The sequence below is a fragment of the Epinephelus fuscoguttatus genome, linkage group LG3 (genome assembly GCF_011397635.1).
Source record: "Epinephelus fuscoguttatus linkage group LG3, E.fuscoguttatus.final_Chr_v1".
NCBI classification, from domain to species: domain Eukaryota; kingdom Metazoa; phylum Chordata; class Actinopteri; order Perciformes; family Serranidae; genus Epinephelus; species Epinephelus fuscoguttatus.
The window spans coordinates 27834116-27906204 of record NC_064754.1 but is presented as its reverse complement, the minus strand read 5'-3'; the positions used below and the strand labels follow the sequence as shown (position 1 = coordinate 27906204).

Genomic DNA, 72089 nt, shown 5'->3' with positions numbered 1-72089 from the left:
ATGACACAGCTCTGAAATGAAAGAGAAAGTTAAATTTCAAAGTGCTTCTGATGTAGAATGTAATAAAGTTTGAAGGTGCTTGTACTTTTTGTTCATCTTTCTACTTGTATTCCACTACATTAAGAGTCAAATGTTTTACTTCATAGAGTTATGAGACTGCAGCTGTAGTTACTAGTTATTTCCGCAGTAAGATTTGCATGTGAAACATTTGCTGTAAGCTCATAGGATGTGATTCATTGTGGAAAAAATGACCCAATAGCAGATAAAGAAGTTGAGATTATGCCTCATCTGGAACAGGTCCAACATCTTGCACCTTAATTGTTGGAATCCTAACCCACTAATTAAAGAGGAGCCATTCTCTACTTTGACCTTTTATACTTTACTGCTCATTCATGTAGTATTTTTCTGTTGTGTCCTTGTTTATTCAATCAAGTAAGTAGTGCTGAATAGGGCTGCAACTAATAATTGTTTTCATTTTTGATTAATATACCAATTATTTGTTTGATTAATTGCTTAAATTTTGTGAAATATGCCTGTCAAGTTCCCAGTGTCCAAGCTGCTGACTTCAGATTTTATCCAGCCAACAGTTTAAAAGTCAAAGATATTCACTCCACCTTCACAGAGAGTCAAGAAAACCACAACATATTGACATTTGAGAAGGTGGAAGCTGATTGTTTTAGCCATTTTTGCTTTAAAAATGACCTTAACAATCGTTGAAATAGTATGTATTAATCAACTAATACATTGCAGCACTAAATCTGAATTCTTCCTCTCCCACTGATCATATTAGAATCTGTAGCTGTACCCAATTTAGAAGTATGTCAGTCAAATCAGATGTAGCTGTTTAACACGAATGCTTAACTATTTGTTCCTTTTCACCTTATAGAGTTAAAGAGTTTGAACAGGCCTCGGCGAGACATTCAGGCCCCATTTATACGATAACGATTTCAACTGAAAACGGTAAACTTTAGTTGTGTTTCGGCCGATCGTTTACATGACAGCGGCGTTTTGGGTGGCTGAAAACACAACGTTTTGAAAATGGGTTCCAGAGTGCAACATTTTGGAAATGGCAGCGTCTCCGTTGTCATGTAAACTTGCAATATGCAGTTCCTCTGAAAACAAAGACTTTTCGCACATGCGCATTACGGTTCCAGTCACTAGGCATGCCAGTTGTCGTTTGTGCTGCTCACCCTGTTGATTTGAAGTGAAGTGTAGATCTGTTACTGTAGCAACTCCACCTCGTCGTCCATCCAGACAAAGTTATCTGTGTATGTTTTTGCCATTGTGTCTTCTTTGTTTTGGTTTGTAATCACCGCGTTGTAGAGGAAGGCGCTTCAGCGCAGGCGCATGGCGTCATGCTGTGGTGTTGCTTTGCAAATTTACACTGCCACCCATTGGCCTGGCGTGCATACTACAGCATTTCCAGTAGATTTTGCGGCTCAGTGTGAACGGAGATCGTTTCAATAACGTCGGCATATAAATGCAGTAGTTTTTTAAAACGCCAAGGACAGACTGTTCCGTTTTTAAAGAAACCGTTGTCGTCTAAACAGGGCCTCAGGGTGACAGGGACATTCACATAATATAACCTAGTAAACGAGCCAAACAATCCCTCCAAGCTAATGGGTGCTAACAACACTAAAATGGATCGGCAATGTGCAACAAGACACTAGATATCAAACAAATGCCAGAGGCTGTATCGTATTAAGTTGCTGTGAGCTATAAATTCACCACCTCTGGGCAGAAGACAAGATGATATCATCTCGGAGCCCGACCAGGCAACGCCCCTTTTCCTCTGGGCAGCTGCCTCAGACTTACTCACACTGGGTCTGGGTCTGCAGCTGCTTGTACCAGAGAGCAGCATGAAAGTGAGAGCGCTCACTCTGCAGCTGAATCTGGGGACAGAAAGTACACTGACAAAAAATAACACACTGCTCAACTTAAAGAATCTCCACAGAGGGGTCTCCGACTGATGATCCGAATCTTTGACTTTCATAGGGCAGCCCATTTAGAAACCATCTTTTCCTAGTCATTAAACCAGCCGTCCTGTGATCTGGAGGAGTTTTAACATGCCTACTGGATTTGAAAGAGAGACGTTGAGCCTCACAGATGAATATTTGAGATCAAACGGTATGAGCAGACAGCAGTTTGGTCTGAATCACAGCGGTGAGTGAGTCAAAGATGAATCTGCTGCTGTAAAACACATGGGACTGTGGTAAACTGCACCCAGCAGCTTCAAAGGTCGTAATCGAATGCAGACATGACTGTGGGGCGCACGGCGGTCGCTCTGATTTCCATTTAAACCTCAGTGTTTGAGGAAGACCTCGTTCAAGTCTCATCTCATGCTGCACAGAGACTGTTGACATGTAAATAGAGCTTTTGGAGGGGAAATCAGCTGGTGTGCATGTTTGTGTGTGTGTGTGTGTGTGTGTGTGAGACGCATTCCTGCATCTGCTCTCACGGTCAGGTGTGTGTGTAACTCTACCTGTTTCCCAGACACACCTCTATACTGTGAGACTGCTGAGTAATGGAAATACAGCAACACACACATTCTCACAGTGTTACCTTCACATACCCAGATGCCCTGGGAACTCACCAGATTTCTCATGGGAAGTTAAAAATGTGTCTGATCACAAGAGTAAACACACACACACACCCACACACACACACACACACACACATCACTTTCTCCTTCCTTGGTTGTTGTTGTTGCTGCTGTTTCCTGTGTTGTGAAGCTCAACTCCTGACGAACCACTGACCCCCCACCCCCACTTCAAATCCACATTTTCTCTTCACTCTGACCCCCCTCACCCTCCTCCTCCTCCTCCTCTTGCAGTCCCAGCTTGGCCCGTGCACACACTGCATGACACACACTGAGGCAGACTCAGAAGCTGACTGCTCTCCAGAGGCTTAAGAGGCTCAGAGTGAGAAAAAAAGGCTGACAAAAGCCAACAGCTGGCCGGACACACAGATATGTTTTTCTCTCTCTACCACAGGCAGTGATGTGATCACACAGCACTTGCACCAGAGATTTATTATTGAATTTGTGCTGCATGGCGGGAAGGTTGCAGAGTGGAAACCCTCTAAGCCTGGTCTGCTGACTTGGGGGGTGCGTTCATTGAAGTCAAACAGTATGAGGACACATTTTTTATTGCCTCTTTACTGCAGCATATTTGATATGAAATGAAACAATGACTATGAGGTTACAGTGCTGATTTCTAGCTTGAATGTGGGTGTGTTTACAATCAGATGAACAAAATATGAATTTCAGATTTCTTAGGGCACTGAGACCAAAAAGACAAATTACACAAATTTAAAATGAAAGGTCCAGTGTGGTCCAGAGGATCTGCTCCGTGTGAAGATATAGAGCCAACCATCAGCTGTTGGTGAGTGTCTGTTGCCATACTTTTGGTGGTATGTCCTGCACCGTTGGCACTAGTTGGCCCGTGTCAGCTTTTTTTCAGCCAATTCAGCATGTTGAATCGATAGTGGAGCCCGTCGGTGGAAGTTCAGCTCAGTGCACCTGAGGTAAAGAAAGCAAACAAACGGCTAAGGTCAAGAGAGAGTGAGATCAGGTTATCGTCGCCTGCTGGTATGAAGAGGTTCCTCTCACACAGGCGCAAAATGTATGTTAAAGTTGGGCGTCGGCTTTAGTCCTTGCAGTGCATCAAGTTCACAGGTGACATGAGGTGATGCTACAGTTGGCCTACGTCACCACCATTTCTTTAATGCCGGTTTGGTTTGTCTGGGCCTTAAGCTAACAAACACACAACAGTCTCATTTTCAGGTATAAGCTAATAAAAACATAGTTATGACTAATATAATCCACTTCTTCCAATAGATGCCCCTAAATCCTACATACTTGACTTTTAAGTCATTATATATTTATTTGGTGTAAAGTCCTTTACAGTTAATTATTGCCTGAAGACTACAATGCATAAACATAAGCGGACTCTTGGCATCCTCCCTGCTGATGCTCTGCCAGGCCTGCACTGCAGCAGCCCATTAAATATTGATCTGCAGGTCGAAAGTCGTCTTGGCATCGATGTCTCTAAAGTAAAAGCTTCATAGACTTCAAGGACACATGCTGCTATTGTTTTAACAGCACTTAAATGACTATATTTCAGTGTCTTTACTCTACAACCAACCAGCCACTTCTTAAATCACCCAAATCATGTTTACTGGGCATCATTACCTCTTGGTTGTTTCAGGGGATTTTTTGCTTTCACTTTGGTCTTCAGCAAGTAGAACTGCCTCTCAGCTAGAAAGAGGCAATGTGACTGAATTGGACAAGAACATTTCACTTTTTCAGAGCTGCAGCGATTCATTGATAAGTTGTCAACCACTTAATTAATCAATATTAATGTGATAATAGAAGTCTGAGTCATTTTTTTTTTAGGAAAAGATAAAGTCAAAATTCTCCGATTCCAGCTTCTTAAATGTAAACATTTTGTGGTTTCTTTTCTCCTCTATGACAGCAAGCCAAGCGACAACCTCTGAAGCTTTAAAATATAGCCAATATCGAAGCGCCAAAAACTGCAGTTCACTGAATGACCACTTGAAGTAAAATGTAGAATATCATGTCTACAGCTTGGTAGAAAAAACATTTTTGGTCTCTACAGCTAATTTCAACATTCATGACAACTGGACGGGGGTGACTTTTAATATAATCACTCATTTAGATTTTATTAAGGCTTTGAATTAGGCTTAATTAAGGGCAGCTGCTTTGAGCAACAGGCTGCCTGCGAGAAGCTTCCTCAGTTTCTCAGTCAGATCCATCTCTCGTCCAAATATGATCACTTCTACCCCCCCCCAAAAACAAGATGGCGACGGCTGAAATGCCAAACTCAAGCCTTCAAAACAGGACTCCACAAACCAATGGGTGACGTCATGGTGGCTACATCCATTATTCTTTACAGTCTATGCAGCAAACTGAATATTTTAGGTTGAGGACAAAACAAGACATTTTCATAGACCAAACAACTAATCGATTCATCTAGAAAATAATTAATCAGCAATGAAAATATTCATTAGCTGCAGCCCTACACTGTTTGGCCATAATAACTCTTTGGATATGTTGTCTAATGTGTTCAGGATCATTGTCCTGCTGCATTATCCCAAAATTTGTGGACTCAGTGTGGATGTAAACAGCCTTTAATTAAAGCAACGATTCAGCAGTTTAACCTCAGTGTCATTGTTTCATTCCAAATCTATTGTCCTGGAACACAGAGCTGAGACAATATTTACAGACTCCACTCTGCATGTGTGCACCCAGGGTGCACGTCTACTTCCTGTGGAAAGTTGAGGGGTCTACACGGCTTCCTGAGCGCGCAGTGACCCTCGACCTTGTCACTCGTCACATAAACATACATGTACACACACACAGTCACAGAGTTGGGGCCAGCTGCTCTGCTGCTGATAGACATCAGGCTTACCTTTGTCTTGGCCTCCATCCAAAATTAGCATCGCTTGCTGCTGCTGTGTGTGTCGGTGTGTGTGACCGAGGAAACAGGTGGAGACTCACCTGAGATCAAAAACAATCATCCACGAACAATGATGGTGAAACAGTGAGAGCTTCTGTACGGTGGTGTTTTTGTTTCCCCGCTGGTCACTGAAGGCCGCTGGAATAACTTGAACTGTGTGTGTTTTTTTCCACAGACGTTCGTGTTCACTGATGGAGAGGACGAGAAGCTGAGGAAAAGGATGGGTGAGTTGCACACATAAATAAACACACACACACACACACACACACGGAGCTGTTTCGCTGAGTAGCAGCAGTGTTATCTGCAGTGTGTGAGCAGGAAAGCAGGAACCAGGCTGCTGACTGGGCAATACTATGTTTCCATGAAGTGCAGGAAGTCACTTCAGTCTAATCAACAGGCCTTTCCTCATCTTACTCATGGAATTGTTTTACTTTCAATGAGGTATTCTTCTTACTTTTGGACACATTGTGCGACGCAGCGCAGAAACACTTGTACAGCTTATGCAACTTTTTTTTTTTTTTACCTCGGAATATCATTTTGACGGTACATTTGTAATAGCAATATCATTTTCTCTCTCGTGCCCACTCCACTCCCCAGACACCTGTTCTTGCCCCATGTAACTGTGGTAAGGGGGGTCGGATAACAAAGCATGACGCTTCATGGCACGAGCTAGCTCAGCTGTTTGGCACTGCTTTTCATTATTTTTTTTATCAGTGCTTCATCTGTATGTGTGTGATTCTGATGGCCTCCTCTAATAGTATGTATGTTGACACTGAAATAACGATTAAAAAACAGAAGCTAGCTCAGTGCTCTCAAAGGACCGAGGCGAAGAGAACACTGATGGAGGCAGAGAGTAAGAGAACAAGAGGGAGTGACAGAGCGAGGGGTTGGACAAGAGTAAACTAACAAACAAACTAATGGCAGTTGCAAACTGTTATTGGCCTGACGTAAGCTGTGGTGATTTGTTTCGGCAACGGCAATCCGACAGCAGAGTGTAAATCCCTGCCAACCTTATATTTCAAATAGCCTTCTGTCCATACTCTGCCTTCATTTCATCCATAGTTGTGCATGTTTTCTATACAGTTAGAGACAAAACAGAGCAATACCACAGCAAATCATGGGGGCAAAGTAGTGTAATTCAAGCGAGATACGACTGTAGGAGACGAAAAGGACATTTTAAAACATGGCGAAATGAAACAAATCGCTAATACAGTAAAAAGAACTCTCCGTTCACCTGTCCCTGTGTATTTAATGGCCTCACGGAGAGCCGTTGTCTACAACGTTGCCACCATCAGAGGGTACATTATTACAACCTCCTCTATGGTAGTCTTGTTTGTTGTTGTGTGAACTCTTTGACCCTGCCCTCTAGTGCAATCTGTTGGCTGTATCTATGTTATCCTAAATGGCGCAAGGAAGTATGAGGGCAGTGACATTTATCTATTTTCGTACATAAAGGGAGTATGAATGAGCCCTTACTCTACCTGTCAGTCGACATGGTTCTTCGGCTTTTGACTTCGTAATCGCCGGATTCAAATCTTTCAGCTTGTCAACAAATGCATGTGTACATTTGTCCAGGAGAGTGATAAGGTTACACACTACGATGCAGTCTTTTATACTAACATTGACAAGGACGTATGCTGTTGGATTGTTGTTGTTTTCTTTTAAGGCATGAGACAGATCACTACAGCTTACGCCAGGACAGTACAGTTTGCAATCCAGCAACATGGTGTACCACTCTGAAACTGCGGGGGCGCCAAATCGCAAAAATTCTTGCATTTATTCTTGTGAGAATACCTTTCTTGCTTCTGCAACGAATGTTTAGTCAAAGTTGCTACATCGAGTAAACATCTTTCCTTTCCTATTATAATCTGAACTATCACTGTTTTAGTGCTAGCAATTGATTTTTTTTGTCATTGATCCTCAGGAGCTCACCTGATCAACACCAACTGCTCAGCGGCTCACAATCGTCAGGCCCTCTCCTGTAAGATGGCTCTGGAATATGACACTTTTATTAACTCTGGGAAGAAGTAAGTCACACTCCTCACACACACAAAGTAACACTTGTCATAAACATGCACAAAGAGCTTTTCACTAACTCTCCTCTGTTGCAGGTGGTTCTGTCACGTCGATGATGATAACTACCTGAACGTCAGCTCCCTCCTGAAGCTCTTGTCTCAGTACAGTCACACACAGGACGTTTACATCGGACGGCCCAGCTTGGAGCGACCAATAGAAGCCACAGAGAGTCTCGGCACCACTGACATGGTAAACTTAAAGTGGTTGATGATTCACATTGCAGCTGCTCAGACAGCAGCTTTGATTTCAACTAGAATTCTGCAGTTTCACATCCTTATTCAGTGTCCCATAACTAAAACATGCATCTATATCTCAGTCGCGGTATAGTCCATCACTTCTTACTGTAAAAACATTCTTAAAGTTGCAAAAGTGATTATAGAAATATATATTTACTCTGGTTTTCTCCTGAGCTCAGCTCCCCACAGAGTGAGATCAACATTAGTCCATCCTTCACTGGTCCCAAGAAGCACAATTATGATTACAGCTCCTTCACTCATGCTGTGTGTTTGTGTGCAGAAACAGGTGCGTTTCTGGTTCGCCACAGGAGGAGCAGGATTCTGTCTGAGCCGTGGCCTCGCTCTCAAGATGAAACCCTGGGCGAGGTAAATCTCCATTTTATTTTAGATTATTATGAGATATTTTTATGCCCCTGTGCTGACGACAGCCGTGGCTGGAGGCGTTCTGTTTTCAGGTTGTCTGTCCCACTCTCATGAATGCAGTATTTCAGGAGCGCCTTGAGGGAATGTCCTCAAATTTGGCACAAATGTCCACTTGGATTTAAGGATGAACTAGTTTAGCACATGAACTAGATTATTTTTCAGTGGTCAGATGTCCCTGTGACCTAACAAAACATGAATTGGCCATAAGTCAAGAATTCATCCCAAGAATTTATTCACTAATTTTGACAAAATTTCATTGAATTGATGACACTAATCTTGGGTGTGAATAGCCATGCAGTTAAACTGTTATCTGATTGGTTGGTGGAGAGATACAACCACGAGGCGGTAATCCTAGTTTGTTTACTCTGTCTCCTACTTTCTCTGTCTAGCAATGGTGCCTTCATGGCGACAGCTGAGCACATTCGCCTCCCGGACGACTGCACCGTCGGTTACATCGTGGAAGCGCTGCTTGGCGTGAGCCTCATCCGCTCAGCGTTGTTCCACTCCCACCTGGAGAACCTGGGACTGGTGTCAGACATACACAACCAGGTACACACACACTCTCACATTCATATTCACACAAACTGACTCACTGATCTGCATCTGTCTAATCAGCATGTGTTTTTGTCGTGCCCCCCTTAGGTGACTCTCAGCTACGGCACAGTGGAAAACAGCAGGAACATGGTCAACGTGAAAGGACCATTTGCAATAAATGAAGATCCTACGAGGTAAAATATCTGAGTGTATCGGTTTAGTTTATTCCTTTGACAAACAATGAGGCTAAGGCTATAATAGTTAGTTGTGGATTAATTGTTTGGTCTATAAAGTGTTAGAAAAATTTTTTAAAAAAAATCCAAAAACCAGCCGATGGCATCAAATTGCTTCTATTGTTTGCCCGACAATACTAAAAGCAAAGATAATCAGTTTAGTATTACACAAGACAAAGAAAAGCATCAAATCTTCACAATTAAGAAGCTGGAATTAAAAAGGTTTAATGCCTAATTAATCAATTTTCAACAAAGCTTCTGTCAGTAATTTGCTTTTAGCTTTTATTTTGGCTCTTTAAATAGACGTATTCTAAATGCTAAGTGAAAGATAAGGGATGGGAATTGATAAGATTTTTCAATATCAACACAATTGTTTTGTGAGTCTGTGAGTCTGAGCACAGTGTAGAAACAGATTAGAAAAAAAGCCATGCATGATACAGTCTCATCTGGCCCAGAACGCCTTGGGTTCCCCCAGGAGGAGCTGAAAAGCGTTGCTGGGGAGAGGGACGTCTGGGGTGCTTTGCTTGGCCTGCTGCCCCTCTGACCCGGCCCCGGATAAGTGGATGAAAATGGATGGATGGATGGATGATACAGTCTGTGATCATCGAAAATGGATGAAATGAGAGAATTTTGTAGAATTGTTGTTTTCATTTAGTGTTTCTTAGTGCAAAAAAATCTGCTAAGCCTGCCCTCCTTGTTATTATAGCAGGATATTTACCCTCGGTAACAGACATGCTGCTCAGTTGGGGAGCAGTGACACTTGTACGTGGAGTGTCATTCCCCATGCTGCGGGGAAAGATGTTTCAGCATATTGCCGGTGTGACACAAAATGATCATTTGACAGACATTACAAGCAGCACTGTTGTCATCTTACTTTGTGAACTGAAGCCACACATTGGACTGTTTCACCCTCTCTGCTATGACTCCCTCTTGTTGCAGATTTCCAGCAGCGTAGACGCATGCATTTGGGGTAATGTTTTGCAAAACTGTCAGAAAAACATGCCAGCATTGACAAAAGGCATTGATAAGCTTGGATTCATCATACAATTTGGAACCAGTTCTCTATTCCCATCCCTATAAAAGAATTATGAAAGTCTAACACATAAGACAACCTTCTCTGTGAATATTAACAGTACTTAACACAGCTCTGAGAGGAACGCCATTCATGCCGACACAACAATGAAACAGAACATCAAACTGATCTTATCTTAAGCCTTCCTGACATTAAGGGGATTTTTTTTTATTTGTCCAGCTTCCATTCTTTGTCTTTCTGCTTTGCTTTGTCCTCTTCTCAGTAATTGTGTTACTGTTTGCTGAATTGGGCTAATTGTCATTATTTCTATAGCTTGTCAATAGACACTGGTGGCGGTGTGCCCAGAGGGGGCGGGGGGTGGGCTGGAGGTAATGAGATAAGCTTGTTGACCTATTGGTGGACGGGTTAATTGAAAAAGATTAAAAATGGTTTTGAACAATCAATAACAGATACTGTTTATTGTAATTTTAAAAATATCTTCGACACAGTCCTGCAGCTGCTCGGCGTGTTTCAGGAAAAGCTTTTAAACGTGTACTACAATTCTCCTTTATGTAAGCACCTCTCGTCGTGTATGTTTTACTACTACGACAAGCTTCCTGTCTTTGTTCATTGTGTGTGTATGAATGTATGTACACGGCTAATTGTATTCACGGTTTTATTTTGACATCCCCAGTTGGCGGCTTCCAGGCATTGTGACACTTGTTTCCCTCTCTTTCTCAGGTTCAGGTCAGTCCATTGTTTGCTGTACCCAGACACTGCTTGGTGCCCGAGCCCCCGGCGACTTTAACACCCATCCACAGGCTCAGGCAGACTGGTGGAGGAGAACAAGTTAATGTCTGGCGTAACTCGATTCTCTCTGATGGAGGAGGAAATCATTGCAGACATCCAGGAAAAAAGGGAGTGTCACTGCTGCCCTCCTCTGGCCTTCAAGTGCTGAAGAATCTGTGGAACATTTAAACATAAATGTTTTCCTCACATCCAACAGCAGTCTGAGTAGAAGGCTGACTTTTTATGTGGAACTATCATTTTATTAGTTTGACACCTGAACTCTAACCCTGTCTGGTGTCAGAATGGCAAAAATTGCACCAAGAGAAGACTGAAGGTCACAGTTCTTGGACGGATGAAAAATGGAGACGACTTATTTTACTTTTTACATATTTTAATTTCCTGAGGGTGGCACAAGAGGGAAAGCCCTGTTGTAGCCCTGTCAGACCTGCCTTATCTTTCCTCTGTCTCACACTCAGCTGTCCTTTGTCAGTTTCAGCTCTCGTTTGTTACCCTCAGCTGCACTCAGGCTCAGCTGTGTATTGAGGTTAAAGGGACAGTTCACCCGCAAATCAAAAATACATATTCGTTCCTCTCACCTATAGAGCTGTTTATCAGACTAGATTGTTTTGGTGTGAGTTGCAGAGTGTTGGAGTTATCAGACCTAGAGATGTCTGCCCTCTCTTCAGTATAATGGAATTAAATGGCACTCAGCTTGTGGTGCTCAAAGCGCCAAAAAAATACATTTGAAGAACTCAACAGCAATGTCTCTTTCCAGAAATCATGACCCAGTTACTAAAGATAATCCGCAGACCTTGTTGTGAGCAGTTTCATGTAGGAACTATTTTCTTTCTACTGAACTCCATGCGTCAGCCATATTACTGTGCTGAAGGAAGTGTACATCTACTCATGGACGAGAGGCTTGAGTTCATAACAGCACAGGATGTAAACATTAAAAGCATCCTCCCCGGTAGAGCTGTAACATTAGCTAGCCCAGTGCTAGGTGAGCTAGCAGTAGACAAATGCTTCCTTCTGCCCAGTGATGCCGTTGGCGGATGTACTTTGATAAAAAGAAAATAGTTCCCACATGAAACTGCTCACAACAAGGTCTGTGGATTATCCAGAGTAATCAGGTTGTGATTTCTGCTATTTCTACTATTGCTGTTGAGTCTTTTTTTAAGGTGCTTTAAGTACCACAAGTTAAGTGCCATCTGTTATACACTAGAGAAGGCAGACATCTCAACACTTCACAACTCACACCAAAACATTCTAGATTGATAAATAGCACTATAGGTAAAAGTAGAAATTTTAACTTTGGGATGAACTGACCCTTAACTGCTATCACAATATGTAACCTTTAATATTGTGGCTAACAGGGTTATTCTGGTCTATTGCAGCTTGTTTTAATATTTTGGCCATCTTTTTGTAAGTTATTATAAGATTGTGCTCTCCAGTAATTTGCTGAGATCCTTGAACAAGGCGACAAAGCTACAACAAAGTCAGGCATGACAAGAAACTTGAGCAGTCAGGCTGTTTGTTGATGACACTGTCATTTTTACACTTTTCATAGGGACCAAACAAACAAGACGTAAGATACTGAATTAGAGAGCTTTAGAGGTGCTGGAAGGCAGATTGTGTCACAGAGCCAGAATAGCTGTTTCCCGCTGTTTCCAGTCTTTGTGCTAAGCTAAGCTAAGCTAAGCTAACCCACTGCCTACTGTAGCTGCATGTTTATCGTACAAACATGAAAGTGGAATCAATCTTCTCATCCAACTCTTGGCAAGATTGCAAAAAGGCCTATTTCTCAAGATGTCAGATTATTCTTTTAAGTCAAATTTTCTAAACTAGTTTATGTGTAAGTGAAACTGAAAGTGTGCAAGCTGAAATGTTAATATTCCATCGCACAACTACAGTAAATAGAGCAGGTCAAAGCTGAACCATGAAGTCATCGTAAACTACTGTGAACACGCTGTTCGCCTTCATTTGCTCTTCCAGGGAGGATAGACTAATCTTGAAAGGGTACAGTTAAAACCTGAGTCACTCCAAAACTTTTTTAGCAATGTTGCCACAGTCTCAGATTTTTGTTATTACTGTGTTGAGTGACAATTTTATTACTGGGGAAAGAAATGATGGCCCAAACCATGAAAGTAAGACCCACATTGTACTAACCTGGGATTACCCTCATCCTGTGGGGTGGGATAAGTCAAAGAATCCCCAGCATTCATCCTGTGGGAACTGTAAATGTCAGTTTATTGACATTAAACCTGATAGTTTTTGTGATATTTGACTATAAACTAAAGTGCTGGACCAACAGACGAGCAGACAGATTAAGATTAATATCCCCTGCTGCTGTTTAATGTAGCTTGTTCTGCTTTCCTTCACACTCTCCTACATTGTCACTGTCCTGTCTCCACTTTCTCTGCTGTGAAAGATTAATTTTTTGAATGTAAGTTACTTGGTCTCCCACCCTGCGCCTCTTCCATGCTCCAGTGTTTATCAGGTTGGTTTCAATACATGACGCTGTTACAGTGAACAGATGAAAGAACAACATTCATTATTCATCAGCGTGACTAGGCGTGGGGGATTTTGATCTTAAGTTTTATCATGTCAGTGTTCAGTATTATCTTTTCTCTGAAGTATATCATCATGACTGAGCACTTTGCTGTTTTATTTCCGCTGTTTGCTATTCATCATATTTTCAAAACACATCCCGAAAAAAAGGTTTCACGTTATGGGAAAACATGCTCATTTGTTTTCTTGATGAAAGGTAGATGAAATGATTGATCCCGCTGTGAAATGTGAGCGTGGTATCAATCTTCTCATCTGACGCATGGCAAGAAAACAAAAACGGGTATTCCCCAAACTATTTCACAATCTGAACTCATCCAGTGAGGCCTCTGTTCCAAAATACCCTTCGAAAAAGGTGCACATCACCCACCTTGATTCGTTTAAACAGGTGGATAATAAATGTAAGTGATGTTAGACTGCTTTTCATTGGTTACACAGTAGCAGTGTGACAAGGATTTCCCCAAATGACTCATGTTGGGTCGTCTTCTATCTTTCTGTGAATTGAAAGCAGTTGTTACAACTGAAGGAAAGTTATTAAGTTAAATTCTGTCCCTTGTTAAATGAATGTATATGATGAACTGTTGCTTCTGAAGCGTACATGCTCTCTCCAGTATCTGGACTGTATGTAGACATGTAATAATAAAAAGGTTTTGGCCTGTAATATTTGAACGTGTGTGTGTGAGAGTTTGTGCTGTTGCACTGTGGGGGGATTTTAAATCGGGTTGTAAGGGACACAGCTTCCATCTTTGACCTCTGACTTTGTTTATGAACTGCTGGGTTCCTGTCTGGAGACCCCCCCGCCCCCCCTCCTGCATCTGGAAGGCTGAAACAAGAGTCGTCGTCTTATCTGATGGAGCCATACGCAAGGCCCTGGAGAGATAAAGGCAGAACCAAAACATTAGCTGCATGCCTCTGTGTGTGTGTGTGTGTGTGTGTGTGTGTGTGTGTGTGTGTGTGTGTGTCACGGCCTCTCTCCTACTGTGAACTCAGAGATGTCGGACTGTGTGGACCACTGGGAGTGTTTAGACAAAGTCACACACAGTAGTGATTTTGTGATGTTATTCTGAGGTTTAACATGCGTCTGAGTGACGCCTGCTGGCTGCATGTGGTACTGCAAGGAATAGTTTTGTCTATTAAAAGTCACTGGTGCTTGTCTTGAGCCATTTTTATAGCTAGCTGTAAATTCAGCTGTTGACCTACACACAGACCTGTTATCATGCTCCTTCAGACGTAGGTAATTTAAAGGTGTGACATCTTCGTAAGGGTCCATGGACTGTGTTAAACACCAGGGACAAAGATGGAAATGATATTCAACATCCCTCACATTCACAATACATGAGCTTCATTTTCCATATTTCCTTTTTTTTCACTTTTATTAACAGGGTCAAGTCACAATTAAATTAGCCCAGGTAGTCCTCTAACTGTAAAGCACACATGGTGTAACTACCTGCCCTCTTTTCCTGCTGTTTCTGCATTTCAGAAGTAGGTTACCATCACCAGAAATAGCCTGACAAGCATGATTACCTGTGTGAAAAAGCTTTGTATGCTGAGTCATGGTGTGGAGACTTTCTTGACTGAGGCTTTTTGCTCTGTCTGTGAGAGTACAAATGTAAAGTTTTAAAGTCCAGATAGCTGCTGTGATATATGAATGTCTAAGTCAGTGACATTTTTTTTTTGACTGTACAGCATATAAACAGAGTGAAGCATGTGTTGTGTGAGGTGCAGCTGACAGCAAATGAAATGTGCTGTTAAACTAATATGCCACAAAATCAGCTCTTTTGCAATCAGTGTCGTAGATGCTCTGCGTGTGTGTGTGACTTTGTTCTTGTTGTTGGCAACACCAAAAAACTTTAAGAGCAGTCCAGTGTAGTCCATAATGCAGTACATATCTAGAGGTGGAGAATTTGATGTTGGAGGCTGAGATCAACCTGCACACTTCTTACTGTAAATGAGATCTACAGTGTCAGTCTCAAGTTTCAAAGATCCACTCTGAGTGTCTTGTTCATGTTTGTACCTTCTGTAGATGAAATGTTTAGGTGATAGATTTGGTGTTCACTGTTGTGGTTGGGTAAATCCAGAGTGATTACACTGAGACGACTATTTTCGGACATCTTGTGTAATTACCGTCTGTCTGTGGAAACAAACATGGTGTTGGCAGTAACCTGAACAACCTGAATTCACATTTTTGTTACTAAACTGACCCTGATTAGATCCAGTGCTGCTGCACACACATACAGTCTGAAACACTCCTTCCATATTACAGGATGGATGTGCAGTAGTGTGGCTGCTGGGTGATGTAATTGCACGTAAATACCACTAGGTGGAGACAACAGGGCAATGTCTCAGAGTGTGAGGTTCAGTGTAGGTTGGTAAAATATTGTTCACTCCTGATGTCACACCTACAACTAAACTCAGAATTATGTCTGATGTTCTTTTGATCACATTTTATATCTCTCCATCAGCTGAGAGTTCATTTGAATGCGTTTCCTTCTGGACTCTGCTTTCATACTTAAAAACTGAACTCTCAATATACCTGAGGTGGGACAAAGTCTTTGTTTTGCAAGTCTCAAGTCTTCGCACTCAAGTCCCAAGTTAAGAAAGGCAAGTCACAAATCAAGACTGATAAGTCCCAAGTCCTACACTTAAAGATTTAAGTCCTGAACAAGCATTAACACGCTCTTCAGCAAATGTAATGCCATTTTGACAACAGAGTAACAATATATTAAATTCACAAAAATCATGGATGCTTTTAAAACTTTGGACTTATTTGTTTAAACAAGTTTAGTCAAACAAGTCCAACTCAACTTAATCATAAAAACGTAGTGCTGACATAGCACTTTCATACAGCACTTTTAACCATTACTACAACAGAATGAATTTTGTATATTCTGTCCTGTCTTGTATTTGATTCATTTCATATATGAAAAATGTCTATGACTTTCTCTTCCCAAATTTGTAAGACATTTCCTACAAAGATAGAACTTGTGACAAAGTTTTTTAAACACACTCTTAATTTTTTTGGTCTTGGGTGGAAGGTATCAAGTATTTTCAAGTCAAAAGGTTCAAGTCCAAGGGAAGTCACAGGTCATTGCCGTTAAAGTTCAACTTGAGTTGCAAGTCTTTTATGATTTTGTCAAGTTGAGTCTAAAGCATTCAAAGTTGTGACTCAAGTCTGACTTGAGTCCGAGTCATGTGGTTGAGTTCATGCTTAGGCTAGAAACTGTATGTATATTTAAATGAATCACAGGACTGAGGCTGAGGACGAATTATTCACAGTTCAGGGGTCCAAAATGCAACTGTAATCAGTCAGAGACACTTCTTTTCTATCAAAATCTGTTAACACTGCTGATAATAAACATCAGAGAGGTAATTAGCAAACAATACACTGATAACACATTGTTCTGATTTCCCAACATGATACTTACATCTAACAGCTGCAGTAAAATAAACTGAACCTTAAGACATCACATTAAATGCACTCATCACTGTGAAGACTGAGTCCAGATTAATGGAGGTGTTTCCCTCATTTCATCACCATCAATCATTTCTCTACTTGACATAATTGGTGATGCATAGTTGGGGCAGGCATGATGTCATATTTTCACTACATGATTATCATAGCCAACGAGTTCACAATAATGATATTATCGTGACATCTATAGAAAATTTGGACAATAATCATTATAATAATGCTATCAGTCGAAATCATCGTCAGCTTTGTTAATTATAGGTTTTGTCTCTTTTCCCCGGAAATGAATTACACTCAAAATACGTGTGTAGGGAGGATGAGAGAGAGTCTGTGACCATAAGTGTACCAAATTGTACAAAAAGAGCTATTACACTTAATGCATAGGGAAAAGGTGACCTGCTGGCACTGAAGAAAGGCGGCAAAGCAAAAATGGAAATGATTAAAGAGGTCCTGTCTTATTTACACGATATCATCATATGTGTAATATTATCATATCAATATTTCATTTTTAAATATCACCTTTATCGCCTGAATACACTCACTGGCCACTTTATTAGGTACACCTTGCTAGTACCAGGTTAGACCCCCCCTTTTGCCTTCAGAACTGCCTTAATTCTTTCTGGCACAGATTCAACAAGGTGCTGGAAACATTCCTCAGAGATTTTTGTCCATATTGACATGATAGCATCACACAGTTGCTGCAGATTTGTCAGCTGCACATTCAAGATGCGGATCTCCCGTTCCACCACATCCCAAAGGTGCTCTACTGGATTGAGATCTGGTGACTGTGGAGGCCATTGGAGTACAGTGAACTCATTGTCATGTTCAAGAAACCAGTTTGAGATGATTTGAGCTTTGTGACATGGTGCGTTATCCTGCTGGAAGTAGCCATCAGAAGATGGGTACACTGTGGTCATAAAGGGATGGACACGGTCAGCAACAATACTCAGGTAGGCTGTGGTGTTTAAACCATGCTCAGTTGGTACTAAGGGGCCCAAAGTGTGCCAAGAAAATATCCCCCACACCATTACACCACCACCACCAGCCTGAACCGTTGATACAAGGCAGGATGGAGCCATGCTTTCATGTTGTTTACACCAAATTCTGACCCTACCATCTGAATGTCACAGCAGAAATCCAGACTCATCAGACCAGGCAATGTTTTTCCAATCTTTATTGTCCAGTTTTGGTGAGCCTGTGTGAACTGCAGCCTCAGTTTCCTGTTGTTAGCTGACAGGAGTGGCACATGCTGTAGTCTTCTGCTGCTGTAGCCCATCTGCTTCAAGGTTGGACGTGTTGTTGGTTCAGAGACGGTCTTCTGCAGACCTTGGTTGTAATGAGTGGTTATTTAAGTTACTGTTGCCTTTCTATCATCTGCTGCTCACTGGATAGTTTCTCTTTTTGGGACCATCCTCTGTAAACCCTAGAGATGGTTGTGTAAAAACCTCACTGACCTGGGCGATGTCCGAGCCAGAATTCAACTGTTTCTTTCTAATCTTTCAGTTGACATTTGTTATTGTGTATCCCCTTGGCTTTTCAGGTGCACTCAGCTCCAATAACACACTGACAGTGACGTCAATAAAGAGATGAACACCAAGTGGACGCCTCTGTCCATTCACTCATTGAAAAGAACCCGCAGTCTTGATCAGTACGTTAAAGTTGCTTTAATTTCTTTTTTTAAAACATTTATTCCAGGCTGAATGATATCATTACCACAGTTTTGACATGTACATCATTAATATCTTAGTTAACCATCAGAAAATAAAAACAGCCATAGAAAACATTGTTTGTCTGTCACATCTGGACGGAGCTGTACTTGAAGTCCTGTAAATACCACATGAACACACAAACACTGCTGACTCTTCAACATGACCACAGATCTTTTTTTTTTTTTTTTTATCCCATCAAGACAGACTGTACCAGGCTGTTTAAAACCAAAACAGCTTCGCACAGGAATTCAAATACAACTTTCAGTCAGGTGCGCAGACTACACTGGAATAGTTTTATTAAAACATTGCAAGACAGAGAGTCATTCACCATTAATAAGAGAGGAAAAACGCTGCTCTTGCCTTTATTCTCCTACAAAACAGCTAGCTATTATTTTATCTTTAAAGTTTGATTTTTACAAGACAGAGAAAAATAAAAAAAAACATGTTGTGATATGAAGAGTGTTGTAAGAGTTTAAAAACATTATGAAAGGCCATTAATCAGTGACTAGTCCCACAGATCTTAACACTGTTTGCATTTATGGTGCAAAAAACACTGTAAAGTACTAGACCATAGGTAGCATTGTTACCATAACATGGACATTTTCTTTCTAGTAAAATCACACATGTAAGATTGTCTCGCTAATACGAGAAGTGGTCATTGATTAATAATAAAATTATTAAAATGCTGTACAGTGATGGTGGTTGAAAGGTGTTTGAATGTTAGGGCTCTGCTCACTCAGCTAATAATCACTAGATTCCAGGTTTCTCTGAAATGCGCTTTCTATCTACTACATCACCCATAATGCAAATGGTTGTCAGTGTGATGTCACAGCTGTGGGAGGGCGTGCAGTTATTACAGCTCTAGATGTGAATGTAAACAGGACAAAAGTAGGGAGGGATGGATTTTTGTAACAAACTGTGTTTTGTGTGTGTGTGTGTGTGTGTGCGTGTGCGTGTGTGTGTGTGTGTATTGAGTATGTATGTCTGTACAGCATGTGTATGTGTGTGTGTTTCGATGCATGTGTATGAGGGCATGCGCGGCGTCTGTGTAGAAATGACTCAGGCTAGATAGGCTGGCCCTTGCTTGATGCCAGTCAGACACACAGTACATCACTGTACTTACACACAGTAACACTGAGATAGAGCAATAGCCAATCACGCTGCAGTGATGTCACACACACGGGTTCACGAATACAGTTTTTATACACTGTACAGAGAGTTTAAGAGCGGGAGGCAAAACCACTGGCAGTGTCCCAGGCAGTGTGTATCACTTCTCCGTCTCGCAAAGTCACCTTGAAGAGAATTTGTGCTTGTGGGTAAAAAAAAAAAAAAAGTTAAAGAAAAACAGACTCACTACTGGTGGCTAAAGGTCGCTCCAAGGTCACCAGTTGACAAAATAAAAGCAAAGGAAGAACAGAACAGTAAAGAATAAGAAACAGAATACTACTTGGTCACAGTATCACATCCTGAATTTAAGCTTTAAAAATAAAAATAAAAAAAAAAAAAACACCCACTTTCCTTCATTTTGTAACACTTTTACATAACATTATTTATCAGGGAAATTACCTTTTCAGGATTCCGGACACAACTTCCATTCGGTAATAACGGACAGCTGTTTTATTTTTACTGCTTTTTATATTCCTGATCACATCCCTGAATAAAAACAAAACATTTAAGTAAAAAAAACAAAAATTCCGTCCCCCCTCGGTCCTCATCATCTCCTGGGACTCTGACTGGCTTCCATAGCACCTGGCAAATGTGTAGTCGCAGTTTTCAGTGAGTCTTAATCGATTTCTGCCCATTGTTTTCCTTTTTCAAGTGTCTTTTCCGTTCCCTTTGCGTTTACAGTCACAGGGAAAACATTCAACGTGAGGTTTTTTTTTTCTCCCTTTTTTGAGACACATGGAGGCAGCAGAAGAGGAGGACAGAATCAGGCATCCTTCATATTCAGAGTTTTTTGGCACAGGTTAAGCCTTCTATATGTCCCTTGTGTCTCGCTCCAATTCCCAAAATTCAAATCAGCTATTCCACAACAGGATTCCTGGCTTGTGTTCAAACTGCATTAATTGACACGTGTACTGTATGTGCACGTAAACCAACACGAGAGAGAGAGAGAGAGAGAGAGAGAGATGTGGACACACTTTTCGAGCTCACGATTCAAGTCTTAGTTAGACGACAATGTTAAGCTAAAGAGGATGTGGTGGTACTGTTTCTATCTAAACATGGCTTTCTGATTCACTGGCTTAGTATTTATACAGATGCGTCGGCCTACTACCTGTGTGTGTGTGTGTGTGTGTGTGTGTGTGTGTGTGTGTGTGTGTGAGATACAGCAAAAAATTTCCATGATAAACACGCAGCACACCACATTACCAGTAATGATTCAACAGTCTACTTCTCATGAAATCAGAGTAAAGCACATGTTTACTATTTACAGGTCTGTACAGCATGTGTGTGTGTGCTTGTGTGTGTGTGTGTGTGTGTGTGTGTGTGTGTGTGTGTGTGTGTGTGTGTGTGTGCACACTTGTCTGTGTGTGACTGTGTGGTCTGAATGTTTCAGTGTCAGGGGATTGAGTGGTGAGAGCTGTCTCCACTGGAGGGCGGCGTACGGAAACCAGCGGAGGGAGAGAGGACTGAAAAGCAGAAGAGGAAACTGTAGACAGAGCCAAGGCGCTTTAGTTGCTGTGCATTGTGGGTATGAGGGCTACTCCATCACAGCAATGGTGAAACGAGTAGCTTGGGGTGTGTGCGTGTCCAGTAAGATGAGGAGTAGAAGTCGTGATCTACCAGGATGGGCTTTGGCTTTTGGATGACTGTGGATGAGAAGTAGAGGTTGACCTTCAAAGTGCAGTCCTTTGCTGAGGTGCTCGGTTGATGAGTTCTGACGTGCTGTGTTGTTTCTGGTGAACCGGTTAGTGTAGGTGAAATTCAGTGGACCTTGAAAAACCTGGGGTCCTGTTGGTGCTTTAAACAGCTCTGGTTGAGCTCTGGTGAACACTGAGATGTCGTTATTGGCTGTGAAAACTGGATTCAGGCAGTACTGGGATGGCCTGGTGCGGTACTGGTCTCTAGTGGACTGAGGACTGTGGTCGGGCAGCGGGGTGAGGCCGGCTAGCCGGGTCCAGTTGGTCGTTGGGAACGGAGCGTCGGTTCTGGTCCGGTCGGTTGGTGGCTAGGTACTTGGCTCTCATACTGGAGGTGTACTGGAGAGACGGAGGACAGCGAGGAACACAGGAGAGAGGGGGTGTGGAGGAGGAGTGAAGAGAAGTGGGTGACAGAGGGAAATATGTCGGGAGAGGAAGAGACAATTAGAAGCACGAGGGAAGATCACATAAAGACAACAAGAGAAGAAGGGAAAACATGCATGTATTACAATTAAGCCTTATTTACAGTGGAGAAAAAAAGGAGAAACTGTTTAACAGTTAAATTATGTACATTGGATCAGGCAATGTAAATGGTGACATAGATAGATAGATAGATAGATAGATAGATAGATAGATAGATAGATAGATAGATAGATAGATAGGATGACGACGTGAGGCAAACAAACACAAACAGTTACAGCAGAAATACTTTGACCAGTCATTTGGACAGCCGGGGGTTTGATTACAACAGTCATTCATCATATAACAGCGGATTAGGTCTGGATGATGTTATTGTAAATTAGCAGATGTGGTTCATTTTGTCAGTGGTTTGTAGTTAGTGCTCTAGTTCTGATGTAGCAGGTTAGCCTGGTATGAGTTAGTGGTCTCTCGTTGAGCAGCTAGCTAGTTACTGTTGAAGGATCTCTGGTTTCCACATCACTGCAGATCACTGATGATGGGCGAGCACTCTGGACAGCAGCCCGGGGGTCGACAGCCCTGCCTAAGAGTGATGAATCGTGGCCATTTTGGCGGCCGCTACGGTTCAACAGTGGAGGTGGGAGACGTGTGCTCCTGTTACTGTTTAATGGTGAAGGGTGAGGGGGCACAGAAACAGAGGACACATACACCTCGACAAGAAAATGCACACATAGACACACTGTGGGAATGGGGGGGGGGGGGGAGGGGGGAGCAGGAAGTTTAGAGGTTTGGGCTCAAAATTTTTCATCTTCACTGCAGAGTACGGCCAGTTGACATGGAGCAAGGAATGTATCCTAAGAGAATACATATTGCTAGATTTGTGGGTTAAAATTTGTCAGTCCACAGTATTGTAGCCCCAAATGTAAACAGTTGATACTGCATGGTACAACATCCACAACTACAGGCCCAGCAGCACCTTGTCAAAGCCAGAATAATCAACCTGTTTGTGGCAAATAGTTACAAAAAGAGGTGCAATTCAGACACCTGCAAGACTGGCAGAATTATGTCTTTGGGTTTTGAAGGAAAAAGTTTATGCATTACAGTTCTAAATATTTAAAAAATCCCTCAAAGCTGATCATCTGTTGTTACATGGTCTACAAGTTCTCCTCACATGGAATTGACAGCCACAGTGAAACCAACCAGACTTTTTACATCAGAAATAGAGGACAACTTTGTGTCTAACATGACCCAACAATTATATCAAAAGAGACAGGCCTCTCTTTTGATGCAGGTGCAAATCCTACTAACAATAGGCTTCTTTTCAAACGTCCAGTTATCCCAGGCTGCCAAAATGACCTTCATAGAGGCGATCCATGATCACGGTCTAGTTTGAGCACAGAGGACACTTGCAGTGGTGTAGGGATAGGGGACTACCTTCCAATATCCACACTAGCATGCTATAAAAACATCAGACGTAAGATACAAGTACATTTGTCAACACCGTGCTTCCTTGGTTACATTCTAAAATTACAAAATGCCATCTCTGTGGGCTCTGCGGTTTTGGTTATTTCCCAGCTGCACAGTGGGTATTGGAAGATAGTGGAGGGAGAGTGTGTTCTAGAAAGTGTGCACTTACAGAGGGTGGAGGGGACTCCCTGCCAATCAGGGGGGTGTTCTCACACCGAGGGTTCTGAAAGTTTGCGTTCTGGCTCCTGCATTATAGAATAAGAGGTTACTGCATGTGGTCACCCTGCCACTGTTCAGCTCAGTTGCTGAGCTGTTGATCTGTTGTCCATTTGTGGTCTGCGACTTATTGACTCTCTGACAAATGGTCTCAGTAATAATTACAAGTCAGGGCCTTAAACTGAAGCTTGGTACCATATAGCCAGGGGTTAAACACCTCTGCCACAGTCCAACATAGTTAACATTCTTTCTTAACAATGCACAAAAGACAAACATTTAATCTCACAATGGGACACAGGCTCAGTAAAACAGTACTTCTATCACGGTGTGTGCCCACAGGAAACAAGTCTTAGGCATTAACTGAAGTATAGAAGTAAATTATGGCAGTGTGTAACTATAAAGGAATTTTCAAAAAAGTAGACTTTTAAACATATTTGGTCATCAAGCTTCAAGTGTCCCTTGCAAGCTCAAAACCAAATAAAGGCTATTTTCTTGATTTCTGTTATTTTAACAACACAACTGATCACTGATGTTAACAGTCACACAGCTACAAATCTCAGGTAGGTATTTTAAGTGTCTGAAAACGTAAAGGCACATAGTTCAACTTACAGTATGAACGCAAAGACATACCTAGAGGATATGACTAAAGTTTCCACAAGGAAAATAAATCAAAATTAGGTTACGCAGTCCAAAGTTTTTAAACTAATACTTTATTTTTACCCAGGTAGCTTGATATAAAAACATGTATAAATCATTGTTCAGTATTTACAGCTTTGTTTAAGATAAAATGTGATTTAACTTTAAGGACAAATAAGGGGTTTTCTATGTTTTGGTCCATTAACTAGAAATGTATAGTTTATATTACTGCCAAATCATTTTCCAAAGTATACATCCACTGTGAAATACTGAAATGATTTACTAGGATTAAGTGAAAATGGTCTTTTGGCTGCTGGTAGTCTGGCAGCTGACTCTTGTTCTTAAATGTCAGATTCCACAAGCACGACAAAGAAAAAATATCTGCTCACAACTGTATAATCATGCAATCATAGCTTAACTTTGGCTTAAAAGCAAATATTACCAAATATGCCATTCAGTGCAGGAGATTACCTATCTCAGGCAAGCGTCGAGTCTCAAACCATTTTGGTATGAAACCAAACTGACTACCTGGCTACATGTTAGGGAATAAATCACTCTAAAACCCTGCTGTCTCCTGTAGAATATAATCATCCGTACTGTTAAGCATACAGGCTTTGTTAATGGCCCAAATCACGGAAAACATGGTCCTTTAATGGTCCAGAAAACTCAAAATGCCACATAACTTTCAGAATACAGGTACTGTCTATTTCTTGCTGCAGTTACAGTTCTTTCCTTGGCAGCAAACAGCACATAGTACTTGATTAGCTCACAGCTAAAATAGTAGCAAGCAGTAGCAGACTAAAGATGTATATGCTTATTTCTCTTCTTTGTTGTATTCAGAGCAAGCAGTCCTGTGGCAAACTGTAACATGTAGCAAGCAGGGTAAAAGTATTAACTTATACTACTGTGAGTGAATTCTCTTTTAAAAGGGTTTTTGCTAACATTATGGACTGAAACAGGCAGGCTGGCTGATACAGCAAGCAGCGTTTTTTTTTCTGTCATCAAAGGGAAAGCTAGTGAAGGATTTTGACTTACTGAGTGAAATATTGCTGACACTGTGTCTCGAGGGACATGCGAGCCATACAAAGCTAAAAAAACTAGCTATTCTAACTCACAATATCACAGGCAGTGAGCGTTACTATGCTGCTAGTCTGAGTCACGAGGGGGCAAGCATCAGCTACTTATGGCAGGCAGTGTATTGATCCTGCTAGCCTCTAGCTAGCGGTAGGTGCTAACTCACATGTATTCAGTGACAGGGGCATTGCTGACAGTGTGGGCTGTAGCGGGCAGGCTAGCTTCGCTACCGTAGCTGGAGCCACAGCTGTAGAGACTGGGCATGTGAACGCGGTACAGGTTATCGTGCACACCGCCCCGTGAGGCACCCGACTCGTCCTCTCCGTCTTCCTCATCCGTCCTTCAATTGGTCAGGGTAAGGGCAGGGCACGAGAGGGCATGATGATAGGAGGGGAAAAGGTAGAGGGAAGGGAGATCCAAGAGAGACAACAGAGTGTAAACAAGTGGTTGAAGAGGAGGTTAGGAGAGGGGAAGGTGTACTTGTACTATGTGGAGTCCCCTGATACAAAAGACTGGGTAAGGCCATGCCTTCAGCACCAAAGCAGCTGAACAAGAAGAAAAGGAACATGGGCAGCATTCATCTATAAACAGGTCCACTACAAGTACAGCAAGGTCTCTAGTGTTACTACACAGCCCAGAGTGGACCCATGAGGCTGTTTTTTGTTGCTGTGTGTGGTTACATAATATTAAACTGTATGACGATAGTAGATTCCTCAATACTTTCAAAGTTCTCTTAATACGTAGAAACATGCAGTCATTTTCTTCATGCAGACATCCTCTACTGACATAGAGGATTCGGTCCTGATAGTTACTGTCCATTTCAAAGTGTCTGAGCGGAGTCAAATTTCAAAGATCCATTTTCTTCAAATTACTTCATGCATCACTAAGTGCTCCATGAAACTTAAAGCAAAAACGTCAGGAAAAAAGGAGATAACATGGCTGGTTTGGGCAAACCATTTTCAGACATAAAATGGTCAAAAATGTAAAACGGCCAGCAACGTAACAGAATGAGGCATCAAATAAGATATGTGCTGATTTGGAAGTTGGATCTCTGGCTACAGAAATGTACTGGCTTCTATGATGTATGGGTCAACCACAAAATACATGTACATGTGCATATGTAGAGTCTGTTAAAGACTATATTTTTCATCTTCCTTCTTGTTTTTGGGAAGTCTACACCAGCTGTCAACATACTAACAGGGTCACATCAGTGAAGAGAGAGGGAGCTGTATAAAGAACATTTTTTGCAGGGCACAAAAGTAGTCACTGCATTGACAGGCCACCAGATGGAGGTGTTTCACTCAGGCAACCAAAAAAAGAGCTAAGCTGTGCAGCCCATCAAAAAGACTCAGCAGTTGCAGCACAGTCAGCCTAATATGCAACCAACCCCATGAGCAGTTGTTCTTGCTGAATTCGGGGACATTAGGGATTATTGTTTTATACCTGTTGGGCCATGCATTAGCATTGCTGGTAATTCACAACCAACAAACAAGCGTAAAACACCACTACTGTGGCACAGCGGTGTTTCATACTTCAAACCGTTCACCAGAGTGAAACCCATCACCGCATGAAATAGTCTAGAGCTTTTTGCACTGATTTTTACCAAATAATTGTTTGCTTGAATGGCTATTTAAACAGGTTGTTTTATCGGACCATAGGGTCGTTTAATTTCCTCGATATCCACCATCATTCGCTGAAGCCCAAAGCATTTCCAAATCAGGACAGGGAGAGAGGAGGAAGGGACGGAACAGAAGGAGGAAGTGGGGCACGGACAAAAAAAAAAAAAAATAACGTGGTGATACACAATCTAACACAACACTGGTGCTCCAAGTCCACAGCGGAGAAAAGAAAATGAGAGATAAGTACAAACATGGAAACAAACAATCAGCCAGACTGGCAGTGCTAACGGCAAACAATAAAATAAACAAAACTTGCAGAGAAAACTGGATGGATGCAAAGACAGGCAGGAAGACGTACGGAAGGATAAAACAGCTCAGGAGGCAAAAACACTTAAAGAATGACATGCATGGGCACCATATATCCTTTATGGGTCTTTCCACTGTTTTCAGGTCATAAGATGAGTTTAGTTCAACAATTAAGAGAGGTTAGAGCTAGTAACGTGTTAGCTGTTAGTGTACAGATTAACTGAGGAGAGATTTAGCGATGCAAATGCTTGTGCATGTCTTGTGTGTGTTGGTGAGAGAGACTGTATGTGTGTGTGTTACCTCTTGCCAGGCCAGGTGTGTGGCACACTGCACACAATGGAGGAGAACATCAGAGCAGTGACAAAAGAGAAAAGAACCAGGTAGATGAGACCCTCCACCCCGTCATAACACAGCCCAGTCAATGCCTGAACGTAGTCCTACACAGAGAGGAAGAGGAGTCAGTTGTTAAGAAAGTGTGGATTTAAGGAGTTCTCTCCTCTAACACAACACACACTCTGACTCACCATGTGTAGGCTGCGACAGTCGACCAGAGCAGTCAGCTGGTGAAGACCAACCTCAGTGGAATTCAACACAAACTGGATTTGGTCGAGACTCCCCTGGACACAAGAAGCAAGGTTTACACATGCACGTTCAAATATAGATATCCGCCTTCATGTGAATCCTCACACACCACATAAACCCGTGGTGCTTTTCTAACTGCCACTTTCATGACACGTTCCCACTAACGCAAATCCACTCATCCATGAAAATAAAGACCTACAGATCATTGCACACACAAGCGCGCACACACACCTTGGTGTTGGCATAATCACGTGTTGCTGATCTCAGTAGCTCTGCCACATCATCCTGCATCTCCACCAATGCTTTGTGACTCCCTGACAGCCTCTAAAAAACATACAGAGAGACACAAACAACAAACACACACAAAAATGCATCTTTTGGTTGTTTTACAGGTTTAAGCAGGTGAATTGCCTGAAATAAAAGAAGCAAACAGAATGCATTCTATAAAAATCTAAAATTCAAAAGACAAGAGGGTGGAGTTACCTGCTGGAAGGGGTTAATTTGTCCAGAGTTGCACCTCAGGTAATACTGCAGGATATCTGGGAATGAACCAATACATACACATCGATAAAAAGATAATACAGACACTTAAAATTAAATTTCTTACAACTTGAGGCAAGTTAGACTTCAGACGTTTTTAGTGCCACTTGAAATTGAAATATAGTTTTACAATAACCAAAACTGAAGAACAAAAAACATAAACCACATCAGTTATGTAGGGTTGGGAAAATTTTTGCATATAGTGTTTACTGTAACCGTTTACTGTTTGGTTAAATAGCCAATTTTTGTGGAATTTGCACCTCCCTGTGTCGTCCGGAGTAAGGTAACAGCTAGCTACTGTAGCAGACAGAGTGAATCCTCTGCTCTGAGCATCTCAACCAATAAAATACGAGTGTTGTTGGCTCCACTATCCTAATCTGTGTGGTGTTAATGTGAGAGGCATTTAATAAATTATTTAAGAAAAACAGATGTTACCATTTATTTTAAGATTTTACAATGCGACGTCAGGAAAAAAAACCCAATATAAATAAATCCAAATTCCCATATCTTAGCATTTTAAGTACTTTGAAAGATTGCCTTTTTAATACCAGTTAAGGCCTAGTTTTTATATTAATGAATTCAGTGCCTTTTAAGACTTTTTAAGGATCTGCAGGAACCCTGTAAAACTTACAGTTTAATGAACAAAAGGCAAACACTATCACTGTATGTATCAAGACTTTCTGAAACCAGAATCTCTATGGATGCTTGTTAGCAGTATTACGCGGGCATAATGCTGTGTGTGTGTGTGTGTGTGTGTGTGTGTGTGTGTGTGTGTGTGTGTGTGTGTGTGTGTGCGTGTCTGCGTATTATATGTGTGTGTTACAGAGGCAACATCTGTGCTCTACAGAGCGGAAACAACTGACAGACAACAGAACTCATTAGATGAGTGCAAAGAGGGAAGTGAGAGAGGGAGAGGAAGAAAGGGAGCAATTGAGAGGTAAAGAGGGATATAAAAGGATGAAGAGAGAGAACAAATCAGATAATGATCCTAAGCGAAAAAGCCAAAATGTGCTCTGAATATGCTTCTTTTTTTTTTTTTTCTCCACATTTGGGACAGGCGGGAGGAAGAGAGCGATGCAGGATTGCTGATGCATTGCAGTCAGCAGAGAGAGAGTAAGAGCTTTTAGATACCAGAGTGTCAGTCAAACACAACCCCCTTGGATACACACAAAAACACATACACTTGTGTCTTAAAATAGAAGCAACTTGTCAGGGTGAGATTCAACTGTCAGTGTGAAAGCTGAAGTCAATTCAAGATGCTTCTGCTTATTTGTCAAACTACAGTATCTGCCTGTGAGCAGTCAATTGATGGTTGACCAATCGACTATTCCTTCCTCCATTATGTTCCAGCATCATATTGAACAACACCTATGTAGAGTGTCTCTGAGTACCCTGAGAAGCACTCTATAAATAACACACATCATTATTATTACTTCTAATCATACATTATGAAATGTGTTGTCTTTCCAAAGCAGTGGAGAGCTTAAATCATTCCCAGTGTTCATAAGTATGTGCAGTTGTGAAATGGGAATGGTACACAGAAGCTTTGAGCTTTTTCTTAAGAAAATCAATCAAAATTATCTAAATAAAACAACCTGAGAAGTAAATGTGCCTTTGGGTGAACTGCCAACATCAACTGGATATATTTAACATATGACAGGTCTGTATTTTTAATTCACAGGCCTAAAAGGTTTGGAAACGCTGTCTCTTGGCATAAAACCCTTACTGCTACCAGTTTACTGGCTCTGTGTTCTTTTCTCTGCATACCTTGGTTGATGACAGCATTTTCCTTGGTTACCCTGGTAATGTAGGTATCCGGGGAAACGCAGAAGTCGCTGGCTGACTGTAAGAGGGTAAGCACACATGACACATCAGGCTATAGTACCATCCACACTGAATATACTCGCTCGAGCAGTGGGAAAAAGATTACATCATTGCAGAGCCAGAGAGCTCAGCAATGTTGCCATGGTTACACTTACAGCAGCAACAGCCAGTTCCAGGCCGAGAGACCCCCAGCTGATTATCAGAGTCAAAACCCCCAGCAGACACACTCTGAAGGACACGAAAATACATATTTTTTAAGTCAAGATTCAGCTTACCAACGTGACATGCGTTACACAGTTATAACACACACAGATTCACAGTCTAGAAAGGGATTCGCATCGTCCAATAGGAGCAACTTTTGGGGTATGATGTAGGTAACTCACCCAATCAGAGTGCCTCTTGAGTTGCGTATCAGGCCAAAGAGCACCAGGAGACAAATAAGTACATCAAACAGCAGCAGGCCAAGATACCCCAACCACCTGTAAAAAGATTTACCACAGTGTTTAATACTAACAGAGGATATGCCATAACAACACTTTCAACATGCTAGCTACACAGAAACAAAACACATCAGCCACAGCGCAGACAGTGGTAGTCTTTTGGGACTGAGCTAATAAATCCTTTTAAGGAATACATCACCCACAAATTTAGAATTTGTATATCAATCATTTACCCTGCATTACATTGAATTTGTGGAGAAAATGTTTTTCCTACATGCCACCACAGTGAACAAAGAATCCAAAATTGGAGAAATTTAAACAGCAAAACTATATCAAAACATCTGTTTTTAAGCTCTCACACAACTCGTGCAGTATAATCCACGTCTCATTTATCCAGTCGTATGCTCAGTACTTCCAAAACACATGTATTTTTTGTTTAAACCTTACTATTTAAAACACTTACCCATAATGAGTCTCAGGCATGAACAAGAAGCGCACCTGGGCAAGCACGTGTGTTTGAACTCAATGGAATGGTCAATGGAATGTACAGGCAGAGCTCAAACTTACTCACTTGCCCGGACGCGCTACTGATATGCGTAAGTGTTACAAACAGCAACAAGGTTTTGGCAAAAATGCATGTGTTTGGAAAGTACTGAGCACATGACTGGATAAATGAGATTGGGATTATACTGTACGAGTTGTGTGAGAGTTTGTAAACAGATGTTGTGATTTAGTTTTGCTGTTGTTAAACACGGCCTCCTCTAGGCATGCCAGAAAAACAAGGCTTTCTTCACTAATATAAGGTAACATGGGGTGAGTGAGTGATATATAAATGATCAATTTGTGGGTGAAGTGTTCCTTTAACCTACACCATGCAGGACATTTCCCATATACCAGGGTTTTAGACTCAGAATCAAAAGGTTATCAAGGAAAAGTGGCGATTAGTTTATTATTTGGGCTTTCTAGTGTTTCAGCATTGATGCCATGATTGGTCAACACCTTAATGTTCAGGTCAGAATGATTCATTTTAATGATTTTAACTTACACCCTCCAACTATTCTGAAAGGATTATCTAACAAAACTCTTGCATAATACTGTATGTAGTGTACTGTAAAAACATCATATTATAAGTTGGTTGAATTCCCTCCAAACAGCTTAGCTTAAACAAGCAAATACTTTTGCATTACAAAACACATAACATTACTTGTTAGAACCGACCTGTAAAAATCGAAAGCCTCCGTCTTGCGGGCCAAGTCCTCCAGGGAAATGTCCGTATTGGACCAGAAGGGAACATCCACCATCAGCCTTACCAGCTCGTCCAGCTGTCCCTGCAGCTTTTGGACGATGGACACGTAGTCTGTCTGCTCCTGGAAAGCTGTCTCCAACTGGACCAAGCTCTCCTCCACTGTCTGGTTTAAGGCTAGGGCACTTTCTGACACCTGGATGTTCACAGGAAAGAGAATTAACCTTGAAAGTGCCACAAATCACTTTTTTTTATTGTATTGTAAACAAAAAGTTTAAGGACACAACAGGTAACTCACCAGTTTCTCCACACCAGATACAGTGCGGTTGGCATGACGGAGGGAGTATGCCAAACGATTGGCTCCATCACTCGACTCCCCATTTCCGTAGAATCCTACAGCAATGCCAGCGCTGGGGGGCAGAAAACAGAAAGTGCCAAGTGTTAACACAATGACTAATTCAGCCATCGGATGGCATCAAAGTAATCAATATGGATGAATTAGTCCAATAATATTTTATTTTTTTCCTTTTCTCACAGTGATACACACACAACAAAGCAGCAGCAAAGACAGTTAAAGGGGAACTATGCCCATTTTCAAAATTACTACATGTCGTTCCTGTGGTCTAAGACAGTCAGACAGTCTATAAATATTGGTAAAAATGAACAACTCTCTCACAAATACAAAACCTAGAATTCTAAAACACAAATTTGTGATGTCATAGGGTAGACAGTAAGTCTGGAGCTGCTCCACAGACAATAAATGGTAAAAGCCAGGGGAATGTTCTGCGTATATGGGGACATGTTCTGTTTCAGATCTGAGAACACTACAGTAGATTAAGACTATTCAAGTTTGAAAAAGAAAACAAACATTCTGTGCATCTACAAAATTAGGCTCCCATTCATTGTCTATGGAGCAGCTGCAGATTAGGCTTGGGTGTTGTTACTGTATTTCGGTATACCAGGGTATTAAGAAATCTCAATGGTATGATTTTCACTACCTTCAAAAATACAGACCCTCATCTTACTATTAACTTCATACTGGAGAGGCTGTAATGAGGATGTTTTGCAGGTAGTGCACATCACGCAACACAGGGGGTCAGGCTGGTGCAACAGGCAGCTGAGCTGACAAGAAGGTTAAAAGACTGTTAATAGCCAGACAACACCGACCCGCACCATGTTCTTATTTTCAGATCTATTTCACCCAAACCAGAGTCTGTGATTGTTGGAAGGATGAACTAACTAACTAAATTGCAAATCAGACTAACCAAGACAGTTTTTGTGAGCTTTACACTGTTTCTGCTGAGTTTGAATAAAGTGTGTTTTTCCTGTGAGTTACGAGGCAATTAAACTTGGAGTAGTTTGGTGAAAGAGAGAAACTTGAATTCAGAAGGTGCATGGATGTATTGCTCTGTTTTAAAAGCAAAATAGGTGTAAGAATATTACCTTTCTTGACATTTTTTGAGTGTGTTGTGTATTTATTAGACTGAAAATAGTAAGAGAGCTTACATAAAGTAAGCCTCTGCAACGCGAGGGTGGGGGAAGTAGCACCACACATTGATACCATCATGTACCGTATACCCTGGTAAAATTCCTGGAGGATATAAAGGTAAGACTTAAAGGGTCTGTCTCAATACTCACACTTCCCCTCAAAACTGGCCCTAGCCCTTGTTTTTGTACGTTCCTGTGAAGGACTAGGGTGTCGCAAACTTTAGGGAAGTACTTTTCAGCCCTTAAAACCCCCACCTAATTTGAAGGGCCGTGCAATGCATACTTATGAACCCATCTCAACTGAGGGGAAGACTGAATTTCCCAGGATGCATTGCAAAACTATCCAGCCAGGCAAGTTTTCCAGGAAGATGGCAGCCTCCATGAGAAAGCCATCACACATTTGTAAGTACTATTTTCGCAAATAAGCATGCAAAAATTCCAAATTATGTTGGAATGTGTTGTTTCTGCATATGCATTGTTATCTGTAAGCGTTGAGCTAGAATATGAATGCCTGAAAGTCGCTAATTCACGATGACATGAATATCAACAGAGTTCTCCGTGTAAGAAGCCTACATCGACAATACACGTGACGTAGGTGAACATGTCTGTTACACTAATTTGCATGAAGTGGCATCCCAATTTGTAGGTTTAATTCCCTACCCCTCAAAACTACCCCTTCATCATTGAGGGGAATCTATCTGGCGAGTGCACTTGAAACCAAGGGGTAAGGTTAAGGGAAGAGAACTGGGATTGGCCCTTATACCCTATGACATCACAAGTTTGAGACTTACTTCTCTGGTTTCAGGCTTTGAGAGAGAGTACCTCATGTTCACAAATATTTATTTCACTTTTCTATTTTATTTCATACTCATTTCACCTTTTCTAAGCCAATCGGAATTCTTAATTTAGGTGGTGTTCCCCCTTAAGTTATTAAGTGCAGTTCCCCTTTTAACCAGTAACAGGCGGCGCTGAGCTCCTTGCTTTGGTGTCACCCTCCGGCCTCCAGCAGGCACAGAACTACCAGGAATGATTCACACACACACACACACACACACACACACACACACACACACACATACACACACACACACTCAGAGTCTACACAATAATTGGGTCACCAGACCGCACATAATATGATCCTTCTGCAGCTTTGCATCCACATTCACACATGACACATGCTACAATATCTGAGGTTCGGGGCCTCAACACCCTTTCTTCCAAACTCTTGTACTCCTTAACCATGTTCACACCACAACCAACCCCTCGCCCACCCAACACCACCAGCACCACCGCCATCACCCCCAATACAACCTTCTTTACACTCTCTATTTCTTCACATCTTCACATTCACATCTTCACATTCACATCCCCACTCAGCCCCTCCTCACCATGCTCCTATTTTCTCACTCACCCTGCAAAGCTCTTGTAGCCCCCTCTTCTGTTTTTGTGTACTGTATGAGTGCATGTGCGCATGTGTGTGTATGACTGCACTCTTTGTATTGATGATGTCTCTGTCTGTACACTAACAACAGACAGATTTGTAGAGGGATATTTATGGCCATTGTTAAGGCAATTCATTCTAGCCCATTAGATCTTGAGTAGCCCTGCGTTACAGCTGGTTTACACACACACGCCATTGTTTAGGTGTGTGTGGGTGTGTTTCGGAGCTTTACGACGGACTTTATGTGTACATGTGACATAAAACAACAAATACAGAGGGAAATGGACTTGACAAGAGGACAGAATAAAGATGAATAAAGGCGTGGAGGCATACTAATGTGCTGGAATATAAATATCTTCTCTGTTTTCTGTCCATTCCTCATCCATCCCTGCCTCCCACCATCTTACTCCATCCTCCATGTCATCTCAGTTTTAACAGTAAATCATCTCCCTCCACTCCTGTTGGCTCATCTTCTTCTTTCTTCTTGCCTGCCACAGCTTTCTCTCCCTACTTCACATCATCCCTCCTTTCTGTCCTCCTCTCTCTATGAGTTTCATCTCACTGGTTTAATACCTGCTGCTCCTATCAGGGGGATTTCATGACTTTATTAACCAACAGCTTAGGATATGAGATATGAAAGGGACGGGGGGCAGTAAGGCAAAGGTTCATAAGTCAAATGACTGACAGCACACATTGTCCAGCTTAGCACTGATTAAAAACAGCTCCCACATAGAAAAACACACATAGATCACTACGACATCATTTTTCCTTTGAGAAGCAGCAACCTGTTCTGAATGATGCTAACTAAAGAAGACTGAGCGCCGCTTGAGTCTCTACTTCAGTCCATTTTCAGGTGAAACGGACTGACATCGCAACGCTAAAAATGCTTTGCTCTACCTAAATGAGCACACTAAAATGCACTCAGCTGGAGCTCAGTAGTCAAGAGAGTAAATGTTGTATTCAGTCAGAATTGGGTCCATGGTGACTTCAAGTCCACACCACATTGATTCATCTGAATCCAAAATAAAAGCATCCAATTAGTGGTAGAGCTAAATGACATGTCTTATTTCCTACTCAGTACTTCAGCGCATTCAGAGTACACAAACTAACTAACACTTACTCCACTACTGACTACACACAAGTGACAAAATGTTATCAGCAGTTAGACGAGGGTTGCATACTAATGATTATCTTTAGGGATGCACCAATCTGTTCTGAATTGGGGCCCATACTGACTTTAACTAGCACGTCAGGTATCAGTCATTTCATAGTCTATCCACATCAAAGTTAAAATCCTTTATGTTTTTACGATATCAAACACTGTTTTCAATACTAAGTATGGCTGACATTTATTCACAATTAATGAATGCATTTACATTCTGTGATAACATCTCTGTTTAGTAGCCTTGATCATTATTGGCGATGTTCACAGTTCCCATGCCGGATTAAATTCCCTACCTGCACCACCAGTAACCATGGGTGTTCACAAATCAACCAGGACCAAAATCTTGAGAATTATAACTTCCAATACTCTCTTTTTCATTGTAGTCACCTCACTTAACAATGATTACAATGAGCTACAATGAGCAGTGTGACATACAGTTTTTAAATTTGGGGGAAAATGAACACTGGTTGAGGTATCAGAATAAGTACTGGGAGACAAAACGTTGAATTGATGTATCCCTAATTGGTTTCGTTAGTATGTAATCTCTATCATTTTTTAAAGCAGAAATAGACAAGTTTTTTCCTATAATGTAACATTATGAAGTAAATGTTGACTGTACAATGTAATAGCTGTAGAATAATGACACCATCTGCATTTAGATGGTGGGTTCCTTGAGTTCCTTATAAGCCTCACTTTCACTGTGCAATTTTGTCTGCCACCGGATAGGATCTACTAAGAAAATGAAGGGTGGATTTACAGCACACAGGAAGTGTATCAACCACTGCACAGCCAAAACAGAAGAATGGCAGTGCTTTTGTTTCCTGCATTAGATACTGATAGCTATTCCAAGTTACTTCAGAGTACCCGTGTAAGTTCTTTCACATAGTGCTGTAACATGACCAGTCACAAAAGTGCCTATAAAAGGTGACAACAATCTGAAACCCAAATATGTTCAATTTATTCCTGAGAAACTGGTACTGGGATTTTTTTTTATTAATATTAATAATTAAAACTTTTGATTAATTTTCCATTGATGAACTAATCCATTAATTGAAAATCCTTTTTTCAGCACACATACTGCACATGTGTAACACAACAGTAAACAACCCAGTAAGATACAGCTTCTGTCTAAACACACTGCACCTGCACACAAATGGAGGAAGTCCACATGTGGTTGGTGTGGTGCCAAAAATAAAGTATGATGTCATATTAAATTGTGGACAAAGAATCGAATGAGCACACCCGCAAGCACACACACACATACACTCTCTCTCTCAGTCTCTCTCACACACACACACACGTGCAGATCCATATCAAATATTCAATACGAAATATTATAGCTAATCATAAAATATTAAAAGCTGCAAAAAACAGGCTTCAGCACTGAGTCACGCGAACACACACACAGAGACATAGCTCCCCCTGACTGTATAATTCATTTCTCGTCTCTGCATCAAATCTGCTTCTGTCTCCATGGCAACCTTTCTAGGCTAGGGAGAAGGCCGATCAGAGAGAAATAATAAATAACGGAGGGAGACTAACAGAGATGAAGAAAAGGGGAAGAGAGGGTGAAAATGTCTGGAGAGGGAAAATAGAGAAGTGATGAGAGAGTAAATGAAAGAGGAATGGTTTGTATGTTTGTGTGGGCGATGAAGAGCAGAGTCCATGCAGCCCAGTATTTGTGGTCAAAATACACTCCGGCTTGTTACCGGGTCGATTAGGTGAAAGATCTCTGAGTGTACACAGCCCTCAGAGTCAGATAAACACTAACAGTGGAGTGTAACCACCTGGCTGGCTCCCAGTCGCACCACATGGGCTCTCTTGCTTAAACAAGACTGAGTGGACTTGATTGGTGCAATGTAGGTAGATTTATAGTCATTACAGTATGTGCAGTGCATATGGCTGCTGCCCAGTGAAAACCTTGTATCTTCAAAATGTTGGCTTTGCAAAAAGAGAGAAAAGCAGCCCTGTTTTCTGCTGGATAGAAATACATTTTTGACATTATCAAACAGTCTTTAAAGGGTTTCCTCAGACTACCCTCCATTCTGTTCAGTATCCCTTATTTTCCCCAAAACTCACACATAAGCACATCCCTCTTTTACTGAACTAAAAATAAGCAATTCCACACAACTGCAAAACACAGTTTACTATACGTCAGGCAGACTAGTTTTGTATATATTAAAATGTTGAGTAAGTTTTAAGCAAGTGTTTGAAATTTCTGCAAAATAAAACATTACAAGATTGCACAAATAAGTGAGCTCCAGTAACTGATATAACATTTTACTGTTGTTTCCAAGCCAGCACGGCCTGTATTTGTTTGTTACCATCTATATTTACAATGAAGTCTGTTAATCAGCTGCTAGGGTGATAGGGACAGTGGTGACTGCAGATATTAGATCCCTCACACCCCTCTATTTTCTACCTTTCCAGCTGGTGGAGTGGAAGCGTAATGGTGACATGAATGCTTCAACATGAAAAGATTGTTCCCATTAGCATTGTAAAAAGCTTTTTTTGTGAAATTGCCTTTTCTCTGGCATTTCCTTACAGTTTTTTATGTGCACATTTTAAAATTGCATAAAAACAGGTGAAAGGAAACATAACTATTAATACAAGGAAAGTGACATTGCCATGGGAGCACATATTGTTAATTGGGTAACTACATGATCAAACATAGAGGCTCTCTTGCACAGTTTTAGTTATATGGTCTAAACAACTGTACACTCTTTGAAAGAATAATCTAATTTCACTTGTCATTTATAAGTTGCAGTAACAAAAGTAAGCAAATACAACTAAATTTGAAGTAAACTTAACATTTAAATATGAAACATAAGTTAAGACTAATAGTTAATTTACTTTGCTTTTTCAAGAAAATCAGTTTCCTAGATTTTTGGATGAAATCAATTTGTCAGATTTTACAGTGCAGTAATACCCTGTATTATACAGAGCCAACAAATCAGGCGCCAATCATGCTGTATCAATGTCGAGAGAAAAGTTATAAACTCCTTGTGTGGCTACAGGGCAATTCCTTTAGTCAGGGAGAACTTACTCAACCCTTTATAATAAAGCAGATCCTATACTTGCAGCAGTTGCAGGAGGACACCTTCAAATACACGTGACTTTATTATAAATGTACAGACATGTTACTCTTATATGGATAACCTCTCACCTGCAGACCAGCGTGGCGATGATGACGCACCAGGCGGTGCAGCAGCAGTCAGCGCTGGGCTGCTGAGAGTGCGTATGGGAGTGCGAGGAATCGTCACTCTTGCGTCGCCGGCAGCAGAGCCAGAATGAGTAGAAGAGGAGGAAGAGGAGGTCCAGGCCCAAACACAGCAACGCCACAGCACCAAGCAGCAAAATGGACTGAACAGAAAAGGGAAAATTGAGAAAAAGAAATGTATGATTTCATAATACAGTTCATGTTGTGATTTTTTCTGTCAACCTGACTTTGATTCATTCAGTCCTTATCACACAGAAGGGGACAATTTAGGAAGTGGGTTGAATATACAGGAAGCAAATTAGCTGATATAAGCAGAAACCAGATACAAAGACAGACCACATGATTTAGTTTTCCTGTATAGACAGACGCACACAAATACACAAATTGTGTTCCTCTCTCCAGCTATTTGAGGACAAAAAATAGTGGCTGTTAAATGGGTGTTTGATGGATACTATGAAAAACACATTTGCACACCATCAAACACGCACACCTCCATGGAGTAAACGGAAGCAATGCAGTTTGGGAGCTGTGCGCGCTAGAGACCCACCACGCAGATCACACACCCTCTAAAAGCTTTGAAGTGTAAAAGACGGTAGGGGTGGTGGGGGCAGACAGAAGGAGAAGTGAGGGGGGGTAAATTTGGAACAAAAAAAGAGGCTGGAGAGACAGAAAAGGAAGAAGACGTGAGAGAAGATGTCTGAACTGAACACTAAAAAGGGAGAAATGGGCAAAGACAGAGATGAGGGCTGTTACAGCAATTTGCCTTGAACTGACGAAATCTTTTTTTAGCACACACACACACACACACACACACACACACACACACACACACACACACGCATACACTGCAATGTTAGTTTTTCGTTCCCCTCTGGGAATGTCTGGAAAAGTCATTGTACTGCAGGGCCATGGAGAGACTAAGGCACGTTTCTGGAAACCTAAAATCTCCACCTGCTAGACTACTTACAGTAGACAAAGGATTGGTGCCACAATTCAGCTTGAAACAGCAACACTGTGATTCTGGGGACTCCTTCATGAATGATAACAAAATCTGACTCCACCTCTAAGATCCTCACAGACTTCCTGGCTTCCCAGGCTTCTTCACTTCTGGTTTTTGTGCTGACCTCAATTTTTCCTCACTGCCAGCCAGCAATTTCCTCACCCTGCAGCAATTTATGCACCTCTACTGTAAATATTCGCATATGTTCAATGAGTGTGTATGTGCCAAAATCAAATCAAAAATGCATTTAATGGATTATTTTCTGTTTTTTTAAATATATCAGGGATGCAATGAAAACATAATAGTCTGGAGCAGTGAATCCCAACCTGGACCCCCAAAATGGGCCAAAAGATAAATCTGTGGAGTTGCAAGATGATTAACATGATAACAAAACCACATAATTTTGTGACACAAAATTATTTCAATTTTTTTTTTATTACTTTCCTCTAATCTTTGCAATTTCATTCTTGTGATTTATGGGATAACTTTATTTTTTTTAAGTAACTGAACTGGTCACAATCAGTCAACATTTACAACCGTTGATGAAGGGTTGCAAGAAGACTTTATTTTATTTGGAGGGGTCATGAGCCAAAAAGGCTGGGAACCCCTGCAGCAACACTAAAGGCCCTGACACACCTAGCTGACGCTCGACCTTTGGTCAATGTCAGGACGTCTGTAGCCCTAGTTTCAGCGGTGTGTTCCACACTTTTGGGACAAGTCGGCCATTGTCACCTGTTTTTTGGCCAATTCAGCAGGTTGAATTGGCATCAGAGCCTGTCGGTAAGAAAAATCGCTCTGATTGGCAGTTCAACTGCGTGCACGAGACAAGAAACAGAAGTGAGGAAAGCAAACAAACAGCTCAAGTCAAGAGGGTGTGAGATCGAAACAAACTTGTTACATGAGATAAGATTTTATTTTTAGCCATTGAGCTACTTAGCAAAAACAGTTTGTAGATGTTTGTGTGGTGCACAGTAAATATCATTTGTACTTTTGACATGTGGTTGTGTTGTTAATGTGCAAACTGGTGAACTGCTGTCTTGAATCCATCCTATCAGTCTTTTAATTGCCTTTTTTGAATGACAAACACAGACTACTGCCTCTGGCTGGTATGGAGAGTTATTTCACTGACTGTAGTCACTGCAGTGTGTTCAGGTGCAACTTTGATGGCCGAGACACAGGTGGCGTGAGGCGACTCAACAGTTAGCCTTCGTTGCCACTAGTTCTTTGATGTGGTTGGGTGTGTCTTGGCCTTAAAAGTCTACAACCACAGTAGCACATATACACAGCAGGGTTAGAGCTAAATGCTAACTTCAACATGCTAACATGCTCATAAAGACAATGGTAACATGATGAAGACATTCACCATAGTAGTTTAGCGTGTTAGAATGATAACATTTGCTAAAGAGCACTAAACACAAAGTACAGCTGAAGCTAACCATAATGACCTTTGTTGTGCAGGTATTTGGTCATAAACCAATTTCAGGTGCCACATTCTCTCATCTCTGGAGCCTGATATAGCATGCTGTTTTTCCTGGGAAATTCCTGAACTTCAGAAACACCACAGAAATGACTGTTTAGTCACACTAGAGCCAGCTGATGTGCTGTCACTGGCTTGTCTTCGACGCAACAAATCTCTTTTCACAGTGAGAAACAATGCAGCCTAATAAGGTCAGCATTTCCAAGTAAAGGGAGAGCTGTGACAGATGTATAACCAGGCCAGCAAAGGGCGCTGCATCAAACCTTGAGGGCTACAGCCAATCCAGCCAGGCTAGTGGGTCAGTGGCACACTACAGTAGAAAGGATACAATATGATATATAATAGGATGTGACCTGCAGTGGTGTAATGTGACATCTGAAGGGAGAGACGAGGGCTAATCTTCGTTCAGCAGTCCAAACCACAACCCTCAGTCCCTGCTGAGGCATCTAAGTACTTCTATTGTCTGAGCTCTCTAGCCACACACCCACAACTAGGAGATATTAATTGCAAGCATTAAAATGAACTTTAAATATTCACACTGCACAGGTGATGGACATAAATATTAGTTTAAATATCACAGAGTGATAATGGCCTTCATCCAATTAAAGCCTATGCTACAACTTGTGAAATACTCAGTGAGGAAAGCCTGCATTTATGTGTCAATTCTGTGTTTCTGTCACCACCGCATTATTATTTTCTCATGGGAAAGCAGTTGGTAAAGCCTCGCTGAGTGAGAGGAAATCAGCTGATTGCCTTTTCCCTGACTGGTATTCTCCCAACAGGTTAAAGAAGATAAACGGAGGATGGGAGGAGAGGGTCCTGATGGGAGAGGAGGGGGAGATAAGCTCTGCAGATTCCTTGTCTCTGGTATTATCCTACGTTATTATCTACAGGCTTACTGCTAGAGACGTTTTGCTATGGCAAAGGATTGCTGTGCTGCACTAATGCATTGTTTGATCTCTTGTGTCTTTAAAATCAACGTCAGGGCTTAATACCATATAGAGTAAAATGCATTAAGCTTTAAGAATGAAACCTCGTGCTATATGGATGTTTTCGTGACATCCATCCACCATATATTATGCTACAGAAATGACAATGGGATTACACAGAAACAGAGATATATAGGAACCTGATATGATAAAGAAAGTATGTTATTTCATTATGAATTTAACTGTAGAGCTAAAACAATTAGTCAGTTGATAATACAATCAACAGAAAACTATTTGGCAACTATTTTGATAATAAATGACTCATTTCAGTCACTAATCAAGCACTTTTTGTCATATGTGATATTCAACTTAATGTCTTTGGATCTTGTAGTCCTGGTCAGGTGAAACAATCTGACTTTTGGCTTTGGGAAATCTTTTTTTATGTCCTGAAATTTTATGTAAAAAAGTGCATTAATTGTCAAGAAAATAATTAGCAAATAAATTAATGATAAAAGTAATTGTTGCAGCCCTACAAACTGTTTAATCAAAACTATTTTTTTTTTCATTCTGCAAGTAAATCAAGCAAATGCCTGTCACAATATCACAAAACCCAGGGTGATGTATTCAAATTGCTTGTTTTTTATCTGACAACCAGTCAAAAACCCAAAAGTACTTAATTTACTGTGACAAAACAGAGACAAGCATGCTCATTTGAGAAGCTGGAACCATGACAGTCTGGCATTTGTGCTGACAAATTATTTTAACAATAAACTGACTCTAAAAATTCTCATTATCATGTCAGTGCTAATGTGCATATAAAGCAACAGCAGCTGATCCAGGACTGTTGATATCTGGTGTATGGGTTTAATGTTAAACGTGTAATCTGATTGAGGACCAGGTCTCTGCAGCCACTTCACTGCACCCCCACTGTGTATGATGGCCGCTAGATTAACTGTCAGGCTGACAAACCATCAGAGCAGATTAAGCGTGGATCAATTAGCTACTAATAAGCATGGTGAGCTTGACTGTGCATGTGTGTGTAGTACTGTGTACTAAGATGTAAGTGTGTGTGTGTGTGTGTTTGTGTGTGTGCGCGCACATCTACGTGACTGGAGATCAGCTTGCAGGCTGGAGGAGGGGCTAAATGTTAAACGCCCAGACACAGTGATCCACTTTCAATCTGTCCATTTGCGTGTGTGTACGTGCACGCCTGTGAATGTACATGTGTGTTTGAGCTGACAGGATCAATCACTTCCACCTCAGTAAGTTGTCCTTGCACTAACCCTGCCTGTGTGTTACTCTACAGTCAGGCCTTGCCTGCTATCCTCTCAACTTCTTTCCCGAGGCATTGGCTGACCTCAAGTTCATTCTGCTAATATTCACCTGTGCTACTAGGTCAAAGGGCAACCAGAGCTCTTAACCTCAAAATCTGTACTCAGACAAAAGTCTTTGATGACCTGTGTGACATATTTCTAATTTTAAATACAAAAGAGATTCAAGAGTGGTACTTTTTGACATCGATCCACTTTGATCCTTCTTTAAAATGCGATGAGATAATGTCTTCCACTGTGCAAACTGTAGCATACTTTTCAAAATACCAATTACAGTCTTACTTTCCACAGCTGGGAATACAGTATGTGTTATTACAGGTCACATGATTCCTCTGTAATGTTCTGCAGCTGCTTTAACTGCGGCTGGTAGCTGACTCTGCGATTCTACCATAATACAAACAGACGAACGCGCACACACACACACACACACACACACACACACACACACACACACACACACAGATAGACACACAAGCTATTCCAATCCCTTGCAGAACCTCAGGATAAGAGCTCCAATTTCAGCTCCTCAGGAAAAAAATAAAAAAGTTTTCTTGCAGAAAGCCACAAAGTCAGCATCCCAAATAAAAATCAAAGTCATCAGAGACCAACTGCTCGTTGTGAGTGAATGCTAAACAGTTTTTTTGATTGTGTTTGTTTAAGAGCAAAAACTTCTGCACAGGAGCGAACAAGAACATGAGTGAGTGAGTGAGTGAGTGACATTGTGTGAGAAAAAAGTTTTGAGCAGCTTCAGAGCTCAAGAGCTGAATACAAATGAACCTGTGCCAAATCACATCAGAAAGAAAAACACTACACAGAAGAATCTCTCTCTATTGTGTGGGGGTGTGTGAGAGTGTGTGTTGTGGTGACGGACTCAGTGCACTGAAGGACACTGTGTAGGACCTTGTTTATATGTGTGTGTGAGTGAGTGAGTGAAAGAGAGTGTGTGTGTGTGTGTGTGTGTGTGTGTGTGTGTGTGTGTGTGTTTCTCAGCTGGATGAGTGGATGCATGAAAGCCTTTGAGACAGATATACTGAGCCAATCTAAAGACGGGCTTCAGTGAAAGAGTGAAAGAAAGAAAGAAAGAATGAAAGAAAGAGAGCATTCTTTCACAACAGACTACAGCCCTCCCCTTCCCACTCTCACCCCCCTTCCCTTCCTCCCCACTAACTCCCTCCCTCCCCCAATCCAATTCAACCTCCCTCTTCTTGTTCTTCTCACCCTCTATCCCTCCCTCTCTCTCCCTCCGTCTAGCCAGAATTAATGATTTCACCCTGAATGGGACCCCTATATTCACCCCCACATACACAATAACACGCACTCACACACACACACACACACACAAACACACACACACACACAGCCCCTGAGGGAGATCTGTGACCTCACCTCGACAAACAACACTAAGTGCTAAATACGCAGTGACACAGAAAGTGAACATACTGTATGTGGCATATATACATACAGCGCATACTGTAGGTTATGCACAACTGCCATACATACAAATTACGTGCAAACAAACATATGATCATGGTGCAGGATGCTCAATGACATAGAAACAGCCCCGTCTGCTAAAATATGTCAGGATGTAATTAGTCTAAAAAGGGGGTCCTTAAAATTCCAGTGGTCACACACATTGACACACACACTCACAAAGGCCCTTAGTGAAACACTGAATAGCTCGCAGGAAGTGGCTATTTGGCAATTTAGAAGCACCTCCCATGGCTCATCGAGCCTTCTCTCTCTCTCAGCTCGCCTCCAATCAGTCTCTTTTTATCTTTCTCACTCCTCTCTCCCTGCTTCCCTCTCCAGTTCCCATCTCTCTCCCTTGTTCATGGCCGTGGGTGCCTTCCCACGCTCAGCTCTTGAACTTGCACGCCTTCCCTCCTCTCCCCCGAACATGTCAGCAAACTACACTGTGGGGTGACTGCAGCCCATGAAATGTGGGATTCTAAATGATGTGTCTCGGCTTTATGCGGGTTCACAGGGGCTGTGTTTTCTGGTGCAGAGACCTGGAAGTCACCTTGTTTGAAGATTCAAATGAAATGCAGCAAAACTGGGCCAAAGCCCCTCTTTGAGACAGAGCTGCTCTCTAAGGCAGCGCTGCAGAATCAGTAAGTGGTTTATCACAGAATAGGGCAACATACTGATAATAAATTGATAGTATGATATCAATATACATACCACCTTAGTATTTGGATACTGTAATATCATAAGCTTTATCTTTTCTTGGTTTTAAAGGCTGCATTACAGTAAAGTGATGTCATATTTTGGACTTAGACTGTTCCAGCTGTTCTATTATTTGCCTTCACCCACTTAGTCATTACATTACTCATGATCATGTATCAAAAATAAATATTTTGTAAAAGCACCAATACAATACAAACACCTACAATAGGCTATTGCTGCATATTGATATTAAGGTATTTGGCCAAAAATATCATGATATTTGATTTCCTCCATATAACCTAGCCCAATCACAGAACGACTGAACAACTGCAGCTTTTAACAACTTGTAATGATTGTTTTTCTTTCTGATTATCTTTGCAATTATTTGATTAATCAGTGAACCATTAAAATGTCAGGAAATAGAAGAAATGTCCATTGTAGGTCCCCAAAGCCCAAGCTTGTGTCCTAAAATAACCTGTTTTGTCCAAAGCCAATACTGTAGTAGTAAATTTACAATGATATAAAAGCAGGACAAATCTCAAATTTAAGAAACTGGAACCAGAACATGTCTGGCATTTTGGCTTTATAAATTGCTTGAACTATTATTAATCAGTTATCCAACTTGTCATCGTCACGATCATTTTCTGTCCACTGACAGAACCAGTGCTTCCCACTTTTTGTCTCATGACCATTGGAGAGCCAGGCAAGTAATGCCTCCTCACTATCCCTCATCAGATTTGGTAGGATGATGAGTAAGAGCTGCAAGCAGTACATCAAAGTGTCATTTTAATACTTTCTAAAGTCCAGAGGAGGTGAAACTGTCCAGTATTTTCAAAGGAAAAGGCAAACCTCTGAGAAACAGCCCCCCAAAAAACAGTAAAAAAAAAAAGCATAATTTTGTTTAGCAGAAATGTTGTGTGTTTTTCTTTCCTATTTGCTATTAGTCTTGTAGTTGCTTGCAGATTTATATTGAAATTATGCGTGATTTATATTGAAATTATGCTTGCCAACCCCCTGGCTGGGAACCACCTGAGTATTGATTAATCAATCAATAAATCCTGTTTATATTTATCCATAACAATGATGGAGCAGGTATGGGATCAGTGTCTTAATTCAAGGACATTCCCCTCTCTCTCTCTCTCACTCTCTCTCTGTCTCTCTCACTCACACACACACACTCACACACACACACACACACACACACACAAAGCATTGATCGATGCAGTGAGGGAACCCACAACTCTGTGGGTGACAGCCTCAGTCACCATTTGGCCACTCTGCTGTGAAATTACAGTGTGGGCAGGTGGCAGGAGGTGGGATGATAAGGTGATGCTGCATGATGACTTGGATGATGAATTCTGAGTGGGAGGTAATTATTCCCCTGTACTTGTCTTACCTTCTGGTACTCAGAGTCCTCCGGTCTGAAGTCACTGCTCACAAGCTGGAATTCGATGTTGAAATGAGGCAACCGGTGGAGCAGATTCACCCACCAGGGCGGAGAGTAGTTCACCACGGCAGCCATCCTGATCCAACTACCTGCCGGCTGTCACTTCACTCTCTAACCTGATTCCTCACACGGACACTGTAGAGAAATTCAGGACCATAATGGGAAGTTCAGGACCGTTAAGGGTTAACAGGGCACAGAAATGACTTCATGCTCAAATCACACCAACTGCCATGATAGATGGAGCTAGGAAACAGCTGGTATTGATGTCATCTCACCAAACATATTAGGCAAGATGAAGGCTTGGTATCTACAGTACTTAATACTGTTTACCATCAAAACTTCACAACCTGCATCTATCAACTGGAGCAAATTACTCATGACTGACATTATTATAAAGCCAATGTGATGAGTTATCTGTGATTAGTCACTGACAAGGGTGGGATAAACATGCCAGTCAATATCAACATGCCAATAAACTGCACATGCTCTTTTGACTTTTGCTGAAGATACACTTGCACATTGTCATATTATAATGTCCTGTTTGTCTGTCAATTTTCATCAATTGTGCAACACATCCTTTCTTCACTATTATCTGGCAGTTGTATATGTCTTTATCTATCAATGAAACACCTGCACATGCTGCTTCGTGATTAAATAGGCTGAAATGCTGCAATATGACATATTACTTCATTTCGGTTGTCTTTAAAAATCTGTGCAACTGGAGTCCATCATAATGACTTGGATCAATATGATTACTTTACCATTTAGCGGCTGCTTTTCTTTACAGCTTCTGGTGTAACCTATTGTATGGGCAGCTTTGTTATATGTACTGTGCCTGTATCACGATAACATGGTCAAAACTAGCATCATTAAAAAGCTAATCTGTCATCCCCACTCTCATCAACAACAACCCATTAAACGCATTGATATAATGATGATATTCGTGCTAAAATGCCATTTTAAACAGCCCATTGTACGCATATATTAAACCTTTAAGGTCATACTGTAATATGACATACTGTACATGAATTATAGCAAGACAATAGCATGGCTGACAGCTACCTCGCATCACCCAATTTACGCCCATACGGCAAAACACAGGCTTCGTGAGATAAATGTGTTGTGGTCGTTGAAATGGCCGTTATATCAAACCCCACACACGGACACGACTCTTTCTATTACACTGACTTAACTGTACCACCGCATGTAGGTCAACTCAGTCGAGGGTATCCTCACATATTCAAGCCGCAAGCCTTATTTATTCTCACACGTCGTGTCGATAAATTGTTAGCAAAAAACGGATTAGCTAGCTTTATCCTGCTTTGTCCGTTGAAACTACCGCAGTCTCTCACAGAGTCGTCAAGGCAACAAGGAGGAGAAACGGCAAGAATCCGCTTCAGGGGCTCTGCATGTCTGTGGGACATCAGAGCCTCCGCCGTGTCGGGGAATAGGGACCTTGTTACAACCTACCTAGTGAAGCCAAAGCGGATGCAGACTCTCGTGTAGCGTAGTCTTGGGAGTCCAGGCCGGCGTATATTTCACCTATTGTCTTCCCAGATCCGGTGGTGGATTTGAACACCACAGCCGTGCGCTGCTGCATCAACGCGGCCGTACCGAGCTAGCTGCAACGACCGAGTCGGCTGCAGTCCCAACCACATTGAAAACGACGGAATAACGGTCAGCGACCCCGGTCCGCTCACATTTCACCGAGACGCCCTCCTGGTTTGACTGCCTTCCACGAGTGAAACAATGCCACGGCAGATTAGGGGTTAAACTCGTTGACCCGCAACCCAGTATCTTTCCTTTTTTATATAGTTTATGCCGTCGTTGTCTTTCTTAATACCATAACGGGTTGAGCTCGTCGGTGCTGTTCCCACGGTGACCGTCGGTTCAGTGCATTTAGCGCTGCGGCTCTTCAATTGGATGATATTGTTGGAGCGTGAAGCAAACACGGTGTTTAAAAAGCCCTGGAGGACGGGGCTTTGCGGCAGCTCCAGCTCTGCAAGTGTGTGTGTGTGTGTGTGTGTGTGTGTGTGTGTGTGAGTGAGTGAGAGTGTGTGTATTCGTGTGTACGCCCGTATGTGTGAATGAGGGACAACAAATGTGCAAAGAGGTCGCCCCCTATCGTTAAAATGATGGTAATACAGGTTACAGTGGGAAGCCTGACTGTTTTTTATTTCATTATTTCAATGATGTTTAACTTACACAGAGGTGTGTACAATATCATAATATGGTATCTATACTGTATCACAACTTGTACCCCCCCCACACACACACACACACACACACACACACACACACACACACACACACATACATACACACACGCACACACGCACACACACACGACACCTGCCCCCACTTGTGCATAACAACATACTGTAACCATAATTACTGCACACACTCTATTTTGGGGTTATTTTTACTATTTCAGTTACTGTGTTATTTATTAATGGGTACATTATTTATATTTAAGTAGTAATAGATTCAGCATTAAGTTGCTGGTAAATTATTATTTCATTGTCATCTATAGTTCTTTTTATATTGTTTCATTTCTATTTTCACGTGTGGTGTTTAAGTGGAGTCAGTGTGTTCCCTTGGTTCTGAGCTGATTGGTTCCTACCTGCCCTTGTTTTGTGGAGACAGGTATGGGTGACAAACAAGAGAGTGAGTGCCTCATGATTACCAGTGAAGAGAACTTGCTGTACCCCCTAAGTTAGGATGTGTTAGTACTGTCATGCCGTGTTGGTAATAATTAGACAAAGAGGAAGATACAAATGTTGTGGCTTGCTTATTGCCCACAGCCCAGAAGAACTGGGGAACACCTACAACCAAGAAAAGAGGGATACAATACTTCAAGGAAACTTGTGTCGCGTATAGAAATAGACAAAAAACACAACAGAAGAAAAACAGACAAAAATGAGTTGTAAAAAATAAAAGACATAGCCAAGTGTTTCTTATGGGAACACCACCACAGTACTCTCTCTCAACTCTAAGTCTCAAACTTGTGATGTCATAGGGTAGCTGCTCCATCGACAGTGAAAGGGAGGCTGATTTTGTGGACCTACAGAATATTTGTTTTCTTTTTTATACCCAAATGAGCCTTATTCTATTGTAATGTCCTCAGTTGTGAACCGAAAAAGTACCCATATCCTCAGAACATTCCCCTGGGTGCTCTCATTGTCATCTCGTACATCTATCACAATTCACTGTCCATGGAGCAGCTCCAGACTTTATGCCTTATGACATCACAAATTTGAGGTTTAGCACTCTAGTTTTCAGATCTGGGAGAGAGTTTTTGATTTTTACTAATATTTCTGGATTGTCTTTGACCATAGGAATAGTTTCCATTTAAAGGAGAAGGGTGTAAGATTTAGGGGGATTTGGTGGCATCTCAGTGCTGAGGATTACAAGTTGCAACCAGCTGAAACTTATCCCAGTTAGAATTCTTTCAGTGTTTATGGCTTAGGGGGTTTATAGCTGGAGGCAAATTATCTGCAGAGGTCTCCTCCTCTCCAAAGCAAATAGACCTGGTGATTAAAACTAGTAAAAAAACGGACTAAAGCAGTTTCATGTTACAAATCAGTGTTTTCTCAATGCTTTTCCGCACGTCACAGCTATTTTTTCCTGTAACTTAAATCCAGATGTTGAGGAGGTTTTTACCAGAAGCTGAAGTATCCACAAAGGTCTCCTCTTGTTACAGAGGTGCTGTTAACTATGGCAGCTGACGCAGAAATGCAAATGGCTCTATCTAGCCTATCTAGAGCTAGTGTTTGTTTGGCTGTTCTGGACTACTGTAGAAACATGGCAGTGCAACATGAGGATCTCTGTGGACAAGGACATGCTCCCGATGTAGATAGAAACGGCTTATTCTAAGGTGACAAAAACACAACGGTTCTTATTTACAGGTGATTATACTGTAAAGAAACCAACTTTATTTTACTTGACTGTTCTGCCACCTCCTGAGTATTTAAATCTATCATCTAATCTTTGCTTTTCTTGAGAATAACTGGATGAAAGAGTAAAATATTTCCTATGTTAGTATAGTGGAGTAGAATTCTAAAACATAAACTAATCGTTGAAATTCTCAAATACAGAACTTAAGTAAATGTACTTTGATACTTTCCATTACTGCTTTCTAACAAGAACTGCAGACATGAGAGGTTTCATTATAAAAACAGCATTTTATTGACTGTCTCAGAAATTAATTTACACACATCATGTAGGGAAAACAGCACTCATCCATTTTCTGTAGACCTCCCTATAGGTTATCATTTGTCTATTGCAGAACACAAACGTTAAGACACACTCCCTGCGTATCCTGCACTGTACTGACTGAGTGTTTAGTATTGCAGCAGACTGATCTATAATTTATTCACAGTTTGACTCAATAGTGCATTGGCTGAGAATCATCCCTCAATCATACCTCAGGATCAGCTATATTTTATTAAGCACACGTGACAGATTAGTGTGATGTCGTTTGTGTGTTACAAATCAGGCATGTCAAAATATGATTCATTAATCATTTCAAGCCTGTGAAATCCAGCGGACTTGGGCCAGTCAGGTTAAGAGAAATAAATAAATTCATTACTGTAACTTTAATTTGAATAACCATGCAGTAGGCACTTTGGCACAAATGATAGCCCACAAGAATAATAGCTCGAAGTTAAAGGGGATGTTCATTTCATGTTCACGTGAGTGCTTTCTCCTTTGCTAAAAGTGGCCTCACGTCAACACTGGGATGCATCAACGTGTTGTATTATGACAGTATTGTTATAAGATCGTGATCAACACAAGTGTTTATGTGCTTCTTAACTTCGTGTCATAAACCTGCACCCAGCTTCCGAGAATATTCTGCTTATTACTGCAGAGAAAATAAGCGCTTTGCAGGCAGCAGTGTATGTTCACTGTTACGATGGCTAATATTGGAATATCCCCGCAGGTTCAGTAAGAACCCAAACTGTAAAGATTTGGTACTGTGTGACTGTGCAAGTCTCTGACATACAGGCTCTGAGTAGAAACAGGCACATTTTTTTCCTGCACACACTCTCTTTCTCACACACACACACACACACAAACAAACAATCCAGAAGGTCTATAAGATTAAGACTTCTCTGCTTCTCAGAGGACGTGACGGAGACACGATGATGTCATCAGAGTCGTCAGAATCAGCTGCAGCGACTCCGCCAGACTCAGATGTGCAGTGTAGCTCTGTTGGGTCTGCAGGAGATATTAACGCATAACAATAAATTAAAAACAACATGAACATGTCATTAAAGGTGAAATGAAGTCGTTTTCAACACTATCTGCACACAAAACTGGGGCTGACCAAAAGATCTCACATGCTTTTGACAATCAAAAACATGTCCTCTATCTCTAACCTGTTGTGGGTGTCATCCTGGAGGAGTGCGTGCTAGAGACAAGCCAGGAGTCTTCTTCCTCTGTTTGTTTTTTATCATCTTTATGGGGGGACGCAGCATCTGTGCAACAACACAACACATACAGTAACCAGTCATTAAGGTGCCATTAAGATACATCCTCAAAAATACAGTGTATACAGATGATGAAGCTATGGTACTTTTACCAGGATGCATATGTGGACCTCGCCATGTCATGCTTGAGTTTATATAATGACACTGTGCCGTGTAAATTATTGCATGTTTTCAGCAAAACAGCAACAAAGGAGAAAACCTATGTCCTTGCAAAAAGCCTTGAAAAAGACAAGATCAGGAAGCTAAAACTGGTGCAGTCCGAAATCTGTCAGTGAAGTCTGCTACACATCAAACTCAGGGGCAGCCTTGTGAGTATGCTGGGGAAAAAACGCTGACGTTGCTGCTCTGCTCTTTGCAACCGTTCGCTGTCAACCTATTAGAAAGTCAGGAGATGAAGGGGAAAGCGATGGAGAAGCTGGTGGAGTCTTACAGGGTCATTTCAGTAAGGGGGAATCTTAGGACAAGGCTAGATATTTAGGGGGTCATGTGAGGTAACAACATCACGGGTCCACGGGGCTGCTGAGTGTCCTCGTCAGACTCTGACAGGGAGGCTGTAAAAGCTGTCTGGTGCAGCCACCCAGGAATTAGATCAGTGTGCCAGCGAGATCCATCTTGACTCATAAAAGGTGTCAGGGCAGACATGATGAGCGATTCTGGGATTGAGAGCAAGGCAATGCTGTGTTGCTGCATATTTGACAAACATCAATTCTGAACCCTGACTGACACTCCTGAGTGGTTGTATTGATGGCATGTTTACTGTTAAAGTAAAATAACTCTCTGTCTCCAGTGTAAAGATGCACCATATCATTAGCCAAAACACAAGTAACACTAAAGGAGGGCTGTACTCGATTCAGAATTATGTCAGTCAAATCTGATTTGGCAGCTATAAACACATCTGTAATAATTTGTGAGCGAGTGTTTGAATAGTGTGTGTTGTGTTCTATACATATTGGGAAAGTAGCATGAAATAATTTAAGCTAACTTTAAAAAAGCTTCAGTGAAGATAGGTGGTTAGCTACGTGGATATAAGAAAGGCTAAGATAAGGCAGCAGGAGAGAGTTCTGTCTACAAATATTTAGACTTTTTCCTTCTTTTTTTAAGTGTCTCTGTGGGCGATGCTTTGTACCGTTATAATTAGACTGACAAAATTACTTTTTTTCCCGGCTTTGTTCTGTGTTTTTGTTTGTTTATACAACAAGGAACTGATCAGAAAAAAAGTATGTGTGAACCTCACCTGTTCTGCTGGGTGTGTGTGTTGAGCGAGGTCTTGGTACCAGCGTGGGTAAATTGTTTCCCATTAGAGAAGGCACAGACAACCCCGAGCTAAAGCACAAACACACATACATACACATAAAGCTGCAAATGCACTGCATGTTTCACAGGATCACTTAATTTAACACCTTTAAGTAAACTGCGAGTCACCTCTCTATTGCATGACTACAGCGAGCCAGGTGCCCCCTGAATGCAGACTGTATCATCGTCAAGGCAACCACATCCAGCGCTCCTTCCGCGGTAGATGCAGCATCATTGCAGTTTGATGCTTCTACAGCCTGAAAAGAGGAGATGAAGAAGAAACAGAGCAAAGAGGAGGAAGAAACAATACAGGAGGGGTGACGGATGTTCAGCAGGGGAGACCAAAAAAAAAAAAAAAAAAAAAAAAAAAAGTTAGACAGAGGGAGAGACTCATGGAAAATGAATTTTAGAGCCATCTAGTGGCAATTTGACTAAACTGCAACTCTGCCTATAATGTCTAGCAACAATGCCCAAGGCTGGACAAGGGCATTCATGAAACTTTATGAGTCTTCATTTCAACACCCTTTACTCTCAGGGCTTGAGAGAGTTTGAGCCATTCAACACTGCGTTGTTGTTTCCTGTGATGCATGTCCTGTCAACAGCTGTCTACCTTCTCTTCTTTCTCTCTTCCCAATTTTCTGTTTTAATTTCCTTGCTGTCCTTAACCTCCACTCGCCTTTGTATCTACTTACTATCTCACTCTCACTGTGCTAAGCCTTTATAATGTTGGCTCAGTCTTTATTGTAGTTGGCATGGATTTGGTTTTGTTGATAACTGGCCTTCCTTTGATGCCGCCACCGACCTAGAGGCAGACTTCACCTTCATCCTACTGGGGAATAGATGCCCTTACTTGATCAGGTGTTCAGAGTAAGTTTGACATTAGGAACCTGGAACAATCTAAATATCATCCCTACCACTGGTGGTGGTGAAGTGTCCCACAAAGCCCCTGACAGAGTAGCCTAGGAACCAGGTGAATCACCAGAGGAGTGCCAATTAGGTATTTTCAGAAATAGCTATGATAGCTGCAGTTGATGTGAAACTTTCTGTTGAAGTACAACCTTTAAAATTTGGTGGCAAAAACAGCAACTCTTGTTCACAGGCACACTGATGCAACACCATCACAGCTCTTTCTGTCACATCTCTGCACACTGTAGTCCGTTTACATTTGTCCACTTCTCAGCACTACGGTATTTGGTTTTACAAATATCAGATCACTGTCCAGCAAAGCCGATAAAGCTGATAAATGATTCGATTCTTCAGCGTAGTGTGGACATGATTGGTTTATATGAAACATGGCAGAAACTAAATGTTTTCTTTCCATTAAAAAGGCTTCGCCACCTGACAATGCCAATGCCCATGTTGCTGGGGCTGCTATACAAGGTGGGGAAGTTGCCTTAATCTCTAAATCTTTTTTCTATTTAACCTTCAAACTTGATATTGAATCCAACTCATTTGAGGCTTTTGCAATAAAACCAGCTCTGTCAAATATGAACTGTTTTGTCCAGGGCAACAGACTCAGGTTATTCCCCCTTGTGATACTCTATGGGCCATCTTATTTCCAGCTTTGAAAGGATTATGGATACTTTATCTCAGATATTTCTGATGACACTTTTTTGATCCTCTAAGTAAAGCCATTCTGGTGCGTCTTGATACTTTCAGTTTCACTCAGTTTGTTCATCAACCTACTCACTGCAGTAACACCCTTGACTTGATTCTAGTATGTGGGGCAATAGTTTCTGCCCTGTCTCTGCTATCACATCTATAATGTCAGATCACTTTCTCATGAAACTTGTGACAACACTGGCCTGTGTATGTGTCTGTATGTTTACAATCTATCGATAATTTTGTCATCTTGGTTGTCCACGCCGTAGTTTTGCTATGTTGATCAATTCTGCAAGCACAAAATCCATTGCACATCTGCCTGTCCTGGTAGAGAGTTTCCTTCTCTGTGCCCTTCCTGAAGTTCCTTCCATTTTCTCCCCACTGACGTGGGATATTAGACTATAGAAATAAGATTTATTTGACTTTACTTCTTCACTCTTGGTACCAAATGACAACACAGTACACACAAAGGATCCTAGTGAGGAAAAGCGCAAACTGCAGTGTAATACTGTAAAAAATAATCCCAGAATTACACACTTGTGAAAGTGTGAATGATAACTTTAATATACACTAAAGATAATATTATTTTTCTTTATTACAGTGGCCAGTAGTTTTAAAAAGTACTTGCAATATTGATACTAAGAGAGATCCGGATGCACAGTGATTCAGAGGTGTAACAGGATTAGTTTTTACAGATCCAGAGTGATTGTGAGTCTGCAAGGAAGTGTTGGTGTGTGGGTGAAACCTTATTCTGCGAGTCTCTCAGCAGGTCCTTGAGCTGTGACTCTCTGAGGAGGTGGCCTCTTAATGCCGACTGCAACATCACAATGTCCTTAAGATAGAATGCAGAGAGGGGGAGATAAGAGAAATCTGGTGTCAGGACTTTTTTTTTTTTTACATAATATTTCTCTGACACATAAATAACTTCTTTTACATAATTGTGGCGTGTTACATACTCTGTTTCTGTGCTTCCTCCAGCTCGCCTGGATGGTCAAAGCTGCTTTCTCTCTGTCTTTCAGCTCTGCATCTGTACTCAACTCTTCATCTCCTTCCCCCTCCTTCTCCTCTTTACCTCCCGTGACCCTCTCTACTCCATCTTCCAGACCTGCTACAGGCTGAGTGTCCTCGTGGTCCCCTGGCGATGTGGCAGAGGGAGAGGAGAGCTCTGCTTGTGCAGGTTTACCGCTGTCTTGCAGAGTTTGGATCCTAGCCTTCAACTGCTCCAACTCCTGTCTGAGAAACACAAACACATGCACACAGAAGATACATAAACAAGCAACAAAACACTACTAGCAGGCCCAGTGGTCATCCTCTCATAGTCAGTTAGCTGAGGCTTTCTACACCTGTGACTTTGGTTGAGCTAAATACACATATCATTTTATAAGCGGTTTTCGACAGGGAACCTACCAAGTAAGCACATATTATGAGGTGAAGTCTGCTGAAGCCGTTTCTCACCACCTAAGCGCCATTGAATTAAATTGTATGTACATGGCGCAGAGCTTTTCTACCTGGAAGTTACTGTAAACAACTTCATGGCTCAGCCTAAAGGTTAGCGTTAGCACTAGCTAGCAGTTGCATGTTGGCATTAATATCAGTTTCTTTGCTAACAGCCTGTAGACTTGTTAGTTAGCTAGTTCGTTGAGGTTAAACAAACTGTGAAAGTGACTCTTTCCAGCTGACAGCACTGGCAGAGAAGATGTTAGTCTGTAAGAGCAAACTATATCTGTAAACTTCTTTATTATTCAGTTTCCTTATAATATTGATTTGACCATCTCCCACACTGCCACATCTCCTGTTTCCTATCTGGCTGTTATATATTTAGACACTATTTGCATACAGACAATTCTCCAGTGGAACTTTATAATGATGCCAACTGCGTTCCTGGAGACATTGTTGAAGCAACTACAAAGCATCTGTGTGACAGAGACGTCAGCTGTGATCTGTGCGATGGGCATAAATACATAGATTTCCCCATAAAACTACTGTTTCACGTGTAAGTCCAACAGCAGACGGTGACAGCTCTTTTAAATTCCACGATGCATACAGAGAATATGTGCATGTATATGGATGTCTTTTGATTTTGAAAACAAGCAGAACATGTCTTACTATATCATCATCATACACATCATTTAATCATATTAACTGTACATCATAAATAGAGCATACTTATGCTTCTGTCTCTCTTTGTCCCATTCATTTGCCTGCTCAGCTTTCCATCGTTCTGTCTCCAGCTCTTCTCTTTCTGTCCTCAGCTGTCTCAATTCATTACTGAAATTGAAAACACAACACAGATTCAGTCTCAAGAGCCAAATTCAGCAGTTTTATGCCCAGAGCAACCGTCACTGATGTCATAATAAACCCCACTTATAGTCTGGTGAACCCTCTGGTGTACATCATGAAATAGATAAACATTTATTATGGCTTGAAAAAATCTGACACACTGTACGTCAAAAACCTTCTCTCGGGTTGCTGCTCACTCACTCTCTACTTGACAGCATTTCTTGAAGCTCCGCCCTCTCCTTCTCCAATTGGCTGAGGCGCTCTCTCAGCTCAGGAACCTCTTCCCCTCCCTCAGTGATTGTTCCCACGGAGACCACTGCCTCTGTTGCCATGGTAAACCCCAGGATCTCCGTGGGTGTGGCCTGGACCTCCTGATCCAATTGCCTGCTGCGTTTTGCTGACTGGGCGTGTCTTCTGCTGTCCTCCAGCCTCTGATAGGAGGAGAGAGGAGTGATGATGAGCCTGCTGTCTGTCACAGGCCACTGCATGTGTTTACATGGACAACTAGTTAGTTTTCTCTCACCTTCTCCACCTCCAACAGCCTTCTCAACAGTCTCTGTTTACTCCACTCTCTGTAACCTAGGACACATACACAGAAACACACACACACACTATTCATCAGCATCTGTTCATTATCTCTCATACAACTCTTGTAGTATAATCCAAGTGTTATTTATCCAGTCCCGTTCTCAGTGCTTCCCAAACACATGCATTTGCACATTTAGAGGAGGTACAGCAGAAGCAAAACTAGAAATTGATAAAAGGAACATATAAAGGTAACGTCTTTTAATCTCGTCAGTTTTGGAAGCACTGGGTGTCAGTGAGGTTTCTGTGTGTGAGAAAAAGACCTTTGATTCCTCCTGCAGGACTGTCAGTGTTGAGCTCCTCTCTGAGCGCGGTGTTCTCCTGCTGGAGCTGCTTCAGGTTCTCAGACAGACGGTGAACCGTGGAGCTTAAAACTTTCTGCTGCCTCTGGGAGCATTTACTCTCTGCTCGACTACTGTAGACAGAACAAGGGGGGGAGGGATTTCATGAGAAAGACGAAAAAAAAATGCAGGTACAGCAGTTTTTTAACATTCATAAGAAATCCTGCAACCCTATCCTTCCACTGATTAATGTGGCTGTTGTTTACATCCAGTTTTCTCTCCCCATTCGCAGACAAGGGCTTCTAAATGTTGTTAAAAGGAAGGAAGGTGACTGATTTGTTTTTTTGAGACTGAGAAATGACCACATGTCCAACACGTGAACTCTGCAATATTTACACTGCTATGTCAACATGACATTGACAAAAAAAGGACAATATTGTTATAAGATTTCTTTTGCTTACTTGGCAGCCTTATATAAACGTAATGAAACCAATACAAAGCCTACAATCATGTTCACGTACCCATGAGATAAACAACAGCAGAGGGCCTGAAGTCACAGCCAAAATCAACTAGAAGAGAACACTGGTTCTCAAACTACAGCACGTGCACCACTGGTGGCACGTGAGCTTGTCCTTATGGTACATGGAGGAATCTCCAGAATATTTTTATTTATTTTTTTCAGATGTATTATATTAATATTAATATATACAATGCTATCAAAATACTGCAACATTAAATTTTGAGTTGCTTGAAATGTAATTTAAAGTAAGTTTGGCCATGCCTGTTATATTTTGTAATAATATTGGGAAGATAGTAAGCGAAGGTAAAATGAAACTGTATTTCAGTGGTGGCAGCTGAAGAGCTTAAACGCAGTATAAAACGTTTGAGAACCACAGGGTTACAGAAATACCATCATATACGCTGTTTCCACCAAAATTAGCATGTATGCAGGTTTTTAAAATCCAGGTCAACCCACTAAAGATAGGCAAAAGACTTCTTTCCCTTTGCAAGTAGACGAGAACGGCTTTGCAGCAGACGAGAATGCATCTCTGTGTATGCATTTATTATTATTTTTTGGTGTGTCACCTCTGGGGAGGGATATGCCTCCTCCCAATGTTAAAATATACTCCAAATATCCCCCAAAATATTGATTAAAAAAAGGCTCTATCACTGTCTATTATGATTGTAAGATGTTATAAAATTGATGATCTTATAAATGGCTATCCACTCACAAAGTTATGCTAAATTCCTGTCAGAAGTGTAGCTAACGTAAATTTCGTGCATGAGCTTGTGAACAGCCCATGCAATTTCCACTCCCTAACTTTGCATTAAGTTAGAATCTGTCAATGTTCCCATCAGTTTGTGATGGGAAGCTAATTTTTGTAACATTGTATCTATTATAACACTTCACTTCAGCCAGGACATGCATGAAAACAACTGCGACTGTGAAAAGAAATACTAAGTGTCAAGTGCTAATCAATCAGCCATCACTACTGTCAGCCATCGTAGCTACATTACCCGCAGTTAATAAGCCATTATTCACCAGCGACTAACTACAGTGCTCACAGTTGTACTCAAGTAACCTTAATGTATTTATTATTTTATTTGTCAGTGAACCCACATGAAGTCTCAGTAAAATGTCAGTCATTTATGTTGCGCTGCATATGTAATTAATGTAGACAGTTGTTGCATATTCTTACAGTATACTGTACAGCTGTGCTTGCTTATGATAAATAATATGACAAAACAGGAAATAAGTTTTCAATTTCTGAAATTCTTATTTCTGAGCCCAAATAAAAAAAACAGACACTGAATTGATTAGCAGGTGCAAACCTTTTCTCTGCTGCTTCCAGAAGCATCCTCAGCCTCTGGATCTGAAAGACGAGACACAAAAAACACACACTTTACCAGCCAGGTGAGACTGACGTACATGAGCTCTTTCACAGCAACTAAACACAAAACAGTCGAGGAGCCCTTTCTTCATCCAGACACTATTTTTAGTGTAAGCTTCTTTCTGTCATTCCTATGGTGGTTGTTTCAGGTGTACAGGTGACATGCCAAATCATTCTTTACTTTAACATTCAGGTAGAAAAGCAACACTAACAAGCAGACATTTTGGATCTGGAGGCAGATGTTACCTCGTCAAAGTAGGTTGCTACTGTGATCTTCAGCTCTTCCAGGTTGGTGGTCCTTAGCTCACTTTGCAGCTTACTGGCAAGAAAGCGAATAACCTGAACATTAATGTTGCTTCACACATAAACTTGAGCAAAAGTAGGAGAGTATTTTACCTCAGGGCATTTTCTTTCTCCCTACACTGCTGCTCCAGCTTCAGGATTCTCTGTTTCAGCCCATTGAGAACCTTTATAGATAAAAGTTTACAATTTCTATGTAAAAAAAAAATCCTAAGAAAAATCTTTGGTATGTTCGACAACAGAAGGGACACACTCACCACACTCCCTTCTTTCTTCTTATCCACCAGACTACGAGTATATTCAGATCCCTGTAGAAAAACATGTTTTTAAACTGTATTTGTTGTTTAATGTTACTTTGACCAAAATATGGAAGAAATTTAGTGATTGTACTTTGGTGGGATCCAACAGTTCTTCTATCTGTTTCTCTCTTTTGGCGTTATCTTCCTCCAGGCGGCGTAGTTTGGCTTTCATTTGTTGGTTGTCAGACTTCTGTGCCTGGAGACTCTATAGAGAACAACACCAGTGATAGATCACACATCAAGACAGACAAGGAAAGAAGTATGCATATAGAAATCCCGAGACGCCAAATTGAAATTAACTTTTAATCTGCATGGGAAAAACTGTCTTCTGCAGAGGAATAAAAGTCTGAGTCAGCCACAAAGCACAACACTAGACCTGTTAGGCATTCAATGCCCTGCTCAAGGCCATTTCAACAGACCAGAGATGCACACATCATGTGACACTGACGCTTGATGCTGAACTGAAAATCTCCCTGATGCACAATGTTATCTATCAGTGTGTTTTTTAATAACATTAACTCATGAGCAAGCTGTATACACAACATCAATTTAGTAAATCTTTACCTTCTTGAGGCGAATAATCTCATCGTACATGTCCTCCTTCTCTCTGTAGTCACCTGCGCTGACAGTGAAGCCTGCAACACACAGGAACAAATGGGGAGATGGCACATACTCACACAGTTATCCGCAATCTCACCTTACAGTTATGAAACACCTGGTGGTGGTGATATCAAAATGTCACCCTCACTATCCAGTCTGCTTTTATAATATTGTCTCCTGTCCTCAGACAACTCCTCGGTTTAACACTAAATCTGTGCTCCAACTTCATCGGTCTCATCTTATCCTCACTTAATCTCTCACTCTGACACACCTACACATTTTCTCACCATTGGGTCCAGAGAGGAGATGTTTGTGTTTCTTCATGCTCAAGGTTTGCTTAAGAAGCTCTGGTGTGACATCGCACTCTGATCTCAGCGTCTGGGACACATCTGGGGAAAAAAAGGGATAGACAGAGAGAGGTTAAAGATATTTCCCCCAACACAAGTCAGGACTCCATTTGAGTCATGCATTTAACACCTTTTGAGAAAGCATTGTAGTTTGAGCACTGCCTCAAACTCCACCAATCCAATGTTTCTGTATAACAAGGGATCAGATAAAAAGTATGCATAGTGCAGTTATTGAAACCATAGAGAATCTGCAACTCTACAGAGTCTTTAGCCCGTTTTAGCTCTTTGTATTAGTTGTGCAGCAATGCAAAGTCAGCTCTTCACAACTTATTTCCAGCAGGAGGCACTGTGGTGTTTCAACTATGAGGGTAGGTTGAATAACACAAACACCTCTCTTACCCCTTTTCCACCAAACTGGGTGAACTGATTTTGTTCAAGATTCTGGGAACTTTGGTGTAATCTCATGAACCAGCCTACATTTCCACTAGTTTAGAGCAGAACCATTACAATCAAGGATGTGTCATTAGAGGAGGGCGTTCCACAATGCACACCAAAAGTATACAATCACAGCAAGATGGTAGATTGCATTGATGACCTGCAAGTGTTTGTTCCGTTATTACAGATATTTGTTTCTATCCAAAAAACATGAAAGGACAAACTACTGATTATAAGAAGACAGAGAAGATTACGAAGTGCAAGACTCAAGACAGAATATGACACATCCACAAATGTTGTCACAAGGAAAACCTGCTATTTTTTTGTTTATTAGCAACTTTTCAGGTTCCCATCAAATTTATTTTTGGTCAAAATGTTCAGAATGGTTCACAACAAGATGTGCAAAGCAGAGGGGAACCCGTACCATGCTGGTGAAAAAGGGGTATCTATATAATGCAATACACTTCAACAGCAGTACAAACTACAGCCTCCAAAGTTACCATAACACTAATTCAACATCTCTCTGGAACAGTTTCAACAACAAGTGAACATTACAGCCTTAATGGAGGATTTATTGCAGCACTGTTGTATTACACTTCATTAGATATAGCCCGGTGTAATAAACTGGCAACTGAGTGCATTTGCAGACATGGTATAAAAACAAGTTTGTAAAAAAAAATATGTTAGACTCAACATTTTTAGGTTGTTATAGAGTTATTCTGGCCAGAAAAAAATCTGCTAATACATCTTCAAAAAAACAGATTTCCTCTTTATGAAATCAAAGAGAGATCGAGCCAAATGGAATATTTTTGTAACACTTGCAGAGTTGCTTAACATCAGTTTCCCAACAACATCAGTACTGAACAGGACTCCTATGATGTCAGCAAACCCATTATCGGCTGAATAAACTGAGTCTCTCTCGCTCTATCAATCTTTTTTCCATCTCTGCCACAGCAGCCACTCCCACCATCCCTCTGCTAACTTCAGCTGTGTGTATGCAATGCCTACCAAAGCCGTTGCTGAGGGATGTCAGGCGGGCTGAGCCAATCTCACCAGGAGTGTCACCTCTGGTGTCCCCAAGGGAGGCCCTTGGCAGTCTCCAGGCCGCCACTGCTGCTCTTCTGGGGTTCACATTCATACTGGATAGGTATGGAGACCCTACACATAGAAATATTACATATAAACAATCATGGAATTCAGAAAGTTGGTTTGTTAAAGCTACTACAAAATAAAACAAGAGCAGCTAAGCAGGTCTTACTTGGAGAAGGAGGAGGCTTGCCAGATGATCTCTTCTTTCTTGTTCTCTGATCGTGAGCAAATACAAAGTGTTAAAGCAAAGAAAGGTGTATTAATCAAACATAGATGAAATTCATTACTAAGATTAGTTTACCTTTTCCAAAAAGTCAGCAGAGAACGAGAAACCATCCTAGGTGGGACACAGGAGTGAGACATATTTTGAAACACAGGAAAAGAGGGGAGAAAACTATATTAATCTGTAATAATAAAAAACAATGCAGGTTTGTGTCGAAAATATCAGCTTTGTTTAATTTGTGTCAAATTACTTTTCATAAAACAATGGCGCCCAGAGTGACCTGAATAAAACTATTTCTGTTGCACAAACTATTCTGTTAAAATAAAATCATGTTTGATTTCTCTATAATGTTTGCTTTTCTTGTGAAATAATGAGCACTTTCAGGCCCACAGACCTCCAAAAGTAATTTAAATGAGACAATCAACTTGTATAAAAAAAGATTTGGCTAAAATGCTCTCAACACATCCAAACTAATAAGACACCACAGGTAACTGTTAGACATCACTGATATGTCAGGGGTCACAAGCCAAAGGTGTTGGGAACAACTGCCATTAACTGTCGTGTTGTGTTGCGTTGACTCAGTAGGCACCCACGTGTGATAAATGACACAACTAAAGGCTTTAAATAAGTTTTAAACGCTTACTTAAATGACAAATATATAAACTCAGGGACAAAGTCAGTTGTACAATTGACCAGACCAAAGCTAAAGCCTCACCAGCTCCTCACAGTCTTCATCAGTTTGAACGTCACTCGCCTCCAAAGACATCTTAGCAGTTGAGTTAAACATCGCTGACAAGGCAAACCGTCACGTTAAGTTGGAAAACTTGACTTTCTCCGTGTGTACGTTAATCTTCTCATCTTTTTCCCCCAAGTCATAGGGCGCACTTCAGGCTGCTCCTCTTGCTAACGTTAGTAGTAAAAACATGGGGCAACAAAAGAAACGTTAGCTAAACTACAACTTGGATGTTCGTACACAACACTGCGGGTTCCTGTCGTAAAGAGCCGGTGATGCGGTGGTAAAAACCGTTGACCATATCCTGGTGGAAACCGTTAAAATGTTGTTTTGTTTCCATGCAGAGGTTACTGTTTTCATGTCAGTATCGCAGATTGAGTCGTCTAGCAACCAGGCAGCTGTTAATGAGCTGCTGCGTCAAACTAGCTAGAAAACGTCAGATGTGCACCGGAAACTACGTAATGTGGCTTCAAAATAAAAGCAAAAGGATGTAAAAGATCGCAAACTTATATCACATTACCTAAAGTACCAAACATTTGTATTTCCTACACATTTTTATTAAATGTGTTTTAAATGAAGGAAATACTTGTAATATTCTAATGAATATAGCAACAATGAGAGATATATTTTGAAAAGTCAAACTGGTTGTACATTTTCAGCTATGATTAGCTTGACAGCGCTAATAAATGAAACCACAGCCCGGGCTGAGTGTCAATAGTTTTTCTCTCCATCTTTGCTTCCGCCTTATTCCCTCGCGTTTCTCATTGGCTGAGAGATACTATAAGGCGGGACTTAAAGTGTTTTCTTCCAATAGTATAACAGAAGACTGGAAAGGAAAGGGGAAGTAGAGGACACTTTTGAGACTGATCCAGTGTTCCCTGTTCGGCTTGTTAGCTCCTGACCACCGCCAACATGGGACTCCCATGCTGAACAATATGTGACATAGCATTTTACATATACAGAACGTATTTGGATAATTTTAAGAAATCCATAAAAATGCATGTAATATGTAGTTTTAATACATAGATGGCGATTTCTCCCACAAGGTCAAAGACAGTTTCCTCCCAGTAGCTTTAAAACTTACTTTTTCCTGCAACTTTTTTCTTGTTTTTTTTTTTTTTTTTTTTTGTACATTTAAATATATTCTGAAACATGCTTAAAATGCAGTATCGTATTTAACACACTGTAATAGTTATAATATTATGTATTTTTTCAGCTAGACTTGGGGAATGTTACAAATGTCCAGCAGTATCCTGTCAGAAAAAAAGCTTTTGGGTAAATGCTCCCTCTTGGGGGGGTTCTTCTTTTTTTTTCTTTTTTTTTCTTTCCTTTGTCTTCTGTCCTGTTGAACATCCTCTCCCCTTTATTCTCTTCCTATTTTCAAGATCTTGCAACCTGCTTCATTTTCCCACTTTTACCTTTTTCTCTATAACTCCATCTTCCTCCTGGTGCCCTTATAGGTAAGAAACAGCAGCAAAATACAATGGATAGGAGAAGGGATTATTTACAAAAGCTATCACCGCGTGGATGCTGTCAAGCCTGTTGGAATAAAGTAGAAACTCCCTTTATGCAGGAACAGGGGGTTAAATTAAGACAAATGAAAGACACCATACAGATGATACACACATACACTGGATACATTTGGTCATGTACATTATGCGGATGACCAGAAATGTAGGTGAACTTCCTAAAATAAACTGCCCTTCTCTCCCTTTGCATTGTTCCTTACACTCTCTTCTTCTTCAAACTCTGTAGGGAACACTCTGGCCTCTTGTCATTGTATCATATTCTCATACACACTGTTTATACAGGTGGTGGACCCCCAGAGACACACAGCCAAGCAGACCAGCATATTTTTGTACAGGGCAAATAAACCCATTGCAGATATCTCATCTAAGACACACAGTACAGTTGTCTGTTTTCTTACTAAAAGGATTAACTGGTTCAACAAAATGTTTTTTGTGAGCACAGCAGAGTCGACAAGACTACATCCTGACTCTGTGAATTAACAGATGGGCACACTCACTGCTGCAGCTGTGGATCTTGTCATTTACTGGACATGTGGTTATAAACACAAGCTGTCTCCAGAGTAAAGAAAACCCATCATTTTCTTTGACCATATCTGCAGAGATGATATAACACAGAACAAACATGATTTCACCACATAGCTGTTTTAACCAGTTGATTAATTTGGTTTTTGGTCATATTCCTGTTTGCAAAAGAGAGAAAAATAGAATATGGAATAAATTCAAAAAAAAAAAATACAAATAATAATAACCAAGAGACAATAAGACAAACAACACTAACATAAATTGTCCACAAAGTTAGGAAAACAATGATAAACCATCAGCAATCACATCTGGTGACTGACACAGGGCTTTGTAAATACATTTTACGGTTTGATACTGGAGAGTGTTAGCACTTTATTTCAAAAGCTCAAAAGGAAAAGTATCAAACAAAGGATTTTTATCTCAATATCAGTAAATATGTCACTGTGGTCAGAAGTCATGTGAGCAGGTGCAACCCAGAGTTCACCTCATGGATAACAGATCCGCACTGCCACCAAGTGTAATGTCTCAAAAACACACCGCTTATCGGCCCTGTGCTCCTCAGTGGGGAAGATGTTTTGTAAAGTCAAGAATTAAAATCCAAAGGAGGAGTTGAGGAAACAACAACTGTAAAACTTTTTTTTAGGAAAGGATGTTATACATTTATTGTTGAACCAGCGTTTAAAATCCAAAATGGGGCAAGGGAATCGAAATATCATTGCTCTAATTTAGTTATAATGATCATACAAAATACAAATGTTGGCCAAAAATGTAATTTTCATCATAACCAGCTATTTACAAGATTTCGGTTATAGATATAATACATAATGAAACTGTAAAGCTACTGTGACGCCATTTTAATCATAGAGTTTCATTGATTTTAAAGGAAAAATACCTCAACAACCCAACAGCTTGCATGAAAAAGATTAGTGAAATAAGAAATGAATAGTAGGACTGAGGAAATTCCTATTGTACCAAGCAACAACAAAACAGCCTGACATAACACAATCCCAAGACACATAAAGGATGTATACTGTCACAAATATAACCTTTGACCCCAAGGACAAAAGATGACTAAATATAATTTCCCTCCATTTCAGCTTCTGTATCATCCATTCAAGAATATGATGTAAAACACTTCAGTGTATCAAACACAGACATCAGTGTCCCTGAGTAAAATCACACCAGTGTAAACTGACATGAACAAGCCTTTTTAATGGAGGACACTCAGACATGCTATTGTAGCCTGCTGGCTTTCAGTGATACTTGGCTATAAGGTGGCCATCATCAATGTTAATAGTAGCACCTGTGCTTTTCCTACTGTGACCAGTCAAAATGTCTGCTGTGAAAATGCAAGTTAAAAACCTCACCCAGGTGGAATAGGTGATCTTCAAACTACAGCAGAGAACTTCTCTAATAGTTTTTAATAATTATTTTTGACGAGAGAATGATTGATTGCATCCAGGGGAAGTAAATATATGTTTTTAATCCCTGTGGAGAAATGAACCTTTCTTGTCTTTTCTCCGTTTGTCAAGGGGACAGTGCCGTGCTCAATATCAGTGGAGGGCAGACTGTGACAAGGACCCTCCTGTCAAGCTGTACAGAACACCCAAAGTCTTTTCAACTGGAAATGGGAGAAACCTGAGGAATGACCGTGTACATTTCTAAACCTGCACATGACAGGTTTTAGTTGCAGAGTGTACTCAGGTTTGATGATAATAAAAGGAAGGCTGAGTGTTCTTTCTCATGGAGCATGCAGATCCATGTCCTTGCTGATGTTCTCTGACTGTCCAGATGGGGGCGATGTGGTCTGAGCTGAAAGGTCTCCAGCAACAAGCAGCCCAGGTCATGCTCCACATGCCCCTCATGAACCTTGTCCCAGCCCAGTCCTCATGTCCTGTGCGCCACCAGATTGTCCTGGCAGAGGTCAAGTCCTGCTCCCAGCCCCAAGTCCTGTTCAGAGCTCTGGTCTGCTTCCATTGTCAGTTCCACACTCACTATTATTCTCTTTCAAACTGATGTGTATAGGTTTAATTTACCAAAAAGAAGTTAAAAAGAAGTTGTTTTTTTTACTTTATATTTTGTACTTCTCACCCTGTCTTGATCCTCAACAGTGTGTCTTCTCACATCACTTCACTGGCAAACTGAAGGCTGTGAGGTGGGTTTTTTTTATCATGCAGATAAGCTGATTTTTATCCAAACACTGATTCATAAAGATAAATATAACCATACAGCTTCAGTTTCATTCAACGCTGACATTCAGGATTTAAACTCACAAGGAATTAATCAGTGAAATCATTTATAAATGTCACTAACAGAAGCATTTTGCAATTTACAATCTTACATGTACATTTCACAATATCAGCAAGAGGAAAATGTTTCAAAAATGATGAAAAAACTAGATATGTTGACACTTTAAATCAGTGCAAGGGGGATTTGGTCAAATTAAGGATATGGGTTTTTTTCTTTTTTCTTGTTTAAGCTGTCCAGTTTGCAGGTGACAACATGCAAGGGCTGCAACTATTAACTATTTTAGTTATTAACTAACCATTCAACAACTAATTGATTAATTATTTTATCTACAAAATGTCGAAGCAAATAACAAACACCCAGGCTTACCAGAGCCCAAAGAATATATATATATATATTTGTTATTTTGTCTCTATAATGGTCAAAAAAACTCAAAAGTACTTGTTTTTTCACTGATCTGAAAGCAAAACAAAATTCTCGACGCTTTCATCAGGTAAAGTATGTCGTTATTACTTAATATGTGACTTAAACAAGTAATTACTTGAGTAATTTTCTGTTGGTTGACACAACATGCACACACACACACACACACACACACACACACACGTTGCATTGGCTTTGCAGGACAGCATTTGTATAATTATTGACATGAAACATGCAAACATGTGCAAATTTGCATGCTGTGAACCACTCATGAACCTTCCTGTCTTTCACCGTTTGGGTGGAATTTCCACTAACTGAAAACAGGGAGGAAAAGTGTGTCATGCTTCCTCAAATTACATTCAGCAGTGCAGCAGTTATCTTAGCTGCACTAAGGAGGTCTGACCCTCTAAACTTTAAGAATAAAGAAACTAAATAGATGAGGAGAATAAAGGTTACAGGACACCAAATTTAACTTTAACTTTGTAAAATGCCGTTACTTAAAACAGCCTAATCAGATACTTTAACACGGTCAAAGCACCTCATTAACATAATCAGATTCAAACTTAAAGACTGCCGCAGGAGAAGAAACAAACAAAATGGCTCAGAAGGCTTAACTGGATAAATTGGCTTCTCATGGGGCTTTGCATTAGCCTGCTAATATTATTGTATTAGGTGTGAGGGAAAGACAAGCACACACCCAGTAACACTCTGTTCAGTGTAAATAAAGGTGGATGTGCAGGAGACATGGCGCAGTCCAGAGGAGGAGGACAGAGGAGGCAGGCAGGGCCGAGCAGACCAGCGGATGGAAACGGGTGGACCGAGGTTAGGAAGCAGCTGAAGGTCAGGAAACAGCTGCTACATTTTGAACTTATGTGTGTGTATTCCAAAACACAGTATTTTTCTGTAGCTACCTGCACTGCTGCAAGTAGTAATACAGCACAATCCTTCCATTTCAGCACTCATACTGCAGTGAAGAAACATAGGTTGTGTGTGTGTGTGTAAACAAAAAGAGGGAGATCGTTATAACAGACATGCCCTCTCACCCTACAGCACACAAAAGTTACCATGACAAGATGTCACCGGGGCAATTAAATTCAGAAACAGGAGAGAGAAGGAGACACGAGGCCTCACTGCCTGCAGCAGAGACAGCTTCAATAGTTTGATGTGTCTCTGTCTCTTACTGTTCACTCAAAAGTTGATGGATTGGGTTGATGTCTGTGCACACGACACTCAGAAACTACGTCTTTATGGACCTGGCTTTGTGTGTGAGGGCACTGTCATGTTGGAAAGGGAAAGGGCCTTCTCCAAACTCACAAAGTGGGAAGCACTAAAAAAGGATTACAACCAGGGATGGATTACTGAACAAGTCTACTAGGCACAGACCCAGGAGCCCAAAATGTCAGGGGGGGCCCTAACCTTCACCTACAAAATGTTAAATGTAAATTTGACATGTACCGACCAGGAAGAGACTCAAAATGACCACAAAGAGAAACAATGTTGAAATGTTATCCCAGACCCAGTTTTTCTTTTGGCTGTCCAACATTAAGGGCTTCTCCATCTTGTCTTCTGTCTGCTTCTATCATGCCCATTATTTGATCGGCCAAAGCTAGGCGGCAACTGCCTGAGGTTCACCATGTTGAAGTCAGTGCAGCAGATCAAAATCAGTGCGTGTGCCATGCACATCGCCAACAACCACTTCATACCCCTACTGCCATTTTGGAAACTTCATCCCCTCTACTGCCGTCCCCTCTTTGAAATGACTGGAGGTGGAGAGTTACCACGCAGCAGTGTGAAAGCAGCTTAACGACTACAATGAGACACAAATTACCACAAAGTCTGTGTGTCTTGCTTTTATGTGGGAGAGTTGGTGGGGCCCTTTGCATATCTGTGCCCAGGAGCCCATGGTCTCATAATCTGCCATGATAACAGCAAAATTCCCCTTAATTATAACTATCTCAACCAGGAAAACAGCCACAGACAAAAATAAAAAGTAAAAGCTGTGGTTGAAGTACATTTAATTTCGAACTACCTGTACTTGACTATTTCCATATTATGCTACTTTACACTTCTACTCCACTACAGCGCAGAGGGAAATAATGTACTTTTCACTACATTTATCCGACAGCTTTAGGAACTAGTTACTATTCAGATCACATTTGTACATTTAAAAAAACGTGATAAGTTTATAATATACAAAGATTTAACTAGTGGATCCCAACCTTTTGAGCTTGTGACCCTTTACAAATAAAAAAAACAGTACCTATAGGGGCCCCATGTCCCATTTAAGATGTCTGAGTTGTTCGTCTTGATGAGTTTGTCATTTTGACTGTAAACTTCTCACATGGTATCATTTAAATAACTGTCATTGGCTCAAAAAAGTGAAATTACTCAACATTTCACACAAAAAGAGCAGTGAAAACTAAAATACTTGCACATAACAATTTTGTTTTTTTCTTTCATATAGGTCATCGTCTCATGACCTTTTCAGATTTATTTTGTGGA

The 72089-nt window shown here is 41.1% G+C and overlaps 3 protein-coding genes across 6 annotated transcripts in view; 1 reads left to right on the top strand and 2 right to left on the bottom strand.

Annotated features, from left to right (window-relative positions):
- LOC125886200 (beta-1,3-N-acetylglucosaminyltransferase lunatic fringe-like) overlaps window positions 1-13996 on the top strand; it is a 15328-nt gene extending 1332 nt beyond the window's left edge. The window contains exons 2-8 of the mRNA XM_049572210.1: window positions 5656-5704; window positions 7405-7507; window positions 7592-7745; window positions 8073-8158; window positions 8605-8764; window positions 8858-8943; window positions 10736-13996. Of these exons, the coding sequence (XP_049428167.1) occupies window positions 5656-5704; window positions 7405-7507; window positions 7592-7745; window positions 8073-8158; window positions 8605-8764; window positions 8858-8943; window positions 10736-10802 (705 nt within the window). The 3' untranslated portion in view covers window positions 10803-13996. The remainder of the gene's footprint in view (window positions 1-5655; window positions 5705-7404; window positions 7508-7591; window positions 7746-8072; window positions 8159-8604; window positions 8765-8857; window positions 8944-10735) is intronic.
- A 4470-nt stretch (window positions 13997-18466) lies between these two features.
- Window positions 18467-49444, bottom strand: ttyh3b (tweety family member 3b). Of its 4 annotated transcripts, none has more exons than XM_049571587.1 (15): window positions 49259-49444; window positions 47365-47550; window positions 39012-39208; window positions 32050-32161; window positions 31727-31947; window positions 30452-30547; window positions 30224-30296; window positions 30012-30087; window positions 28188-28243; window positions 27936-28028; window positions 27647-27739; window positions 27423-27559; window positions 25364-25537; window positions 23441-23516; window positions 18467-21726 (listed from the first exon to the last, which is right to left on the bottom strand). In XM_049571587.1, exons 2-15 carry the CDS (start codon window positions 47488-47490, stop codon window positions 21592-21594), a joined length of 1665 nt encoding a protein of 554 aa, XP_049427544.1. In that variant the 5' UTR covers window positions 47491-47550; window positions 49259-49444; the 3' UTR covers window positions 18467-21591. The 4 variants fall into 4 exon arrangements, with proteins under 4 accessions (XP_049427544.1, XP_049427543.1, XP_049427545.1 ...); XM_049571586.1 differs by having other exon boundaries at window positions 48886-49443; XM_049571588.1 differs by lacking the exon at window positions 49259-49444 and adding an exon at window positions 48609-48828.
- Window positions 49445-51615: 2171 nt separating this feature from the next.
- iqce (IQ motif containing E) lies at window positions 51616-65286 on the bottom strand. The gene is made up of 21 exons (XM_049572201.1): window positions 64849-65286; window positions 64212-64247; window positions 64080-64125; window positions 63830-63979; window positions 62327-62428; window positions 62004-62074; window positions 61531-61644; window positions 61398-61448; window positions 61237-61307; window positions 61087-61159; window positions 60782-60822; window positions 58931-59082; window positions 58606-58661; window positions 58284-58513; window positions 57969-58070; window positions 56759-57035; window positions 56548-56634; window positions 54330-54457; window positions 54142-54230; window positions 52797-52895; window positions 51616-52635 (listed from the first exon to the last, which is right to left on the bottom strand). The coding sequence occupies exons 1-21, from the start codon at window positions 64918-64920 to the stop codon at window positions 52511-52513; spliced, it is 2172 nt and encodes a 723-aa protein (XP_049428158.1). The 5' UTR covers window positions 64921-65286; the 3' UTR covers window positions 51616-52510.
- Between the last annotated feature and the right edge of the window lie 6803 nt (window positions 65287-72089).

What these genes read in the sequence shown, in the direction of transcription:
- ttyh3b (XM_049571587.1), bottom strand. Translation starts at nt 47,490, where the DNA reads ATGGCTGCCGTGGTGAACTACTCTCCGCCCTGGTGGGTGAATCTGCTC. An exon ending in TATCTGGTGTGGAGAAACTG is followed by an intron (nt 31,948 to 32,049) that starts GTGAGTTACCTG and finishes GTGAACATCCAG; the next exon opens with GTGTCAGAAAGTGCCCTAGC. An exon ending in GGGAGTCCCCTCCACCCTCT is followed by an intron (nt 21,727 to 23,440) that starts GTAAGTGCACAC and finishes CCGTCTCTCCAG; the next exon opens with TACACCTCCAGTATGAGAGC.
- iqce (XM_049572201.1), bottom strand. Translation starts at nt 64,920, where the DNA reads ATGTTTAACTCAACTGCTAAGATGTCTTTGGAGGCGAGTGACGTTCAA. An exon ending in CAAGCCTCCTCCTTCTCCAA is followed by an intron (nt 63,980 to 64,079) that starts GTAAGACCTGCT and finishes TTCTATGTGTAG; the next exon opens with GGTCTCCATACCTATCCAGT. An exon ending in ACACACACCCAGCAGAACAG is followed by an intron (nt 52,896 to 54,141) that starts GTGAGGTTCACA and finishes GTTGTTGCACAG; the next exon opens with ATGCTGCGTCCCCCCATAAA.